General features: G+C 48.3%; 3 protein-coding genes across 3 annotated transcripts; 2 read left to right on the top strand and 1 right to left on the bottom strand.

Moving 5' to 3' along the window:
* The first annotated feature begins 10,733 nt into the window (after positions 1–10,733).
* LOC103095372 (T-cell-interacting, activating receptor on myeloid cells protein 1-like) lies at positions 10,734–16,742 on the top strand. Its single transcript, XM_056796626.1, has 6 exons — positions 10,734–10,816; positions 11,063–11,164; positions 11,310–11,576; positions 13,837–14,127; positions 14,763–14,792; positions 15,190–16,742. Exons 1-6 carry the CDS (start codon positions 10,777–10,779, stop codon positions 15,297–15,299), a joined length of 840 nt encoding a protein of 279 aa, XP_056652604.1. The 5' UTR covers positions 10,734–10,776; the 3' UTR covers positions 15,300–16,742.
* A 4,708-nt stretch (positions 16,743–21,450) lies between these two features.
* Positions 21,451–23,138, top strand: LOC130459032 (T-cell-interacting, activating receptor on myeloid cells protein 1-like). Its single transcript, XM_056826264.1, has 4 exons — positions 21,451–21,571; positions 21,798–21,899; positions 22,045–22,311; positions 22,879–23,138. Exons 1-4 carry the CDS (start codon positions 21,532–21,534, stop codon positions 23,136–23,138), a joined length of 669 nt encoding a protein of 222 aa, XP_056682242.1. The 5' UTR covers positions 21,451–21,531.
* A 4,769-nt stretch (positions 23,139–27,907) lies between these two features.
* On the bottom strand, positions 27,908–35,924 carry LOC103095949 (killer cell immunoglobulin-like receptor 3DS1). Its single transcript, XM_007506103.2, has 10 exons — positions 35,816–35,924; positions 35,500–35,601; positions 35,088–35,354; positions 32,737–33,027; positions 32,083–32,112; positions 31,812–31,910; positions 31,030–31,057; positions 30,802–30,869; positions 30,662–30,699; positions 27,908–30,536 (listed from the first exon to the last, which is right to left on the bottom strand). The coding sequence occupies exons 1-10, from the start codon at positions 35,853–35,855 to the stop codon at positions 30,405–30,407; spliced, it is 1,095 nt and encodes a 364-aa protein (XP_007506165.2). The 5' UTR covers positions 35,856–35,924; the 3' UTR covers positions 27,908–30,404.
* Between the last annotated feature and the right edge of the window lie 34,191 nt (positions 35,925–70,115).

The raw sequence follows: 70,115 nt of genomic DNA, 5'->3' as shown, positions 1-70,115 counted from the left end.
AGAAGAAGAAATAGTTTTCTTAAATAATCCCATATCAGAAAAAGAAATCCAACAGGCCATCAAAGAACTTCCTAAGAAAAAATCCCCAGGGCCTGACGGATTCACCAGTGAATTCTATCAAACATTCAAAGAACAGCTAACTCCAATACTATACAAACTATTTGACATAACAAGCAAAGAGGGAGTTCTACCAAACTCCTTTCATGACACAAACATGGTACTAATTCCAAAGCCAGGCAGGCCAAAAACAGAGACAGAAAACTATAGACCAATCTCCCTAATGAATATAGATGCAAAAATCTTAAATAGGATACTAGCAAAAAGACTCCAGCAAGTGATCAAAAGGGTCATCCACCATGATCAAGTAGGATTTATACCAGGGATGCAGGGCTGCTTCAATATTAGGAAAACCATCCACATAATTGACCACATCAACAAGCAAACCAACAAGAACCACATGATTATCTCAATAGATGCAGAAAAAAGCCTTTGATAAAATACAACACCCATTCCTACTAAAAACACTAGAAAGCATAGGAATAGAAGGGTCGTTCCTAAAATTAATAAACATTATATATCTAAAACCATCAACTAATATCATCTGCAATGGGGATAAACTAGATGAATTCCCACTAAGATCAGGAGTGAAACAAGGATGCCCATTATCACCTCTACTATTTGACATTGTATTAGAAACACTAGCAGTAGCAATTAGAGAAGAAAAAGAAATTGAAGGCATTAAAATAGGCAAGGAGGAGACCAAATTATCGCTCTTTGCAGATGACATGATGGTCTACTTAAAGAATCCTAGAGATTCAACCAAAAAGCTAATTAAAATAATCAACAACTTTAGCAAAGTTGCAGGATACAAAATAAACCCACATAAATCATCAACTTTTCTATATATCTCCAACACAGCTCAGCATCAAAAACTAGAAAGAGAAATCCCATTCAAAATCACCTCAGACAAAATAAAATACTTAGGAATCTATCTCCAGAGACAAACACAGGAACTATATGAACACCACTACAAAACACTTTCCACACAACTAAAACTAGACTTGAACAATTGGAAGAACATTAACTGCTCATGGGTAGGACAAGCCAATATAATAAAAATGACCATCCTACCCACACTCATATATATATATTTAGTGTCATACTCATGGAACTTCCAAAAAAAAATTCTACTGCTTTAGAAAAAACCATAACAAAGTTCATTTGGAAGAACAAAAGATCAAGGATATCCAGGGAAATAATGAAAAAAAATACAAAGGAAGGGGGCCTTGCAGTCCCAGATCTCAGACTATATTATAAAGCAGTGGTCACCAAAACAATCTGGTACTGGCTAAGAGACAGAAAGGAGGATCAGTGGAATAGACTGGGGGTAAGTGATCTCAGAAAGACAGTATATGACAAACCCAAAGATCCCAGCTTTTGGGACAAAAATCCACTATTTCATAAAAACTGCTGGGAAAATTGGAGGACAGTGTGGGAAAGATTAGGTTTAGATCAACACCTCACACCCTACACCAAGATTAATTCAAAATGGGTGAATGACTTGAACATAAAGAAGGAAACTATAAGAAAATTAGGCGAACACAGAATAGTATACATGTCAGACCTTTGGGAAGGGAAAGACTTCAAAACCAACCAAGAATTAGAGTTACAAAATGCAAAATAAATAATTTGGAATACATCAAATTAAAAAGGTTTTGTACAAACAAAACCAATGTAACCAAAATCAGAAGGGTAGCAACAAATTGGGAAACAATCTTCATAAAAACCTCTGACAAAGGCTTAATTACTCAAATTTACAAAGAACTAACCCAATTCTACAAAAAATCAAGCTATTCTCCAATTGATAAATGGGCAAAGGACATGAAGAGGCAGTTCTCAGCCAAAGAAATCAAAACTATTAATAAGCACATGAAAAAGTGCTCTACATCTCTTATAATCAGAGAGATACAAATCAAAACAACTCTGAGGTATCACCTCATACCTAGCAGATTGGCTAACATGACAGCTATGGAAAGTAATGGATGCTGGAGGGGATGTGGCAAAGTAGGGACATTAATTCATTGCTGGTGGAGTTGTGAATTGATCCAGCCATTCTGGTGGGCAATATGGAACTATGCCCTAAGGGCGATAAAAAACTGTCTGCCCTTTGATCCAGCCATAGCACTGCTGGGTCTGTACCCCAAAGAGATAATGGACACAAAGACTTGTACAGGAATATTCATAGCTGCACTCTTTGTGGTGGCCAAAAACTGGAAAACGAGGGGATGCCCATCAATTGGGGAATGGCTGAACAAATTGTGGTATCTGTTGGTGATGGAATACTATTGTGCTAAAAGGAATAATAAGGAGGAGGAATTCCATATGGACTGGAACGACCTCCTGGAACTGATGCAGAATGAGAGGAGCAGAACCAGGAAAACATTGTACACAGAGACTGATACATTGTGGTACAATCGAAGGTGATGGACTTCTCCATTAGGGACAATGTAATGTCCCTGAACAACCTGCAGGGATCTAAAAAACACTATCCACAAGCAGAGGATAAACTGTGGGAGTAAAAACACCGAGGAAAAGCAACTGCTTGACTACAGGAATTGAGTGGACATGACTGAGGAGAGACTCTAAATGAACACTCTAATTTAAATACCAACAACAGGGAAATGGGTTCGAATCAAGAATACATGTGATACCCAGTGGAATCATGTGTCGGCTATGGGAGAGGGAAAGGTGGTGGGAGGGGGGAGGGGAGGAAAAGAAAATGATCTTTGTTTCCAGTGAATAATGTTTGGAAACGACCAAATAAAATAATGTTTAAAAAATTTTTAAAAAAGATTAAAATTTTAGTTTCTCTGCTAAAAGGTATTATATTTTTAGAGGTTTATTAAAGATTAAGAAATAAAGAAAATACAAAATAAGATAACACAGGCCTAGGAGGGCGGAAAGGCCCACTCTATTTCACTTACTACATCTCGAGAGAAGTGTGTGTGTTTGGAAGCGGAAGCAGGAAGAAGTGAGTCAAAGGCAGAGTCGGTTTAAATAACCCTCTCTGCTCACAGCCCAGGTGAGGACCTCACCTGGGATTATGGGGAACTCTGGGTGCTACCAAGGACTCCCTGGTAATTGAAGTCCTGGGTTCAAATCTCCATTTTTACAGTCAGATGCTCTTTTGCCTCCTGGCTCTCTGAGAGAAGTACAGGTAGTAAATTTAAAGATTCCTCTGGTACTTCCAATGTCAAGGAACCATCTGGGGAGCATGTTATTGTGGCTCTGAGTTTGCATAGTGTGAACCTTAAAAAATTCCCAGACCCTACTTCATAAGGTTGGGTTAAGACCATTCCCCATTGGGACCATACCCCATTTGGGCAGTGAAGGTACTTGATCAGGAATGTGAGAACTCTACTTCACCATCCTTAAGCAGGCCTTAGGGGAAGATAAAGTTGTAAACTCTTTGCTGAACAATGAAAAGCACTTAAACCCATACTTAGAGTAAGACAAAAAGTTCTCAAGCTATGCCTATTTTTGGATCTAATACAAAAGGGTGCTAAGTACCTGTAAGGGTCAGGCAACTTGTGAACTTACTAGGAGCAAAGAGGTGAGAAACTTACTCAGAAGTTTTCGGGTGTGAACTTAATCAAAAATTTAAGCCTTCTTCAGTGTGAACTAAGAATGGTCTGTCCTTTGAAAAATGTCTACTGTGATTGGTAGATGGAAGAACTTAGGGGAGGTGACAGAGGAGAAAATTCCCTTGAAAAAGGAGCTCAGAGACATTCAGATTCAGGATTGAGCTGGTGAAGTCAGCTGAGATGAAGCTGGCCTGGTGTCACTAGAATCCTTGCTGGGATAGTCTGTTGAAGACAGTCTGAGGGAGGTTAACTCTGGCTGGAACTCCCTCTGAGGAGACTCTGTCCCTCTGAATCCTTGCTTGGACAGATTTTGTGGTGAGTGATAAAAGACTGACTGATCCCTCTCTTCCTAGGCTGGCTCATGCCGGCCTAGGCTGGTATAGCCCTTTTCTCATTATTTCTTTTTTCTCTCTTTCTCTCTTTCTTCAATTCCTCATTATATGAATTAAAATCTCTATAAAACCCAGTTGACTTGGGTATATTTCATAATTGGGAATATTTCCCTGGCAATCATTTTATTTTTAATATAAAAAACATATCTTTGCGGTCACAATTTACTCATCCACTCTTATATCTACTACAATTTAAGTCTTCCACTATTTTAATTATTACAGTTTATGACCTCAACTATTTTAACTCTTACAATAGAAGGTCCCTCCCCAGCAAATTTAAAGGGGAGTCAGGCATTAAAAGGAAGGAATGTTGTACCTCTAGCAGTCCTACAGATACCATTCTAGGGGGAAGTTTTTTAACTTTTGGGGGTATTCCTTGTGAATCTTAAAATTGCTCAAACTCTACCTTAAAACATTTGGTTAAGGTTATCCCCCATTTAAACAATGGAGGTACTTGATCAGGAATGTATTGAGAACTTTACATTACTCCACCCATACTTAGGCATACCTTAAGGGAAGATAAAATTGTAAAACTCCTTACTGAACAATGAAAAAGTCCCCAACCCATACTTATAGTGAGGCCATGCCCTTAAGCTAGGTCTCTTTTTAGATCTAATACAAAAGGATGCTAAGTACCTATGAAGGTCAAGTTATTCACTAAAAGGGCAAGGTTAGCAGAGACGTGAAATACTCAGAAGATATAATCTACCCAGAGAAGGTGATAACATGATGTGAATTAAGAAGGTGATAACAAGATGTGAATTAAGAATGTGCAGTCCTAGGAAAAGCATCTACTGTGATTGGTAGATGTGAAAATTTAGGGGAGGTGACACAAGAGAAATTTCTCTTTAAAAGGATCTGTCTGAACCTTGGAAAATGAGGGTGAACACAAACATCCCCGTCCTCAGTCAGGTTGTATAACACAAATCTCCAATCAGGATGGTCACATGATTTGTTCCTCCTTCATTCAGTAGGCACTAAGGTGTCAAAGGGTAGGAGGGATCCAAGGGACGGCCATGATGGCCAACATGAAAAGGGAGCTAAGAGGAGGGATTTGGGGAAGGAGGAGAGTACAGCGTTGTATTGATTCACCAAAAGGTCAGGATGGGAAGAAGAGAGAGGAAGGAGCCCCTGTGAGGGGATGCCCAGGGGAAGAATTGAGGGATGGATGGACTGAACATCTCCGTGAGGTGGAAGAATACATTTCTGGAAGAGACAGAAGAGGGAGAAGTGAAAAACCAATAGATGGGGAGACCACAATTGTTGAGGATGGAGGTGGTACAAATGGCAAGGGCAGGACCATCTCTAGGTGTGGCTGAACTGGGCCACAGCATTATCTCATCAGATGGGAGTAGATGGAGGAATTGAATGGTTAGAGTGCTTGAGGTAGAGACAAAATATATTGTGAAACCCCCTGATGTGAGTCCAGGAGTTGGGGAGGGCCAGATATTGGAACCATTGAGGAAGGAGGGGAAGGAGTTCAGGGCTGTAGATAATGGCTGCCAGGATTTGATTGGGGGAAAGAGAAGAGTAGCCGGAAGCTCAAAGAAAGGCAACTTCCAAGTGACAGGAAGGGGAGAACCTGGAAGTGGCAATGGGGAGAGAAGAGGATGCAGCTGCCCCATCTCAACCAGTGACCAAGAGGCAGCCAGTTCTGGCAAGAGTGGCCAAGGAGGCTGAGGGAGCCGGGCAAAACCAGGATGCAGGAGGAGCTCGTGTGCAGAGGGAGTGGGAGAGGAGCAGATTCATGGGGCAGTAAAGGATGGTGCCTAAACGACATTCTTCTTCCTTCTGCAATGACCTCAGTAACCTCAGACTCAGTCTTTTCTCCACAAGGTACATAAGGACACTCCCCCAAACACTCTAAGCTCTCAGGTCCTCTGTCAATTCCATTCCCCACTCAGCTTTCTCTACACCCACAGCTGGTCATACCCTGGAACCTTCCATAACACCGAAATGGATCACTTTCAACTCTACAAACTCCAAAACTCTTTTAGCCAGTGAGAATCTTTCCTATCTCCATCTTTCTGTGTCAGCCTTATGAGGTCCAATCGAATCCCTCCGCTCTAATCAGGCCATCCCTCACCCCTACCCAAAGTCCTCCCTTCCCCATTTTGTCCTCCATTTCTGGAAAGCAGACTTTATTTTGAATTTTCTTTTTCTCCCTTTAGGCTTGAGCAGCTTTTTTTTCACGCGTGGACAGGTTCTTCTTTTCTTTCTGGCCTGTATTCTAGATTTCTTCCCCAGGAAGATTCCCCAAAGCCTGGTTCTTTTGCATGGTTCTTTTTCCTTTGGACACAATTTATCCGAACTAGCTGGGCTCTCTTCTATACTGGACATGAGTGATTTGGTGATGGGTCTGTGCCTGGACCTACTGACTGCCTATGAGTTTCTAAGCAAGTTTGGAATGCTGGAACTGATCTAATTGATTCCTACAAGTTAGTGCAGGAGAAAGTCGATGATGCAGCTTTCTTATGTCCAAGGAACTCTCCTCCTGATAAGAAGGGCTCAGTCTCAGCTGGCCCAGATCCCCTCTTCCTCAGTGCAGGCCACAGACATACCACAGGATCCCGTCCTTCATGTAATCCCCAGGATAAGAGACCCACCTTGGGGTGCAGCCACAGAAGAGAGAAGAGTCCGATGGGAACAGAGCATTTCCTGACAAAAGTTAATGCATCCACATTGTGAAAAAGAAAGCCACCTCTACACCAAAGTGCATTTGGATTGGAATACAGCTCTTATAGCTGTGGGAATGTGGCTCTGCCCTCTGGATCCCATACATTGCCAAGGCCAATCCATTGGAGTCATCAAGCCCACAGTCCTGGATGGAGGGGACAACGTGGTCCAGCCGCCCCCTTTCTTGCTGTCTGATCCTACAAGATCAGAGCCAGACTGATCCCAGACACACAGAGAGAGGGAAGGGGCACACATGCCATATCTGCATCCTCTGTTCAGGAAAGGAGCGACTTGTGACAACCGTGTTTGAGGAAATTGTCCCATGGGGATTTGCCTTCAAGAAATCCCCAAAGAGGGGCAGATGGGTGGCTCAGTGGATTAAGAGTCAGGCCCAGAGATGGGAGGTTATGGGTTCAAATCTGGCCTCAGATACTTCCCAGCTGTGTGACCCTGGACAAATCACTTAACCCCTATTGCCCAGTGTAAACCTTAAAATTTCTTAGACTTATAAATGTTGGAAATTTCACCATTGGGAAATTTCATACTTGAAAAATTTCCTATTGATAGTGAGTCTTGGCTATTGGAATGGGAACCCCATTGGCATGAGAGGTTCCTCCTCCTCCCTTCTTAAGATTACTTTAGGACAGAAACCTTTTGCTGAACAATGGAAAGGACTTTGACCTATGCTTAAGCATAGAACAGGAATTTCTTTGAGTCATGATTCATTTTAGAATTGATACAATGGAGATACTTGGAATGACAGAACCAAGTCTTGGAAATTGCAATCTCCACCCTACTCAACCCTAACAGAATTTAGGAAGGGCTGCAGCATAGATCAAAATTTAATTATTCCAATCTCTACCCTACTCAGGGTAACAGGATTTAGGAAGGGCTGTAGCAAAAGATCAAGATTTAATTATTTGAGAATATGACCTCCAACAGACATGTGCAAAGCCAGAGACCTCTGGGCGGTCCTGGGTTAAGCTAGAGCCACCATTGGCACAGGGAAAATGATGGACAGTGATTGGTAGATGTGAGAACTGAGGGGAGGGAACTTGGATGGTTTCCTTAAAGATAGAGGGGTCTGAGGACTGAAGGGTGGTTGGAGAGTTTTGGCTCTGAGTGGTTGGAGAGCTGCTCTGAGAAGCTTGCTCTGAAGGAAGCTGGAGGTGGAGGCCCCTGAGACTGTTTCTCCATTTTAGTCACGTGAGTAATAGGGACTGATCTCCTTTCTTTGCCCCAGCTCTCTAAGGGCTTGGGCCTTTTAGCCCAGCCTAAAAAGAAGGGGTATTTAAGCCCTATTCCCTTTTCTCTCTCTCTCTCTCTCTCTCTCTCTCTCTCTCTCTCTCTCTCTCTCTCTCTCTCTCTCTCTCTCTAATTCCTTTCTTCCTCCTGTTTGTAATTAAACTCTATAAAAGGTTGACGGCTGACTTGAGTTTTCATTTAGAAATTACATAGCTGAATTCCTTGGCGACCTTAAATTAATATATATCAGTCTTTTAAAGTGATTTCCTTGTCACACCAGCCCTTACCACTCATCTGCATTAGAACCAATACACAGTATTGACTCCAAGAAGGAAGACAGGGGTTAAAAAAAAAGAAAAAGAAATCCCCAACAGGGCCTTGTCTCAGATGGAACAATAAGCCATCAAGCAGCCAACAAGTGCCCCAGATAGGGGTAGGAGGATGACAGGAGGGAAGGAGGGAGGCTTACTTTGGGCATCAAGAAATTCCAGGAAGATCAGTGAAAGGAATGTTCCCCACTTCTCCATGCTCAGTGGACACTAGGCTTGAGGGTGGAGAAAGTGATGGTGTCATCCTTTCCTGTGGTCTCAACTCAACTTTGCTGCCTTCTCCTCCTCCCTCCTGTGGCCCAACAATCTGAGTGAGGCTGGAGGGCTCAGCATGACTCCCACAATCCCTCTCTGCTGTGCCTGGGTGAGTGCTGGGCCCTAGGATGGAGGGGAGGACAAAAAGTCTGAGAAGTGGCTTGAACAGGGGCTACCTGGGTCTTATGGGGATGTGGAAGCCAGGAGAGGCTGCCTGGACAGAACAGGACTCTGGGAGCTGTGCTGCCTCTGTACTGGAGCCACAGCAAGTTAATTGCATGGGGTAGAGCACAAAGGTAGGGCTGAAGATGGCGAGCCAGCATACCTCTAACCTGTACCTGGCTGTCAGGGCTGTGTCTTGGCCAGGAGATCACAGCTCCACAGGATGAGTCCTTCCCCTCAAAGTGCCCCTTCAGACCTTCAAGCTTATTACCGAAAGTTACCTCCAAGGTGGCAAATTTCAAGGCTGGGGAGGGGCAGGAGGGGAGAGAAGAGAAACCTCATTAGTGCCATATCTGTTTAACAATTAAATTAATTTCTCTACTAAAAGTATTATATTTTTATGAGGTTTATTAAGATTATTAGAAATCAAGGAAATAAGAAAAGCACATGCCTAGGGCACATTATCCCATTCACAGCCACTTACTACATCTTGCATGCCAGTTAGAGAGATGCCTGTGCTTAGAAGCGGATGAAGAGAGACAAGAAGACGTTACAGCCAGTTTAAACACAAATTGTGATCTCTCCCAGGTGGGAATCTCAGGAGATATTATAGGAAATTCTGGGAAGTACCAAGGACTTCTGGGGATTGAAGTCTAGGGTTCAAATCTCCATTTTTACATACCCCAATTTGATCTTTATTGGGAAGTTGCCCCAAAAAGGATCATGAAAACATAATCAATTAAAAGATTACAATAATTTGAGGATAAGAGAAAAAAAAGAACAAAACCAATAATTTCTGGAAGCATGGACAAAAAGCCAGTTAGGGGGCAGTCCCCTTTGGCATGAAAGTATTCATACAAATAAATGTTCAAATCAACCACACCCAAAGTTCATTTCTTGATCTTCTTGTGCAGCTTGTGGTCTGGAGGCATCTTTGTGGTGTCTTTTCCAAACAGTGCAGTTTCTGGATTCAGAGAGGTAGCATCTTTCTTTACCTAAAATTCTTCTTAAAAGGAATTTAAACTTTGCAATTTAAAATAATAACATTTTTACATCTGGGCTGAAGGGGATGAATCAGATGCTGCCTCAGCACAGCACTGGTATGAAATCTTTCCTTAGGCATAAACCAGCTTCCCAGCTGTAGCCCCCACCCCCCGGTTCCCCAGCTGTCCCACAGTCTGGGAACTTCCTCTTGGAATTTCATCAACATGGAACAAAGATGCTCAAAACTAGGTACCATACCTGGGCCTGGCTATGGCCTGTGACAGGGGATTTTCTAGGGCTAGAGTGATCCCAACAAGCCATGGCAGCCTGTAGTTCCTGCATTTGTATGAGCACATCCAAAGTGGTGCCTTTTTTTGTTGGCTCATTTCTTAATCTTCTTCCTGTGACCTTCTGGGCACCTCCACAGAGATTCTATTTTTAATACTGGATCCACTCCCACTTGTGCCTCTCTCGGTAATGCATGCTGAGTTCTCAGTCCACCAAAACTATGATTTCTTAGTGTGGAGTGATGATGCCCAGCCACACTGCCCCTGCCCCTGCCTTCCCAGTGTTCTATTCATGGACTTGTCTTTTCCAATCAATTGTAGAACTTGACTTTCTCTGCCCATCTGCCACATTCCCATCATGCTTCAGGATAAGGGAACTGTTCTCCTAGCACTGGGACAGGGTAGGGATGGGAACTAGGTGGATTCCTGGATGCCCAGCTCTGCCCCCAGAGCCTTTTCTCCATCAACATCCCTCCCTGAGAAGGCTGAGGGGGTCACAAGGGGAGGGCAAGGCAGGCCCAAGAAGAAGGTGAGGAGAAATGCTTCTGGGGAGAGGAAGAGGGAAAGGGGGAAAGGCTGTGAGAGATGAGGATGAGGAAGGAGGAGAAGAAGGAGGGACCCCCCAAGAGAATGTGTCCAGAGGATTCTGAGTCCTGAGCAGTTCCCCTTCTCACTGGTTTCACGTGGCAGGTCCTGGGCCTGGAGTTGTGGGCAAGCTGTTGTCATCACATCCTGTGGCTTTCGTCACAGCCTCCTTCTCCTTTCTCCTCAGCCTCATGGCAACTTGGATCACGGCTGAGGGATGAACATGTCCCCCATAGTGGCCTCTCTGATCTGGCTTGGTGAGTGCCTGGGCCCAGGCTGGGCTGGAGGGGAAGAAGGTTGGGAAAAGGTCCTGGCACAGGGGCACCATGGAAGGTGAGGCTGATCAGTGTTACAGATAGGAAGCTGGTTTATGCCTGGGATCTCCCCCTGCTTTTATGTGGGACCCTCAGTGGGGCAGCTGGTTAGAGTGGAGCAGAGGGGTGCAGCTGTGGATAGCTGGACCTGGGAGCTGAGGGCATCTCTAACTGCAGCCTCTCCTTCAGGGCTGTGTCTGGCTCAGATCGCTGCTGCAGGGGCTCCGTCCCTCCCTTCAGTGGGCTCCTGCCCATCTTCCAGCTCAGAACAGAAGGGCACCTCCATGGCAGGTACCACTGGGGGTGGGATGGGGAAGGGAGGAGGGGAGCGCCTTGTGTGGGCTGGAGGGTGACTGGTTGGAGGACTTGGTTTGGGGCCAGAACAGCCCACTGGAGGGAGGAGCTGCCCCCAATCGGGTCTTTGATTGCCTTCCAGGGACCCCCAAACCCTTCATTAGGGCTGAGCCCGGCTCTGTGGTGCCCAGGGAAGCACACGTGCGTTTCTGTTGCCGGAGCCCATGGAGAAGTGGGAGTTTTCAGCTTTGGAAGGATGGATCATGCTCATTTCAGATAAACTCCTCCAGAGAGCAGGCTGATGTCTGCTTTCCAAATTCAGTAGCTGCTGCAGGGAGCTACAGCTGTCGCTACTCCCGGGGACTCCACTGGTCGGAGCTCAGTGCCCCCCTGCAGCTGCTGGTGACAGGTAAGGAGGAGGCCAGGAAGACGTGGCTCTGGGGAAGGGCTTGTCCTCACAGCCCCCCCAGAGCCCTCTCTGGCTTAGCCCAACAGACCAGTTTTACGGAGAGCCCAGAACTGCCGGGCCTCTGGGATCCTCAATCCTTGTTCATTTCGGGAAGCAGACTCAGCAATAGTGTCTTTGGTCCCTTCATCAATCAGGGGGCGGCCCTAATTCTCACCAACTAGACACACTTTCCTACTTCCCAGAGGCTGCCTATCAACCTTCCCCCCAATTTCCTGCTTTCCTGCTCAGACACTGGTGACCCCCTGGGCAAGTCCCTTACCTCAGTTTCCCTCAGTTCTCCATCTGTAAAATGAGCTGGAGAAATGGCAAAGCAGTCCAGAATGTCTGCCAGGAGAGCCCAAAGGGGGCCAGGAAGACTCTGAATACCTGAACAAATAGAGCACCGACCACGAGGCAGGCACCATGCAAAGGGCATTTGACCCTCCCCAATGCCCTAGGAGGGAGGTACTGCTGTTATCCCCATTGTATTCTTAGGGAAACTGAGGCAAACAATTGGAGGGACTTCCCCAGGATCTCTCAGCTAGTAAGTGACTGAGGCTAGATTTGCACTGAGGGCTTCCAGGTCCTCCTAGACTCCAAAGCATCCCTCATTGCAGCCTGCTGGAGGAGAGTCATGGTGGGCGTCAGGGGGCCGCAGGGGAGCTGTGGGGCCGAGCCCTGGCACCAGAAGTGTCCAAGAGGAACTGCGATGACCTCCAAGGCCTGGGCCTCCCCCATTGTGGAGTCCTCCGAAGACAGGCTGGATGAGCACTAATTGGGAAAGAAATAGCCAGGAGACTCGCTGCAGGCCAGGCCAGGAGGGGGGCCCTCTGGGGTCCCTCCCACTCCGCTCCTGGCCAGGACACCAGGCTGGGGAGGGAGCCTGACTCACGGCGGGCCATTGGGGGAGTCCTGGGAAAGGCCGGGTCACTCTCGGCGGCTCTCCTCAGCCCTCTGTGCACATCATGGCCCGCGGCGCTCTGCCAGGGCTCGTCCTCATCTTCCCGGCCATCTTCCTGCCAAGGCCTGGCACAGCCAATGCGGGACCTGAGAAGCAGCCCCCCCAGGACACGGGCCAGCCAGGGAAGCAGAGTTGGGTCCGAGGCTGGGAAGTTTGTTGGAGCGGGAGGTTCGGGGGAGCCGTAAAGAGCTTATCCAGGCCAGCTTGGTTTCATTCTGTGCCTGGGCTCAGCAGCAGAGCCTTGTGTGGTGATGGGTCTGTTGCTGGATCTCCTCACTGTGATAAGAGCCCCCAAACATGTTCAGAGCCTGCTGTGGGGCTGAGTGGTGTCTACAGGTTCCTCCTGATTTTCTCCACTGGGGAGGCACCCATCGTGGCCAGTCCTGTGTTCAGGTACTTTGGGCTCTTCTGGTCTACCAGGACCACCCTCAGCCCTGAGACAACAAGGACGCCTGCCTGGCTCCGATGCTCTTCTGGCCTAGTAGGGGGACACGAGACAGACTCAGGAAAACACATCAAAATCAGTACGAACTGGGGCCAGCTGGGGGCTCAGTGCATGGAGACTCGGGCCCAGAGACAGCAGGTTCTAGGTTCAAATCTGCCCTCAGATACACACTGGCTGGGAGACCCTGGGCAAGTCACTGAACTCCCTTAGCTCGCCTTCCTCCTCTGCTCCACAGGACTGCTTCTAAGGCAGAGTTTAAAGAAAGGAGCCCAGAGTCACTTGGGGAGAGGAGAGGAGGCCCTGGGAGCCGGGATTGTCTTGTAGGAGGGGGTGTTTGAGCTGAGCTTTGAGGGCAACAGGGAGCTATAGAGTCAGGGCTGCAGAGGGACAGCATGGAAGGCAGAGGCGACAGCCAGGGCAGGAGACAGGAGAATGCTGTGTGTGAGGAATGGCAAGAAGGTTCAATTGGCTGCTATGTGAGGGCCAGCTAGGCGGTGCAGTGGGCAGAAGGCCAGGCCTGGAGTCACGGAGATCCCCCTTTTGGAGTCCAAATCATGCCTCAGATACTGATTGGCTTTGTGACCCTGGGCATGTCACTTCACCCTGCTTGCCTCAGTTTCCTCATCTGTCAAATGCGTTGGAGAAGGAAATGGCCAATTCTCCAGTGTCTGCCAAGAAAACCCTGAATGAGGTTGTGAGGAATCGGGCAGGACTGAAGAAGGGAACAAGGAAAGCCGGAAGGAGTCCCGGCCGGGCCCCCGGTGTCTCAGCCCCTCTCAGACCTGTTTTCTGATTCTGCTCCTTTTCTTCCCCAGGACATTTCTCCAAACCCTCCTTATGTGGAGCACCAAGTACTGTGGTCTCTGCAGGAGACACAGTGACCCTCCTGTGCCAGGCATTAAGCAGCTATTATAAGCCCAAATTGACCTTCTTTCTGCTGAAGGCTGGGGTGCCCCATCCCGTACAGCGCCAGAGCCCAGAAGGGCATGAGGCCAACTTCACTCTCCCGTCTGTGAAGGCTGAGGATGCTGGGAGCTACAGCTGCATTTACTCAGTGGGAGGGAGAGCATCATCTCCCAGTGACGCCCTGCACTTGGAGGTGACAGGTGCGAGGAGAGCCCTCGAGATACCTCCACCTCCCTTTCCCCCGTATGTGGGGCTGGTGGGGGGGGCATGGATGATAAAATAGCCTCATCGGGCATTTGTGTGGCACCTTCTATGAACCAGGCACCGAGCTAAGAGCTGTACAAATATGGCCTCATTTTATCCTCCCCAAGACCCTGGGAGGGAGGTGCTGGGATTGTTATTGTTGCCTTCTGTCTTAGAATCAGCATTAAATATCAGTTCTAGGGCAGACCTGGAAGGGCTGGGCAATCAGGATTAAGTAATTAGCCCAGATTCACACAGCCAGGAAGTGACTGAGAGCAGATTTGAACTCAGGACCTCCCATCTCCAGGCCTGGCTCTCCATCCACATAGATACCCAGTTGCCCCTGGTGTTGTTATTATTAGAACTGGTAGAATGGAGGTAAATAGAAATTAAATAACTTGCCTTAAAATCACTCAGCTAGTGAGAGATTGAGGCTGGATTTGAACTCAGAACTCTTTGTCCCCAGGCCCTACACTCTGTACACGTAGCCACCTTAGCTGCCCTGATTGATGAGGGTGAGAGTGAAGGGCTTTAGCCACAGAAACCCTCCTCTATCCTCCATGACCTACAAGTCTTTCTCCCTGGTTTTCAGGTGGAAAGGACGCACATCCCCCCAAGCCAGGTAAGAAGGGGAGCAGAGGTGCCAGATAAGGGAGGCCAGGCGTCCGCATCTCCCTGCTTCCAGGCAGCCCTCGTCCAGCCTGGTGGAGGGGGGTGATGATGGGTGGGAGAACCAATGGGAGATGGTCGGAGGAACAACAAAGGGCTGGTCATAGCCCTGACCTGACAGGTGTCCAGAAGAGGGTGGGAGAGCTCACACAGGGCCATCCTCTCCCCTTTGGCAAAGTCCCAAGAGAGGCTGAACCCTCACCGGGAGGCCAGGATGGAGGCCCTCTGGGGTCCCTCCCTCTCAGCTCCTGGCCAGGACACCATGGTGGGGAGAGAGCTTGACTCATGGCGGGCCATTGGGGGAGTTCTGGAAAGGCCGGGTCACTCACAGTGTCTCTCCTCGTCCTCAGCTCAAGATTACACTGTGGGCAACATCATCCGCATAGCTCTGGCAGGGCTCGTCCTCATCATCCTGGGCCTCTTCCTGGCTGAGGCCTGGCACAGCCAACAGAGGTCCTGAGAAACAGCCCAGGACCTCCCTGCCCAGGACATGGGCCAGCCAGGAAAGCAGAGCCATGGTCTGAGGACTGGGTGGTTTGTTGTGGGGAGAGATGGGGGGGGGGGGGGCCAGGGGAGCTGTAAAGAGTTTATCCAAGCCAGTTTGGTGTTATTCTGTACCTGAGCTTAACATCAAAGCATTGCCTGGTGATCTGTCTGTTGCTGGATCTCTTCACTATAATAAGAGCCTCTAAACATGTTCAGAGGCTTCTCTAGGGCTGAGTGGCTTCTACATGTTCCTTCTCATTTTCTCAGCTGGGGAAGCAGCCATTGTGTCGAGTCCTGTATTCAGGTCACAGCCATATGGAGCAATGATGGAGGCTTTTATTATGGGGTTATAATGTAATGGGGTTGCACAAGTTGTCTTGAGATAATGTTGTCTAACCAAATCTTTACTGTAACACTGAAATAGTGGTTTTAAAAGGGGGGGGGGTCAATGGGGTAGCTCAGTGGATTGAGAGCCAATCCAAGAGACGGGAGGTCCTGGATTCAAATCTGGCCTCAGACACTTCCCAGATGTGTGACCCAGGACAAGTCACTTGACCCCCATTGCCTAGCCCTTCCCACAACTCTGCCTTGGAACCAATACACAATATTGATTCCAAGACAGAAGGTAAAGATTTTTTAAAAACTGAAGTGGTGTGGAAATATGTTTTTCCCCTAATTGCAACACCAAGCGATGGTTAGATAAAGAATGAGAGTGACCCCAAAATGTGGGAAAATGAGTTAATATTTATTCCAATTCACCCCCTGAGATCCCATGTTACAATGGTTTCAAAAGAGGCTGCATTTTTAACTTTCATGAGATCCTAAATATCTATGAATGTAATATGTAATTGTGGGAAGCATCTTGGAAATAGCAGCTTAAAACTTCCTCTGTTGTCTTGACATTTATTGCCAGAACATGAAAGCTGTGTTGATGTAGAGAATGCAAAGAATTACACCCTCCTTGTCTTGTCATTTGATCCAGCAATACCACTACTGAGATTGTATCCCAAAGAGATTATATTAAATGGGAAAAGTCCTGTTGGTACACAAATATTTATAGCTGTGCTTTTTGTGGTGGCAAAAAAAAATGGAAAATGAGAGGATGTCCATCGATTAGAGAATGGCTGAACAAACTGTGCTATGTGATGCTGATGGAATACTATTGTGCAGTAAGGAATGATGAACTGGAGGGATTCCATGTGAACTGGAACAACCTCCAGTAATTGATGCAGAGTGAAAGGAACAGAACGGGGAGAACATTGTACACAGAGACGGATACATTGTAGCACAATCAAATGTAACTGACTTTTCTACTAACAGCAATGCAATGACCCAGGTCAATTCTGAGGGACTTCTGAAAAAGAAAACTCTCCACATCCAGAGAAAGAACTGTGGGAGCAGAAATGCAAAAGCAAAACATATGATGCGTCACTTGTCCTTGTGGGTATAGGATTTGGGGTTTGGGTTTTAAAAGATGGCTCTACTGCAAAAATGCATAATATGGAAATGGGTGTGGACTGATAACACATGTACAACCCAGTGGAATTGCTTGTCAGCTCTGGGAGGGGGGAGGGAAGAGGGGAGGGAGACAACCAGGATCAAGTCACCACAGAAGGATATTTTTAATAAATGAATGAACTTTTTGTTAAAGAGGGCAGGCACGAACAGTCCAGGGATTAGGAAAGGGCTTATATCGCGGCTAAGACTTTAGTTGGGACTTGAAGGAAGCCAGAGGAGCCAAGAGGTGGAGATGAGGAGGGAGACCATTCCAGGGCACAGGCAAGCAGTCCGGAGATAGAAGATGGAGAGCCTGGGTGGGGAGGGGACCTGTATTTTTTACATTTTATATGCTCTTACTCTGAACTCAAACACCACATAAAAGGAGCCCTTCCATATCCTTCAGGGAACAGAAGAGGGTCAGCCGTGTAATTGGGAATCTCTTGGGCACAGACCCTTTGCTTCCTCTTAATTGCACTCAGATTATGATGTACCCATGAAGGATATGCTGTTCATCTCAGATTCAGATCAGGCAGGATAAAGGGAAACATCCTGCCATGTACATAGACCATCTGTCAGAGATGGCAGAGTCAATCTTAGGTCTAGAAGCCGACACTGACGAGACAGCTGGACATGTCTGTAGACAATTCCTTAGGGGATGCACACCCAATTTGAGGACATTTTTAAGAACTATTTCCCTAAATATGACTCAGTTTCCCTAATTGAATTGAGAGAGGCTACAGGTTACCTATTTGAAAACAATTCAGATCAGAGTAAAGAAGTTCAAGACCTAAAAGATGAGTTAGAGAGGAGTGAAAAGGATTTGAAACAAAAGGAAATTGAGGAAATTAAAAATTTGAACACGGTTAGGACATACACAAAGCCTAGTTCCCAGAAACCTAGTTACAAGGCAACACCAGGGCCAAGAGAGATTAGGGAATGTTTCTTTTGTCACCGAAGAGGACACTTGAGTAGAAACTGCTTTTTGAAGAAGAAACATGAGAGCAATAACTGAGACAAACATAATGCAGAAACTAGGTACAAAAAGTCCACTTGTCATTCACACTGCAAGTTAAAGTCCTCACAACAGGCTCTGGACTTGAATGGCATGCAAAGGGCCATAGAAACTGGAGCTAAGCCTCAATATGCTGATGTGGTCAGAAGAGAGTTGTGATGCCAGGCCAATAAATTGTTTAGTGTGACTCTTGGAGATGACAATGAGGCTGCAGTTGTAAATGATAGAAGAAACTGGGGAAATAGTGTACAATTGGTGCAAGAAAGTGATTCTGTGAATGATAGCCATTGCAATAAGGCAAGAGTAAGGCAGAGCCAGATTAAAGAAAATGAGGCAGAAATTAAGGAAATAGCATCTCAAATAGTAAATGAGATGAAAGTCTTTGAAATGTGTTGTATAGTCACTAAACAGGAAAAGTCTGTAAAGGAAGTAAAATCATTTTTAGAGAACTTTTTCCAGTGTAGAGTGGATAACGGGATTGAATTATGCAAAAGGGAAAGAAATAGTCACAAGAACTCAAGAAAAAGTTTGTGACTAATACAGAGACACACGATTTAAATTCCTAAAGGTTAGTATTGATAAAGAGGACAAGGCTCTAAAAACATCCCACCAAGCTTAGTTAATTCTGTCAATAGCTTTATGGCACAGATACCGACAGCTCTCCAGCCTCTGACCCTCACCTGACACCCAGCTCTCCCTTGTGGCTCCCAGTAGCTGCTAGCATGCGGCAGTGGCCACATCCCGGGCAACGGCTTTGACAGGCTGGCTAAACCTTGTGAGGGTAGCCATCGGGTCGTCGACCCCTGGTGAACCAAGGCTTTGCTCACCCGGCATGTGAAGACTGCTTCGGCGGAACAGACAGAAGAAACCAATAAGAAGGTTCAACAGCTGAGAGGGCGACGCAGCAAGGCACTGTGGACTGCTCAGGGCGTGTTGGAGCACCAAGGACAACATGGCCACCCAATGCAGCTGAGGAAGTCTCCAGGCTTAATGACTTTTCGTGCCACTGGACCCAGGCTTCCAGCGCCAGAGAGTGGGACTGTCTGTGCACCAACTCTTCCACTTAAATCTTCATGCACAAGTGTCTGTGCACACACGCAAACAGACAATCGTCATGAGACTTCTACTACCCATAGAAAAGACTTGTACTTTGAATCTAGAAGCTGATACTTTCCATCCAGCACTGAGTGTTATAGACAAGAAAAAATTAACTGGAAATGAAGCTGAAGTTACTTTTGGAAAAATTGATCATATTCAAAGTAGTGGAGGTGACATACCAGTTAAATTTGAATCTGGGGCTGGAATGGCAGGCTTAGTAACAACCCAGGATTCGGTTGAATCCATCATTCTAAGGGGCAAAGGGGTGAAGGTTCATTGAAGACTCCATTGGGAATGGATCAAATGAAAAGGAATTAACTGAGTTACACATGCACGCGACAGAGAGTAGCAAGGACATGGACAAGGAGTCAGTAGTTGTGAACACCTTAGCTACTACACCATATGTTGTAGTGGGGGACCACATATTTGTGTTGTGGGACAGCATGAAGACACACATCCTATTACTAACACAGGGGAAAATGCAGAAGTACAAAGCTTATTTCCAGAACAAAATACTGAAATAGAGGGAAAGAGTCCTATCTTTCTCTAAAGAGAATGAAGGTAAAAATAAACGTCAGACTAGTGTTAGAGCAGGATCTGTGATTATTAACAGTGTACAAGGTCTGCAAGAAGAAGCTAGCCCCTTACCATGCAGTCTACCAGTTCAAAATGAACATGGAAAGCCTAGTGGTGAAAAACAAACTGAAACTCGTGTGAGAAACACAGAAGAAGCTGGTGACTTGGGCTTGGATCAAAACGCAAAGCCCGAGTGGCCAACATCTGACAAGAGTTTAGAAGGCACTGAGCAGAATCCAAAGAACATTCAATGATCCAGATTCGAATACTGAATCAGAGGGAATACCAGAAGGTGTGATAATTATGGGTGAAGATGCTGCCGAACAAACGCCTCATCAGTTTTATCAGCTTTACGAAGAGGGAGAGGAAGGAGGGGATGTGCGGGACACAAGTGAGAAGCCTGAGTACGTGGAACCGGTGCCAACACACTTACCAAGACACTGAGGAGGAAGTATTCTCTGGGCACAGAAGAAGCTGCATAGCATTGGAAGAAATTGATGCAAGCTTAGGGGTTGATCATGAAGAAGACGTTATAGAGAGGTTGAGTTACCTGGCTTGTGCACATACAGATTCTGAATGGGAAGGTGGAGATCAAGGAACATATTAAAGACCTGGAGGAGGACTGGGAGACACACAATTTCACTTCTATTCTCTAACTTCAAACACTTGACAAGCACCATTCAAGCGCTCACAGTGACACCAAGATTAGTTGGAGTTCCAAAGGGCAACATACTTCCCTGAGCCTTATGTGAGTGAAGACTAGTCTTGGGTAGCAAAGTGAAGAAGCTATTCCAGCAAAAGAAGAACCAGTAATTCAGCATCTAGAACGCTGCTCAGCTTGTAGCATAAAGCGCCAGCCTCATAACTAGGACAGACCCAACCATCTGGAGCGCGAGGAAGCATGGATTCCCATTGGTTGGATCTGTGTTATCGAGTTTAATATCAAGGTGGAGATGGAGACCTGAAAGAAGAAGGTTGTCCACATCTCTCAACCTTCACCTCTATACCAGGGGAGGGGAGGGAGGGGGAGGGAATACCAGGAAGAGACTACTTCAGAGTTTCAGCAACCTCGCTAGACCCAACAATGTGATCACGTCATTTGTGAAGTTACGTCTACAGATGACAGCTGAGAAAAGGTCCTAGTCATGAGCTGCAACACAGATAGCCCAAGAAGAAGAAAACAGTCCTAGTGTGGTGAATGCGAGCCCACTGAGAACACAGGACAGCACTGGAGAATAGGGGCCGCCAGAATGCAGGAGAGAGAGCCCTGCATGTGCTGCAATGATTAAAGGAGAGCACCTCTAAAGCCGGAGATAAGCAGCCATTAACACAGAAAACAAAAGGAAACTTGCATTTGAAAGAGTACCAGCCACAAAGAATCAATATAGAGTATAGAATAGTCTCTGCCTGAAACAGTAACAAAATGAAAAGAACTATCTACAAGAACTACATACAGTAACCATCTAAGAAACAATAGCAAGTGTAGGACTCGACTTTCTCTGCCCATCTGCCACATTCCCATCATGCTTCAGGGTCAGGGCGCTGTTCTCTTCAGCACTGAGTTCAGCTCTGCTTTCCCCAGCACTGGGTCAGGGTAGGGGTGGGAACAAGGTGGATTCCTGGATGCCCAGCTCTGCCCCCAGAGCCTTTTCTCCATCAACATCCCTCCCTGAGAAAGCTGGGGGGGTCACAAGGGGAGGGCAAGGCAGGCCCAGGAAGGTGAGGAGAAATGCTTCTGGGGGGAGGAAGAAGGAAAGGGGGAAAGGCTGTGAGAGCTGAGGATGAGGAAGGAGGAGAGGAAGGAGGGACCCCCCAAGAGAATGTGTCCAGAGGATTCTGAGCCCTGAGCAGTTCCCCTTCTCACTGGTTTCATGTGGCAGGTCCTGGCCCTGGAGTTGTGGGCGTGCTGTTGTCATCACATCCTGTGGCTTTGGTCACAGAAGGTCAGAGAGCCTAAAGGCAGCTCCACAGCCTCCTTCTTTCTCCTCAGCCTTGTGGCAGCTTGGATCAGGCCTAAAGGATGAACATGTCCCCCACTGTGGCCTCTCTGCTGTGGCTTGGTGAGTGCCTGGGCCCAGGCTGGGCTGGAGGGGGAAGAAGGTCGGGAGAAGGTGCTAGGACAGGGGCACCAAGGAAGGTGAGGCTGGGAGAGGCTTCCCGGGATTGGCCCCTTCTTCTGAGTAGGACCCGCAGTGGGGCAGCTGGTTAGAGTGGGGCAGAGGGGTGCAGCTGTGGATAGCTGGACCTGGGAGCTGAGGGCATCTCTAACTGCAGCCTCTCCTTCAGGGCTGTGTCTGGCTCAGATCGCTGCTGCAGGGGCTCAGTCCCTCCCTTCAGTGGGCTCCTGCCCATCTTCCAGCTCAGAACAGAAGGGCACCTCCATGGCAGGTACCGCTGGGGGTGGGATGGGGAAGGGAGGAGGGGAGCGCCTTGTGTGGGCTGGAGGGTGACTGGTTGGAGGACTTGGTTTGGGGTCAGAACAGCCCACTGGAGGGAGGAGCTGCCCCCAATCGGGTCTTTGATTGCCTTCCAGGGACCCCCAAACCCTTCATTAGGGTTGAGCCCGGCTCTGTGGTGCCCTGGGAAGCACACATACATTTCTGTTGCCGGAGCCCATGGAGAAGTGGGAGTTTTCAGCTTTGGAGGGATGGAGGATGCTCACGTCAGATAAACACCTCCAGAGAGCAGGCTGAGGGCTGCTTTCCAACTTTGTTAGCTGCTCCAGGGAGCTACAGCTGCAGCTCCTCCCGGGGACTCCACTGGTCGGAGCTCAGTGACCCCCTGCAGCTGCTGGTGACAGGTAAGGAGGAGGCCAGGAAGACGTGGTGCTGGGGAAGGGCTTGTCCTCACAGCTCCTCTGAAGCCTTCTCTGGCTTAGCCCTACAGACTAGTTTGCTGGAGAGCCCAGAGTTGCCTGGCCTCTGGGATCCTCCTGTCTCCTGACTCTTCTGGATGGAAAGGCAGCAAAGCCCACCTTTCCTCTCCATCCTTGGGCTCTCTCTGCCTCTGCCCCAGCCTGGAGAAAGCCTGACCTTGGGCCGATGCTGACTCTCCATGCAGTTTGAGGTGCAAACAGCATCTCAGAGCTGGAAGGGCTCTCCAGCTCACAGCTCCACCAACAATGTATCAGCGTCCCTCTTTTCCACATTGCCACCAACATTTGTCACTTTGGCCAATCAGATGAGTCTGAGAGGAGAGCCCAGAATCATTCTGGTTTGCATTCCTCTCAGGAGCAGGGATTTAGAGCATTTTCATATTCGTGTATTCGGCTGTTTTCTCCATCTGAACACTGTTCCTGTTTGGGGGCTGCTTATCTGTTGGGGGATGACTGGATCTGTTTTCTGATTCTGATCCTTTTCTTTTCCAGGACATTTCTCCAAACCCTCCTTACGTGGACAACCAAGCACCATGGTCGCTGGAGGAGACACAGTGACCCTCCTGTGCCATGTGTTATCCCACCATAATAATCAAAAATTTATATTCTCTCTGCTGAAGTCTGGAGCGTTGGGTCCAATACAGTACCAGAGCCTAGGTGGGAGTGCAGCCAGCTTCACTCTCCTGTCTGTGAAGGCTGAGGATGCTGGGAACTACAGCTGCATTTACTCACTGGAAGGGAGAGCATCATGAGAGGAGAGCCGAGAAACAGAGACCTCGCAATGGGTACTGGGGCTCATAGAGGGTCACACCAGTGAGGAGGAGGATGGCAGCTGATACTCCACAGTGGCTGGGCACTAGAAGGCACAGCGGAGGAAGCCCTGGCCTGGGAGTCAAGAAGACCCAAACCAGTCCAGTATTTCTGCTAAGAGAGCCCCAAAGGGGGTCAGGAAGACTCAGAATAGCTGAACAACAAATAGAGCACCATCAACGAGCCAGGAACCATGCAAAGTCTTCCCAAAAGTTGTGCATTTTACCCTCCCCAATGCCCTAGGAAGAAGGTACTCCTGTTATCCCCGTTTTATTCTTAGGGAAACTGAGGCAAGCAATTGGAGGGACTTCCCCAGGATCTCTCAGCTAGTAAGTGACTGAGGCTAGATTTGCACTCGGGTCTTCCAGGTCCTCCTAGACTCCAAAGCATCCCTCATTGCAGCCTGCTGGAGGAGAGTCATGGTGGGCGTCAGGGGGCCGCAGGGGAGCTGTGGGGCCGAGCTCTGGCACCAGAAGTGTCCAAGAGGAACTGGGATGACCTCCAAGGTCTGGGCCTCCCCCATTGTGGAGTTCTCCGAAGACAGGCTGGATGAGCACTAATTGGGAAAGAAATAGCCAGGAGACTCGCTGCAGGCCAGGCCAGGAGGGGGGCCCTCTGGGGTCCCTCCCACTCCGCTCCTGGCCAGGACACCAGGCTGGGGAGGGAGCCTGACTCACGGCGGGCCATTGGGGGAGTCCTGGGAAAGGCCGGGTCACTCTCGGCGGCTCTCCTCAGCCCTCTGTGCACATCATGGCCCGCGGCGCTCTGCCAGGGCTCGTCCTCATCTTCCCGGCCATCTTCCTGCCAAGGCCTGGCACAGCCAATGGGGGACCTGAGAAGCAGCCCCCCAGGACATGGGCCAGCCAGGGAAGCAGAGTCGGGTCCGAGGCCTGGAAGGTTTGATGGGGGAGGGAGGTTCGGCTGTAAAGAGCTTATCCAGGCCAGCTTGGTTTCATTCTGTGCCTGAGCTTAGCAGCAGAGCCTTGTGTGGTGATGGGTCTGTTGCTGGATCTCCTCACTGTGATAAGAGCCCCCAAACATGTTCAGAGGCTGCTCTGGGGCTGAGTGACATCTACATGTTCCTTCTCATTTTCTCAGCTGGGGAGGCAGCCATCATGGCCAGTCCTGTGTTCAGGTACTTTGGGCTCTTCTGGTCTGCCAGGACCACCCTCAGCCCTGAGACAACAAGGACGCCTGCCTGGCTCTGATGCTCTTCTGGCCTAGTAGGGGGACACGAGACAGACTCAGGAAAACACATCAAAATCAGTACGAACTGGGGCCAGCTGGGGGGCTCAGTGCATGGAGACTCGGGCCCAGAGACAGCAGGTTCTAGGTTCAAATCTGCCCTCAGATACACACTGGCTGGGAGACCCTAGGCAAGTCACTGAACTCCCTTGCCTCACCTTCCTCCTCTGCTCTACAGGACTGATTCTAAGGCAGAGTTTAAAGAAAGGAGCCCAGAGTCACTTGGGGAGAGGAGAGGAGGCCCTGGGAGCCGGGATTGTCTTGTAGGAGGGGTTTTTGAGCTGAGCTTTGAGGTGTTAATTTTTTGTGGTTGGACTTAATATTTAAATTGATGGTCACCAGGGACTTAATTTCAAAATCCCAAATGAATTACTAAAGTAAAATGTAATTTATGGTAGTTTTATTTACAATAGAGGGAATATATTAAGGAAGTGAGAAAAGGGTAGAGAGGGAGAGAGAGCTTTTGCTTCCTCAGAGCCAGATAGAAATTTTATGACTCTAATCAGGGAAAAGGAGTCTCAAGATGATGGGCCTTTTCTTGGAGGTTCACACCTCCAGAAAGGCGGGGTCACTAAGTTAGCCTTTAACTCACCACCATGACAATCTAAAAGGAAAGCAGTCTGAGGTCTCCTGCATGAACTCCTCCAGGGGTCCAGTTCCATAGCCAAGTCCTAGTGTCCATCTCCCAGCCTCTCCTCAAGTGTCTGTCCTCCAGTCCCACTCTGAGTCAGAGTTCTTCCATCTACCTCGACTCTAATATGTCCTTTATTTAAAGATCTTTTTCTCTTGCGTCACCTCCCTTAAATTTCACGTCTACCAATTACAGCAGATGCTCCTCTCCAGGACTGCTCACCCTGTCACAGGTGGGTCACAGACCTCCCATTTAATGCATGAAATGGGTGTTCCCACCTTTTTGTGGTTAGATCACACATTTTTATAGTTAAAATGGGTAGATCTACTTCAAATACTGAGTTACCACCTTCTGGGGATTAAAATCTAGAAATAGACCAGGGATTACAATTGAATCTTCCCAATAAAGGAAGAGTTAAGTACCTTCATTGTTACAATAAGGAGAGAGCTAAATCCAATCTTCACAGAGGACAACAGGGAGCTCTAAGAGTCAGGGCTGCAGAGGGACAGCATGGAAGGCAGAGGCGACAGTCAGGACAGGATACGGGAGAATGTTGTTTGTGTGGAATGGTAAGAAAGTTCAATTGGCTGGTATGTGAGGGCCAGCTAGGCGGTGCAGTGGGCAGAAGGCCAGGCCTGGAGTCATGGAGATCCCCCTTTTGGAGTTCAAATCCTGCCTCAAATACTGACTGGTTCTGTGATCCTGGGCAAGTCATTTCTCCCTGGTTGCCTCAGTTTCCTCATCTGTAAAATGAGTTGGAGAAGGAAATGACCAATTCTCCAGTGTCTCTGCCAAGAAAACCCTGAATGAGGTTGTGAAGAGTAGGACAACAGGATAGAAGGGAACAAGGAAAGCTGGAAGGAGTCCCGGCCGGGTCCTCAGTGTCTCAGTCCCTCTCAGACCTGTTTTCTAATTCTGATCCTTTTCTTTCCCAGAACATTTCTCCAAGCCCTCCTTACATGGAGCACCAAGTACTGTGGTAGCTGGAGGAGAGAGACAGTGACCCTCCTGTGTCAGGTATTACACAGCTATCATAACCAAAACTTGATGTTCTCTCTGCTGAAGGCTGGGATACCACGTCCCGTACAGTGCCAAAGCCCAGAAGGGAGTGTGGCCATCTTTATTCTCCCATCGGTGAAGGCTGAGGATGCTGGGAACTACAGCTGTATTGACTCAGTGAGAGAGAAAGGAGCATCATTTCCCAGTGATGCCCTGCACTTGGAGGTGACAGGTGAGAGGTATAAGATAAGTTTAGCTTTGTGTCTTGGAATCTAAATAATTGGTCGCCAGGGAAAATTCCCAAATAATAAAATACCCCAGTCAGCTGGGAATTATGGTGATTTTAATATAGAGAGAAGGAATTAAGGAAAGGAGATAGCGAGAGAGAGGAAGAATTAATTTAAACTGTTCTGGCTCAGGCTGAGACAGGCAGTAATTAAAGCCCTTGGCCAAAGTGGCCTCCCTGAGCCTAAGGGAAAGGGAGTCAGTCTTAACACTCACCAGGAGACCATCTCCAGGAAGCTGTCTGGGGGAAATCCTCCAGGCTGAGTTCCAGTTCTCCACTGAACTCAATCTCCTGAACTGAGTTCCATTCCGAACTGAATTGCCTGAACTGACTTTTTAGCCTCCTTTTAAAGAAATTTTCTCTTATGTCACCTCCCCTAAATTTTCACATCTACCAATCACAGAAGATGCTTTTTCCAGAATTGTCCACTCTTAGTTCTCACCACTCTTTAGTTCTCACCTTCTCTGATTAGATTATATCTTCTGAGTACTTCACACCTCTTTGTTAAGCTTGCATTTTGTGAGTTACTTGACCTTTTGTGATTAATTTAACCTTTACAGGTACTTAGCACCTTTTTGTATTAGATCTAAAAATAGACTTAGCTTAGGGTTAGGGTTAAGGTTGAAGTTAGGGTTAGGGTTAGGGTTAGGGTTAAGGTTGAAGTTAGGGTTAGGCTTAGGCTTAGGGTTAGGGTTAGGGTTAAGGTTGAAGTTAGGGTTAGGTTTAGGCTTAGGGTTAGGGTTAGGGTTAAGGTTGAAGTTAGGGTTAGGCTTAGGGTTAGGGTTAGGGTTAGGGTTAAGGTTGAAGTTAGAATTAGGGTTAGGGTTAGGGTTAGGGTTAGGGTTAGGGTTAGGGTTATCCAAATGAAAACAACTCCGAGATACCACCTCAGATTTATCAGAGTAGATAAGATGACAGAGAAGGAAACTTCTAAATGCTGGAGGGGATGTGGCAAAGTTGGGACACTAATGCACTGCTTGCTAATGGTCCAGCCATTCAGGAAATCAGTTTTATAGCCTACCCCTCATCCCCTTTGATCCAGCAATGTCTCTATTAGGTCCTTCTTTAAAAATCTGTATAGCAGCTCTTTTTGTGATGGCATAAAATTGGAAACTCAAGGAATGGCTATAACTGGGGAATGGCTGAAAAAGGTGTGATGTCTGATTGATATAGAATACTATTATGCTATAAGAAATGATGAGGCGGGTAGTTTCAGAAGAGCCTGGAAAGACCTCCGTGAACTGATGCAGAGTAAAAGAGCAGAACCAGGAGAACATTGTTCACAGTAACGGAAATATTGCATGGATGACCCAGTGGAATTGCACACCAGCTATTGGAGGGGGTTAGGTGGAGGGAATGGAAGTAATATGAATCTTGTAACCATGGGAAAATATTCTAAATCATCTAATTAAATAAAATTTTCAAAAAATATATTGTATGGATGGCTTGGTTACTCTGATCAAGACAACGATCCAAGACATATTCCAGGGAACCTGTGATTTAAAATGTTCTCCACCTCCAGAGAATGAATTGAAGAATCTGAATGCAGATCAAGGCATATTTTTCCTTTATTTTTCCTTTTTTATATTTGTAACATGTGTAATATGGAAATATGTTTTCCATGATCTCACATGTATAATCAACATCAACTTGCTTGCCTTCTCAAGGAGGGGCAAGGGAAGGAATTTGGAAATAAAAACAATTTTAATGAAAGTTTAAAAAGAACTTTTCCATGTAATTAGGAAATAGTTAACAAAATAAATACAAATATTTGGAAAAAGTAGATGGTTCTTCTAAAGGTAACCAGGTCTCCATCCCAGAAGTCTTCATGTGAAAGCTAGACAAATATTTTCTGGGATAGTTAAGGGGATTCTATTGTATTGCTTGGACTAGGTGACTCCTGAGGCAACAATCAGCTCAAAGATCCCACAAATGTGGAACTGGCAACCACTTGTAACCATTGTTCCCAGGTTGACCCTTAGAGCAAGAGTCCTATAATTCTTCTTCCAAAGGACAGCCCTCCAGATACTGGAAAAGCCATCCTGTTCTTCCTAACTCTTCTCTTCTCCAGGCTCTACTTTGCCCATTTTTTCAACTGATGCTATTTTGGGAGACCACTAGATTCAATTTCTCACTGCCATAGGGCAAAACCTGCAGGATGTCCAGAGGAAATGGGCCTTTTCTTTCATAGATCAGCCTCTCTCCTAGTGGCCCTCTTCCAGATCTTCTCAAGACTGAGTTAATTAGTTGAATCAGGGTCTTGTTGCTTCAACAGAAGAGACCTCAGAGGTGATCTAGTCCACACTCCACTCAAACAACATGTCCAAAGCACAAGCTGGGAGGCTGCAGGGTGGATAAACTGGGGAGAGGTGGGGAAGGAGGGGAAAGGCTGGGATATAGCTGATTTCCCATAGTCACTCTGGTTTGCAATAGAGGAAGCTGTAGAGACCACAAGGAAGGTCTTCTCCTTTCCCCTTTCATCACAACACTCTGGCTGCTGGCAGCCATAATCCAGGGAGATGCTCTGCTAAATGGGCAGCCCTACAGGGCCCTTCCAGTACCTGCCAAAAGGGTGTTCTCCTCTTCTCAGCAAGCACAACTGGCGTAAGTGTAGGAGATGATGGCATCAGACTGCACGGCTGTTTGCTTCCGTTTCTCCTGCCCATCACCTGGGGACGCCTTGGAATGCTATCATCTCAGGCAGAGCTGCCAGCTTGCTGAGACTCCTCCCAGCCTGGTTTCTGTCTCCACTGGAGGAGTCTGATGAGTCTCCCACATTATGCAGCCTCCCCTTTTCTCCCCAACTTCTATCACCCAAACAAGGCTACCCAGCAGTTAGGTCAGTAAACGAAGTTCTTTCTGGCTAGCAAAGGGAAATGCAGCAGCACCCAAGGAATGATGAAAAGGGCGAGAGAAGGGGGGGGCCAAAAGAGCTGGCCAGCCGGAGACCACCAGGGATGAGAAGCCAGTGTTCCTTGCTTTAGCATGGTCGAGGGAGGGGCGAGAAGAGCTGGAAAGGCCACCCCAAGCAGGGAAGAGCTCTTTGGACCCCAGCGAATCTGAGTGTATCCGTGATGAGAGACTGCCGAGTCAGGGGTTAAACTCCCCCTGGGGGGCCCATAAGAGGAAGCCGTGGAATGAATGTGGCCCTTGGCTGGTACTTGCTTTCCTTTAGACTCCTAGCCTGGAGGGCATCAGAGCCGGCTCTCCCCGGGCACTTCCTCGCCATCCTAGCTCAGCACCACCAGTAGGCAGGAGAGGGATGCTCAGAGCTACAGAGAGGAGGACAGGAAACATTGTACCCTCGAAGCTTGAGTGAACTTAATACAAAGTGTCCTTGCTTATTCGGCTTGAAAACCGATTCTTGATCCGAGCCTGCCTTTGCCCGGCCGAGCAAGGGTGCCAGCGTGGCGTTCTGGCAAAAGTCTGGGAGTGAGGACTTGGGCCGGAGCTTGGGATCGACGTTAAGCAAGTCCCACCAGGCAGTCCCAGTAGGAGGGGCTCGGCCAGGACAAGCTCCGAGGGTCTTTCTGCCGGCACCAGAACTCGGCTCTGTGCCCCCTACTCTGGAGCATTGGCCAACGGGCCAGACTCTGGACTTCTCTGACCGGACGATCTTGGCCAGCAGCGGAGAATAGCAGAGGGAGAAAGCGTGGTCCAGCTCGGCGGCTGTCTGGTTAAGCTGGGGGCAGGTAACCTTTTTTCCTCGCTTTCTCCAACTTGTACTAATAAATAACTATAAATTAATTTACGGTCTCCAAGGAATTGGAATGGTGACAAGCCTGGGCTGTTTTCCCATCCGCTCAGGACCGTGGAATTAGGAGGGGGCTCAGAAGGCCTCTAGCCAAATCTGGCCCGATTTGTTATGGACGGACATAGAAGGGGCCCAGGCCGGATGACGTGAGGCCTGTGTTCCCCCGGCTCCCCTGCGGTAAGTGGGGTGGAAGAGGGCAGTCCTTGGGCAGAGTAGCCATTGTCCGTTCCGTAGCTTTGCACCTCTTCCCGTCGCTCGTTGCTCTCCCCTCTCTTGGCAGGTCTGCTCCCCCGTCAGTGCAATGCCAAAGTGGAATAGACGCTGGGCTCCGGGCATGTGGCAGTCGGGGCTCTCTGCCCCGTCTGGAGGGCAGCGAGGCTCAGCTGAGTGTACGTCACCCCCTGCGGCTCTTCAGATTCGGAGGCCTGAAAGAGATGCCATCAGAAGGGGCTAAGGAGGAAGGAGAGGCTGGGGAACCAGACAGATGAAAACAGGGGATCACGGGGGACGCTGAGGCCTCCCTGGGGAGAGGAGAACGGGAAGGGCTCACCCATGGCTCTGTCTGGAGCTCCTTGGACACTTCTGCATCTGGGAGAGGGAAAGAGTCCCATGAGTGCCCAAGCTCTGCAGATGCTGCATCCCCCTCCTCCGCACAAGCATCCCTGCCCCCCTTTTCACTGTCCCACTTACACGTGATCTCCTGTGGAGGGAGGGAGGTGAGGCGGAGAGGCTCAGGGTCCCCTGGGCTGCTGGAGGGCCTGTGAGGGAGACACCGGGGGAGGGACAAAGAGAAATCAGTACTCCGCACCCCCCCCCAGCTGGAATCTCTGAACAGTGTAGGAAGTCGAGAGTGGCCCTGGGGAGAAGCAGCTGGTGGGGATGCTCAGAGGAATGTGGAAAAGAGCTGGGCGATCTTACCTCCTGGGAGCTTTTCCATGTAAGCTGCCTGTGAGAAGAAACAGATGGACAGTCAGACAGGCAGGCAGACAGGCAGGCAGACAGACAGGCAGACAGGCAGGCAGACAGACAGGCAGACAGGCAGACAGGCAGGCAGGCAGACAGACAGAGAGACAGGCAGACAGGCAGACAGGCAGGCAGGCAGACAGACAGAGAGACAGGCAGGCAGACAGGCAGACAGACAGAGAGACAGGCAGACAGGCAGACAGGCAGGCAGGCAGACAGTAAGACAGACAGGCAGACAGGCAGACAGACAGAGAGACAGGCAGACAGGCAGACAGGCAGACAGACAGGCAGGCAGGCAGAGAGACAGACAGGCAGACAAGCAGACAGGCAGGCAGACAGACAGAGAGACAGGCAGACAGGCAGACAGGCAGGCAGGCAGACAGGCAGGCAAACAGGTAGGCAGGCAGGCAGGCAGACAGACAGAGAGACAGGCAGACAGGCAGACAGGCAGGCAGACAGGCAGACAGGCAGACAGACAGGCAGGCAGGCAGACAGACAGAGAGACAGGCAGACAGGCAGACAGGCAGACAGACAGGCAGGCAGACAGAGAAACAGACAGACAGGCAGACAGGCAGACAGACTGACGGACAGGATCAGGTGTGTAACATGATATTTCGAGGAGGAAAGCCTCCCTGGAGTCCACCTCATCCCACCTCCTCATACAGAAGAGGGACACTGAGGCCCCCTCCTCACCCCTAGCTCCACTCCTGAAGCCCCGCGGGGTCCTCTAAACTCACAGTGCTGGGTGTGACGACAGCAAAGAAAGACCAGGAAGAGGAGGAGGAAGAGGAAGACAGAGACACAGCTGGCTGTAACAATGACAATGGTGTCGGAGCCTGAAAGAGAAGAGACCGTGTTCCAAGATTCCATCAAGCCCCTCCAAGCACCCTACTTCCCTCCTCCCACCCATCATCACCCCCCTCCACCAGGCTGGACGAGGGCTGCCTGGAAGCAGGGAGATGTGGACGCCCGGCCTCCCTTATCTGGCACCTCTGCTCCCCCTCTTACCTGGCTTGGGGGGATGTGCGTCCTTTCCACCTGAAAACCAGGGAGAAAGACTTGTAGGTCATGGAGGACAGAGGGGGGTTTCTGAGGCTAAAGCCCTTCACTCTCACCCCCATCAATCAGGGCAGCTAAGGTGGCTCCATGTACAGAGAGCAGGGCCTGGGGACAGAGAGGTCTGGGTTCAAATCCAGCCTCAATCTCTCACTAGCTGAGTGATTTCAGCCCAGTTATTTCATTTCTATTTACCTCAGTTCTCCTAGTCCTAATAATAACAGCACCCAGGGGCAGCTGGGTATGAGCCAGGCCTAGAGATGGGAGGTCCTGGGTTCAAATTTGACCTCAGTCACTTGCTAGCTGTGTGACCTGGACAAGTCTCTTAACCCCAAATGCCTAGTCCTTTTCCTCTCTTTTGTCCTGGAACCAATATTCAGTATTGATTCTAAGACAGAAGGCAAGATTAACAATCTCAGCACCTCCCTCCCAGGGTTTTGGGGAGGATAAAATGAGGCCATATTTGTACAGCTCTTAGCTCGGTGCCTGGTTCACAGAAGGTGCCACAGAAATGCCAGCTGAGGCTATTTTATCATCCATGCCCCCCCACCAGCCCCACATACGGGGGAAAGAGAGGTGGAGGTATCCCGAGGGCTCTCCTCGCACCTGTCACCTCCAAGTGCAGGGCGTCACTGGGAGATGATGATCTCTCTCCCACTGAGCAAATGCAGCTGTAGCTCCCAGCATCCTCAGCCTTCACAGACGGGAGAGTGAAGTTGGCCACATCCCCTTCTGGGCTCAGGCGCTGTACGGGATGGGGCACCCCAGCCTTCAGCAGAAAGAAGGTCATTTTGGGGTTATGATAGGTCGGTGACGCCTGGCACAGGAGGGTCACTGTGTCTCCTGCAGAGACCACAGTACTTGGTGCTCCACGTAAGGAGGGTTTGGAGAAATGTCCTGGGGAAGAAAAGGAGCAGAATCAGAAAACAGGTCTGGGAAGGCAGAGAGAGGGATGCTCAGATGCTTCAGAGAGGAGGACGCGGAGCACTGCACAACTGGAAGCTTGTGTGAATTTAATGCAAAGTGTCCTTGCTTGTTCCATTTGATAGCCACTCCTTGACTGCAGCCTGCCTTTGCCCGGCCGAGCACGGGTTCGAGACTGTGCGTCATGAAGACGTCCGCTGGCAAATGAAAGGCAGCCCTGGTGGATGGGTGGGCTGGCCTTCAGGCACGGCTGCTCATGCCCCAGCTGACCCTCAAGAAAGGCCAAGCTCCAAGAGAGACCTCGAGCCCCCTCAGCTAGAAGGACAAGTCAGCCATCCCAGGCAGCTCTTACTGGCTTGGGCTCCCTTTTTTAGCTTCAGTTTGGAGAGGCAAAACCATGGGAGTCCCCCCCAGGGGGGCATAGCTCAAACGGACTTCTGTGTAGAGGCCCAAAAGAAACCAGGCAGGGTCCCTGGCCAGGCAAATACCTCGGGGCTGGAAATGGTTTTATTCCTCCGTCCGCTCAGGCTGGGACAAGGCTTTAGACTAAAAGATGGGGATTCTGACCGGGAAAGGGGGAGAGATCATATTCCAAATTAACACTAATAATGGAATGATATGGCATACTATTGATTTTTCTCTTCTCAAACCCCTCTGGGTCTATGCCTGCTGTCTCCTTCACCCCCCTTGGTGACTCTTTGCTAAAGCTCAGCTCTCGTTGGGCTCTGGATTCTAATCCCCCCTTTCTCCTCGCAGGGCTTCTCCCACCTCGCTCTCCTCCACAATCCTGCCCCATCTCCCGACTCTTCCCCCATTGCCTACAAACCTGCCAAGAGGCTTCCGCCATCATTAAACCCTTTAGAAAGTGCAGCCAGACTCGGCTCAGGCTGCAGTCTCGCCTCTCTCTACCTCGGGCTCAGACCCCCCCTCTCCTGGGCCGTTGCCTTCTGCCAGGGTGCCAGGGAGTCCTTCAGCTGCCTTCAAGGCCTCTTCTGGGCCTCTGCCAACGGCGATGCCACCTCCTGGCTACGGCCTGCCCTTCCTTCCTAGCTACGGCGCCTCCTTGATCCCCTCCTTCCTGTCAGCCGTCACCGCGCCTCCCCTAAGCCGCCTCTCCTGCTGACTTCTCCATTTGGGGGGCACCAACATCCTGCCTGGCACTCAGCCTCACAGTGTCAGAGGCAGCCTTGAGGCTTTGATAAGGCCTCTGCCAAGCTGCAGCTCGGCTCCTCTTATGCCCTGACAGTCTTAAACCCTGAGCTTCCGTCTTACAATGCTGTGTACTGATTCCAAGGCAGAAGAGAGGAGAGAAGGGGAGGGTGGAGAGAGTGACTTGTCCAGGATCACCCAGCTGGGAAGTGTCTGAAGCCAGATTGGAACCCAAGACCTCCCGTCTCTAGTTCTGGCTCTCCATCCACTGAGCCACCTGGCTCAGTCCTTTGACAGCCACCTTACCCTGCCAGTGCAGGGCAGCACTCCTTGGAGCACGTAACTCTTTCCACCTGGGCACTCCGGCCTCGTGGCCGTCCTTTGAAGTTGGCCCCAGGCCTGCTCAACTCTGCACTCTAACTCTCTTACCGCACCTACGTGCTGCCCCGTCCAGCCCCACAGCACACATGTTCCAGGTCTGAATCCAGGGTCAGTCCACCTCCCCCGGAGCGCCAGGCCAGACCGAAGCTCCCTGCGGTGGTCGCCAGAGCCCTGGATGGGCCTCGAGAGGGCGAGGATTACCGGGGATGGGTCATTCTTGTCTACTTGGGATTCAGCACCCAGGAAGGGAGCAGGACAAGACGGGCGCCACAGGAGAGGCCAGAGGCCAAGGCCAGGAGAGGCATCTCGCCAGCAAAGCCAGGGGAGGAGGGAGGAGGCTGTGTCTCAGAGGGGATCCCAGCTAGGGACAAGGCTACACCCGAGGACAAGCAGAGCTGGCCTCCCCAGCAAACTGGTCTGTTGGGCTAAGCCAGAGAGGGCTCTGGAGGGGCTGTGAGGACAAGCCCTTCCCCAGAGCCACCTCTTTCTGGCCTCCTCCTTACCTGTCACCAGCAGCTGCAGGGGGGCACTGAGCTCCGACCAGTGGAGTCCCCGGGAGTAGCGACAGCTGTAGTTCCCTGCAGCAGCTACTGATTTTGGAAAGCAGCCCTCAGCCTGCTCTCTGGAGGCATTTATCTGAAATGAGCATCCTCCATCCTTCCAAAGCTGAAAACTCCCACTTCTCCATGTGCTCCGGCAACAGAAACGTACGTGTGCTTCCCTGGGCACCACAGAGCCGGGCTCAGCCCTAATGAAGGGTTTGGGGGTCCCTGGAAGGCAATCAAAGACCCGATTGGGGGCAGCTCCTCCCTCCAGTGGGCTGTTCTGACCCCAAACCAAGTCCTCCAACCAGTCACCCTCCAGCCCACACAAGGCGCTCCCCTCCTCCCTTCCCCATCCCACCCCCAGCTGTACCTGCCATGGAGGTGCCCTTCTGTTCTGAACTGGAAGATGGGCAGGAGGCCATTGAAGGGAGGGATTGAGCCCCTGCAGCAGCGATCTGAGCCAGACACAGCCCTGAAGGAGAGGCTGCAGTTAGAGATGCCCTCAGCTCCCAGGTCCAGCTATCCACAGCTGCACCCCTCTGCCCCACTGTAACCAGCTGCCCCACTGAGGGTCCTACACAGAAGAAGGGGCCGATCCCGGGAAGCCTCTCCCAGCCTCACCTTCCTGGTGCCCCTGTCCTAGCACCTTCTTCCCCCTCCAGCCCAGCCTGGGCCCAGGCACTCACCAAGCCACAGCAGAGAGGCCACTGTGGGGGACATGTTCATCCTTTAGGCCTGATCCAAGCTGCCACAGGACTGAGGAGAAAGAAGGAGGCTGTGGAGCTGCCTTTAGGCTCTCTGACCTTCTGCAACCAAAGCCACAGGATGTGATGACAACAGCACGCCCACAACTCCAGGGCCAGGACCTGCCACGTGAAACCAGTGAGAAGGGGAACTGCTATGGGCTCAGAATCCTCTGGACACATTCTCTTGGGGGGTCCCTCCTTCCTCTCCTCCTTCCTCATCTTCACCTCTCACAGCCTTTCCCCCTTTCCTTCTTCCTCCCCCCAGAAGCATTTCTCCTCACCTTCTTCCTGGACCTGCCTTGCCCTCCCCTTGTGACCCCCTCAGCTTTCTCAGGGAAGGATGTTGATGGAGAAAAGGCTCTGGGGGCAGAGCTGGGCATCCAGGAATCCACCTAGTTCCCACCCCTACCCTGACCCAGTGCTGGGGAAAGCAGAGCTGAACTCAGTGCTGAAGAGAACAGCTCCCTGACCCTGAAGCATGATGGGAATGTGGCAGATGGGCAGAGAAAGTCAAGTCCTACACTTGGTTGGAAAAGACAAGTTCCTGAATAGAACACTGGGCAGGCGGGGGCAGGGGCAGTGTGGCTGGGCATCATCACTCCACCCTAAGAAATTGTAGTGTTGGTGGTCTATGAGGTCAGCTTGAGTTACAGAGAGAGCCACAAGAGGGAGTGGATCCAGTATTAGAAAGAGAATCTCTGTGGAGGTGCCCAGAAGGTCACAGGAGTCAGACTAAGAAATGAGCCAACAAAAAAAGGCACCACTCTGGATGTGCTCATACAAATGCAGGAACTATAGACTGCCATGGTTTATTGGGGTCACTCTAGCCCTAGAAAACCTCATGTAGGAGGAGGCCATAGCCTGGCCCTGGCATGGCACCCAGTTTTGAGCATCTTTGTTCCATGTTGATGAAATTTCAAGAGGAAGTTCTCAGACTGTGGGGCAGCTGGGGAAACTCCAGGGAGGGGGGGGGGGGCCTTCTGATCAGAGCTACAGCTAGGAAGCTGGTTTAAGTCAAAGGAAAGATTTCACACCAGTGCTGTGCTCAGGGAGCATCTGAAAGACTCCTCCTTCACATGTAAAACGCAATGGAATTGATCGTTGGCTATGGGAGGGGGGTGGGAGGAGGGGAGGGAAAGAATATGAATCATGTAGCCATGAGAAAACATTCTAAATTAATTAATTAAATAAAAATCTTTAAGATTAAAAAAGAAAAGAAAAGACACCTCCTTATAGACCTTTTTGCATGGTTATACCTGAGCATCCTGAAAGAACTACTTGATGGGATGATTGAGGCCCTCTCAGTGATATTTTAAAGACTGCAGAGAATGAGACAAGGACTACAGGACTAGAGAAGGGTGAAGGTTACCCCAGTTTAAAAAAAGAAAAGGTGGAGTGTAAGAAATAAGCCCTGGGGGTCAGGTAGGTGGCTTGTGGATGGACTATCAACCCTGGAGTCCAGAGGCCCTGGGGTCCAATCTGGCCTCAGACATTCCTTAGCTGGGTGACCTGGGGTGAGTCTTTTAACCCCAGTTGCCCAGCCCTTGCCACTCCTCTGACTTAGAATCAATACTAAGACAGATACTAAAAACTGGTACTAAGTACAGGTTTGAAGAAGATTTCCAAGCACTTGAAGGAGACAAAATGACAAATCAGCACACAGGAAGCTCAAGAAACACTAAGTAATGAGCCCAGGGAGATTTTCTCAGAACCTTTCAGACCAAAGTAGACATGGGACAGTGGCAAAAGGTCAAAGTTATTATGAGAGTAGGAGAAACAGGAAGTAAGGCTTTGGTAATGGAAGCCCCCCAAGTCTCCATTGCATAATTTCCTCATGAAATATTATGGGCTTTCTTTGGGGGAGCCAGGAGGGAACAGATCCTCCCACCACATCCTCGGACTGGCCCCAAACTCTGCTCCTTCTATCCCACCATGAAGACAATTCTGAGAAGTTCACGATAGGGCTGGGGATCCCACACACTGACCTCTCTGCTTGGCCTCAGTGAGCTCCAGGGCTGGGCTAGAAGAGTCTCTCTTGCTGCTTCTTCATTCATGGCATATGACGGTGATGGAATACTGCTGAGCTGTAAGGATTGGTGAGCAGGATGATTTCAGAAAGAGCTGGGAAGACCTCCATGAACTGATGCAGAGTGAAATAAGCAGAACCAGGAGAACATGGTACACAGTAACCGCAATACTGTGGAGTGATCAACTGCGATAGACTTAGCTGCTGTCAACAAGACAATGGTCCAGGACAATTCTGAGGGACTTATGGTCAAGAATGCTATTCAGCTCCAGAGAAAGAACTGTGGGAGTCAGAATGCAGATGAAAACATACAATTTTTCACTTGTTTATTTGGGTTTTTGTTTGGGGGTTTTGGTTTTATGTGATTAATCTCTTACAAAAAAAGGAACAATATAGACATACTTTGGATGATAATACAAGTATAACCCAGATCAAATTGTTTGCCAGCTCCAAGAGGGAGGAGGGAAGAGAGGAGGGACCATATAACTTGGGAAAACTTAGGTGGAAATTTGTTATTACAGGTAATTGGTAAAATAACTAAATAAAAAAAGAACTAAATAAGCCAATAAATTACAATACTGCACAGATCAAGAATGAAAGCCCACAACTAGTGTTAAAAAGGAATGCTAAACATAAGGGCATACAAGGAGCAGGTGGGAGAGGCTGTATTCTGCCCATGTCCTTTGTGAGCATGGCATGGGTGGGCATGGGTGGGCATGGACCTCTCTAGATGTGGCTCCAAGGAGACAAATGTAGGTATCTCTAGTCTCCTCTGCCTGTCCTTCTTCAAGGGAAACTTTGATTCCTTGTGGGAGTGGAAACAGGAAGCTGGAGTCAGAGGTTGATGACTCTGCTCTCCTCAGAAAGGGGGCACCAAGATGAATACTGTCGATCTCTGGGGGTTGCTTCTCAGGTTTAAGCTGGGCTCCTGATCACTATCCATTAATGTGGAAGAAGAGGCCCAAACCCTACAGACTCATTTGGGCTCTCTTCCCACCAGATGACACATGTAGCAAATAGCAAATAAACTCATTCTATCCAAGGTGACAGCAAATAGACATCAGAGGAAGTATCCAAGTGAGAATATAAATCAGATAATCTGGAGAATAAGGAATGAGCTCTCTGAGCTAGAGAGAGAGGAACAGGGAGAAGGAGAGACACAGACTCGCGTCTTCTCCAAATGGAAATTCCTCAAAGTCTCTAAGGGATTGAGACATGACTAAGGTGCTTGTTCCTCTACCTGTCAACTTTTTCCCACCTTTCTCTCCCTTTGGGGTCCTCAAGGGAATGTAGAGCTACGGATTTTCTCTCTTGGAGCTCAAGGCAGAATATCAGTTCTCTTCTCTCCATCTCTCCCCAACTTCCACCATCATGAAGACATAGATTACTGAGCAATCACTATCCACCAGTTGGGAAAGCTTTCTGCAATGTTTTTTGAGCCACAAGCTACAAGGCCAAACAAAAATAGAGTCCACACCACAGAGTCTAAATGAAACTTTTGATCTTCAAAGAATGAAGTCAGCTACCTCCCAGAATGCCCTCCTGCTTCTTTCCAAAAAAGTATTCTATAACTCATTAGCTGGCATTTGCACATTAAGGTAGAATGAAGAGTGACCGTGCAGGTTCTGACTTCCTGAATTGGTGGGCAGAAGCCTCCCAGTGTGGTGTGTGGCATGGTGTGATTACCTGCCTGACCATCAAAACACATGACCCAGACCGTCCAATCAAAAGCCAAGTAGGTGTAACATCATGGGCAATATAAGAGTCCTGCACACCCCAGAGACTTTGCGTAGCTAAGACCATATAGTAACCTCTTTCTTGCTCTGTTTCTCTCTCTTTACTAATAAATGATTATAAATTGAATAATAAAGTCTCCAAGATTCATTTTCATTCTAACACTACCCAGTGCTCTAGTGCAGTGAAGTACATGCTCCTTAAGAGTCAAGACTTCCATTCTTGTGCTTAGATGTTCAAGTACAGCATCTTGAAATAAGATAAGAATAAGAATAAGAATAAATGGGGGCAGCTGGGTAGCTCAGTGGATGGAGAGCCAGGCCTAGGACAGGAGATCCTCCTTTCAAATCTGGCCACAGACACTTCCAAGCTGTGTGACCCTGGGCAAGTCACTTAACCCCCATTGCCTAGCCCTTACCACTTTTCTACCTTGGAACCGATACACAGTATGGATTCTAAGATGGGAGGTGAGGGTTTAAAAAAAATAAATGGTTTTGGGGTTGAACTGAATATTTCAGTGATATCATAAATGCAGGAGTCCTTTCCATCTCTATCAATCACACTCTTCCTGATCTCTTTCCTCTGTCTTCTCCTTAATCACCTCCAAAGGACTCATAGACCAGCTCCCAAATGTGGCAGGTTGAGAAGCTCAGCAGTTGTCTTTGAGGCTTGAAGAGATGGAATCAAGAGCTGGTATCAGGATGACAGAAGGGTTGGTTGGTTTGATTCGACTCAATTAACAAATTGCCAATAATGGGGCCATTTTGAAGTAAAATGTAAACTCCCTAAAGGAGGGACTGCTTTGTTTCACTTTGTATCCTCAGCCCTGAGTTCAGGGTCTGGTACATAGAAGGCACTACATAATGATACTCAATTCCATTGGTTTGGATTGAATGTACAAGTAAAGGGCACAAGACCCTAAGAGACAGAAGAAAGAAACAGTGGGAGCATGGGTAACCATGAGTCCAATCCTCTCATCCAGGAACAGGGTGAGGAAAGGGGTGAACACTAAAAATAAAGGAGGACTGAAGTGGAAATGGGACAATGTCATGGATCTTTGGTGAGGAATCTTGTTGAGGATCATAAGAAAAAAGGTGTGCAAAGATATACACCACCTATTCCTACTGAAAACGCTTGAGGGCACAGGAACAAATGGAGTTTTCCTTAAAATTAGGAGTGCCGTCTCTCTAAAACCATCCCCAGGCATTATCTGCAATGGATATTGGGTTAGAATGGACAATGGCTAAACTAGGGCTCTTTGCCAATGCTAGGATGGCACACATGGAGACTCAACCCCAAACCTTACTGAAACAAGTAATTTAAAACAACTGTGGATGCTAGAAAACTGGAGGTCCCCTGCAGAGACAAACCAGCCACAGACATTATTCACACAGATAAAGTCACATCTAAACAGCTGGAAAACCATGGGTGAAACCGAATCGATACCATGAAAATGCCAGTTCTACCTCGACTCACTCACTGACTCACCGGCATCTCATCAGCTACCAAAAAATGTATTTCATGGAGTCAGGAGGCATAATAACCGAATTCATGTGGAAGAAGAAATTGCCCAGGAATATCAAGGGGATCGATGGGAAAATCAATGGGGGAAAGATGTGAGGGTAGAAGGGCGAGCAGTACCAGATCTCAAACTGTACTATGAAGAGGTGATCATCAAAACACTGGAGGGCCAGACAAGAGCTAGAGAACACTATGAGACACAAACAGATCATTTTGATTATATGAAATTTAAAGAGATACAAGCAGCAGGGAGAGGAGGGATTCGACAGGACCAGCTGGTTCAGCTGAGCTTTGAAGAAGACAAGGGGCTGATTCCAAGCAGGAGAGAGACAGACAGAGAGACAGAGACAGAGGAGAGACAAAGACAGAGAGACAGAGAGAGAGAGAGAGAGAGAGAGAGAGAGAGAGAGAGTATAGAGCAAGCCAGTGATCCCAAGGGTAAGCACAAGAGATAAAATGTTGTGTGTGAGAACAAGTCAAAGTCAGAGAAGTCATTGAGTACCTACTGTGTGCCTGGTGCTACACTAAGCACTGGGGGTAGTAGTAGTAGTAGTAGTAGTAGTAGTAGTAGTAGTAGTAGTAGTAGTAGTCTCTCGGTAACCAATGATGACGATTGTCTTTGTGCATTTTCATCTATGATAGATGAGTGTGCACAAAGACACTTGTGCGTGAAGGAAAGCAAGCACTGGGGGTAAAAAGAAAGTAAAAAACAAGGTCCAGCTCTCTAGGGGCTCCCAGTCTAATGGGGAGAAAACAAGCAAGATATAAAAGGGGGAAATGGGAGCTCGTGGTAAGGGGAAGGTGCTAAGGTTAGGGAGGACTGAGAAAGTCTTCCTGTGGAAGGTGGGGCATTAACTAAGATTCGAAGGGAATAAGGGAAGCTGTAATAAGGGACTATTTTGAATGGTAATTGATAACTAAAGATCAGGCTGTCTTCTTTCTTCTTTCTCTCCTCCCTCTTCCTCCCCCCCTTATTCCCTCCCCTTCTTGTTGATTCTCCTTCTGGTTTCTCTAAATCATCTCAGGGGTGAGTTTATGATGTCTCAAATGAAATACTTTTCTCTTCTCTATCTTAAATAAAGGGTTTATTGGGGAAGACATGGAAGGATAAGGAAATGGAAGGAAAGAGGTTTGGGGGTTCCCTCTCACTAGGATGAGTCTTAGATTGGAGGATGGTGGAATATAGTTCAATTGAGAAATGGCTGATGGGTCTGGAAGTTCAGTCACCATCATAAGAGAGCAAATGAGAGAGAGAGAGAGAGAGAGAGAGAGAGAGAGAGAGAGAGAGAGAGAGAGACAGAGACAGAGACAGAGACAGAGACAGAGAGAGACAGAGAGAGACAGAGAGAGACAGAGAGAGACAGACAGACAGAGAGACAGAGAAAGAGAGACAGAGAGAGAGACAGAGAGAGAGAGAGAGAGAGAGACAGAGACAGAGACAGAGACAGAGACAGAGACAGAGAGAGACAGAGAGAGACAGAGAGAGACAGAGAGAGAGAGACAGACAGAGAGACAGAGAGAGAGAGACAGAGAGAGAGACAGAGAGAGAGAGAGAGAGAGAGAGAGAGAGACAGAGACAGAGACAGAGACAGAGACAGAGACAGAGAGAGACAGAGAGAGAGACAGAGAGAGAGAGACAGACAGAGAGACAGAGAGAGAGAGACAGAGAGAGAGACAGAGAGAGAGAGAGAGAGAGAGAGAGAGAGAGAGAGAGAGACAGAGAGACAGAGAGACAGAGAGACAGAGAGAGACAGAGACAGAGAGACAGAGAGAGAGCGGGACTACGTCCTTCTTTCTTCTGTCTTCAAAGCCAAAGCCACCTTCAGACTTCAGTCTCCAAGTCAAGAGAGACAAACAGCCTCTTCCCTCTTTCAAGCCAAAAAGGGTTCAGACCACAGTTGGCCCCCTCCAACTGCTTCTCCCAGTACCATTCCAAATCAGAATATTCTCATTTGAATGACAGGTCGTCACTCAGCTGCTCCAAACTCCTGCCACAAAATCATTCTCCGTTTCTCACTTCCACAAAACCGAGAGATGAGGAGGAGAGTGTTCCAGGCGTGCGGCGCAGCCAGTAATGGTTGTGGTAGGCATTGGTAGGATGTCTGGCAATGGTAAGGAGTCTGAAGTGGAAGGTGGTTTTCAAGGAACAGCAACAAGAAACCCAGTATCCTGGTCAACTAGATGGCTCATTGGATTGAGAGTCAGGCCTAGAGTTGGGAAATCCTAGGTTCAAATCTGTCCTGACACGCTTCCTAACTGTGTGACCCTGACCAGTCTTCTATCTTGGAACCAATACACAATATTGATTCTAAAACAAAAAATAAGGGTTTAAATGAATAAAGGCAGTATCAATGGATCACAGAGTTGGGTGAGGGGATGAGGACTGTAGCTACAAGATGCCCATTTTCCCTGGGGTGTAGAGAGGAAGAACAGCAGTAATGAAGAGATGGAAGACTAGTAGAGAGAGCCATGGGTGGGCCCCCAGGGGCTCCATCCCTGTGAGTTTGGTCCCAAGGCCTTTGGGGACAGGCCATCCACACCTCCTCCCCCAACTCTGTGATCCTTTTCCTTCCCAGGATTCTGCCACAAAGACCACCAAGCACAGTGGTAGCTGTAGGAGAGGCAGTGACCCTCCTGTGCTTGGAGTTATCCAGCCTTAATATTGAAAAATTGTCATTCTCTCTGCTGAAGGCTAGAGTGCCCCATCCTGTAAAGCACCAGAGCCCAGAAGAGGATGAGGCCAACTTCACTCTCCCGTCTGCGAAGGTTGAGGATGCTGGGAGCTACAGCTGCATTGACTCACTGTGTGGTAGAGCATCATCTCCCATTGATGCTCTGCACTTGGAGGTGGCAGGTGCGAGGAGAGCCCTGGGAATACCTCCACTGCCCTTTCCCCCATATTTAGGGCTGGAGGATGAGGGATAATAAGAATAACCTTAGCTGGCATTTCTGTGGCACCTTCTATGAACCAGGCACCATGCTAAATGCTATACAAATATCGCCTTGTTTTATCCTCCCAACAACCCTGAGAGGTAGGTGCTGAGATTATTTTTTTAACTCTTGCCTTCTGACTTAGAATCAATACCTAATATCGGTTCCAGGACAGAAGCTTGGTAAAAGGCTAGGCATCTGGGGTTAAGTGACTTACCTACAGTCACATACTTGGGAAGTGACTGAGATCAGATTTGAACATAGAATCTCCCATCCCCAGGCCTGGCTCTCCATCCACTGAGACACCTAGCTGCCCCATTCTAGAACTGGGGAAACTGAGGTAAATAGAAATAAAATAACTTGCCCAAAATTACTCAGCTAATAAGTGATTGAGGCTGGATTTGAACCCATATCTTTCTATCACCAGGCCCTGCAGTCCATATAGTGAGCCACCTTAGCTGCCCTGATTGATGGGTTGAGAGTGTAAGGATTTAATTTCAGAAATCCCCCCTCCACTCTCTATGACCTGTAAAGTAAACTTGCTCCAGGACGGGCCTGGATGGAGGCCCTCTGAGATCCCTTCCACTCAGATCTTGGCCAAGACATCCAGGCTGAGGAGAGAGCCTGACTCTCATGTCGGGGGCCATTTGGGGGAAGCCTGGGAAAGGCTGAGTCACAGGGTTGTACCAGTTGTCCTGGGACAATGTTGGTATCTAAGCAAATCTTTACTATAAAACTGAAATACTGTGGAAACATATTGTTCCCCTAATAGCAGCCCCAAGAGAAGGTTGGATAAAGAACGGAAACGTACCCCAGAAGTGTTCATGAAAATATTGAAATATTTATCCAGATTCACCCCCTGAGATCATGAAATCAGCCAGAGTCATTGATCGGGTCTTCATGTTGAAAAACTCACAGGGGTGACACCCCAAGCACAAGGGGCTCCATCTAACTTGGTTAACTTTGATGTTCGATTCGATATTTATTTTGATGGACTCGCGTCCATCTCTAACTACAATATGCCATTTGTGGGCAATTTCTGGGAAAGAGCACCTTAACGCCTGCTCCTTTGTCCTGGCAATTCCAGTGAAAACTCGAAAGCTGTGTCACTAAGCCCCGGGCACATTTTTAAGTGGAAATATGTCGGATTCTTTCATTTATGTGTGAATAAACAAGAAAGCAAAACTACAAGTGGGAGCCAAATAAAATACAAACACACAAGTTCGGATTTAGTCAATTACCAAATGGCAAGATGAGGATGTCCGCCATGTTGCAGAGAAAGGAATTTTCCTCTGTGTCAAAGCAAATACCGAGGGCTTGCTGAGTGAGAGAAGATACAGGCTGTATCTGATGATGGATGCCGAGTTAGTCATTGGGCCAAGAGTTCCCAAGAGTGACGTTTACAATTTGCACTGAAATGGGACAGCCAATGTTGGGAATCTAGCAAATTTAGCTGCAATGTGCTCTGAAATGTCCCCCAAACTCTGCCATGGAGCTCTCCGCGATCCAAAGAACATGGATGGGGCCACCTTTCCGAGAAGACAAATGGGTGGCTGAGATCCACACCGATGAGCCTCACATCCATCATCAGACTCAACATAGGTCCTTGGTTGGGTCTCTGGGCAGCAAAGACAGGGGGTTCAGTTTCCCAGGCACACAGGACTGGGTTCCAACAATGCTCCTCATTGCCTTCCTCAGAGTCTGCCCAGAGAAGAGCAAAAGGGGCCCAAAGTGGCCCCTGGGTATTTAACATATCATTCACATCTCATTTACATTGCTGTTTGCTCTCCCCAACCTTGCAGTAGGCAGAGTGAACCAGGGGTAAAGCCAGGCAGCCAGAGGTGGACCATGGGTAAAGTTCCCTGGAGCCCCAGGGCAATGGCTGACCAAACAAATGATCCTTTCCCTAGTAACAGCAAGATAAAGAGCACCCTGGAAGCAATTCAGAGGCTTCCATCACCATGGCAGCTCCATGGCCAAACCATTCCATCACCAGGACCTGCCACTGCCTCCCTCCCTCTCCCACTCCCTCACTAGGGAGATTGCCTGAGTCCCTAATTCTTTGGACAAGACCCCAGTCTCACCCCCCCACATCATCTGTACTCAAGTTATTTATGGGAGAATTTGCCATTTTGTTATCAATTAACACAACATATAAGGAGAGCAGACTGCCTTTCACTCAAAATCCTGGCCACCTCCCTGAGTCATGCCCAGTCATGACCAGCCACAAGACCCAGACGGGATGGGGGGCTCTTGTTGGGTCCTCCTTCTGGAAGCAACTATAACCACAGATCCCAGCATCCCTGGCTTCACCTGGTAGAAGGAAAGCTGGCTAAGTCCATCTTGGGCTCTGATACTGTAAGGGGGCTGGGGTCCTAACCTTCAGCAGGAAGAATGTTCCTCCCAGAGGCAGGCCTAAAAACCAGAGGTCCTGGGTTCGACTCTGTCCCCAAACAGATTTAGTTATATGACCCTGGGCAAGTCACTTAACCCCCATTGCCTAGCCCTTACCATTCTTCTGCTTTAGAACCAATACTTAGAATTGATTCTAAAATGGAAGGAAAGGAGTTAAAAAGAAGAAGAATGTTAGTCCCCTGAGAAGTGATATTATCTCATCTGATCCCCCCCCAAGCTCCATCATGCTATTGGGCCAGGCATAATCGAAGAGTTTTCAGGCTTTCTTGGGATGCCACCCTAGACTCCCAGGCCTGAAGGATCCTTGCTTTTACTCATCTCCCATCTCTGTGCCTAGCACAGTGACCCACACAGTCAAATGGAGCCACTCCAATGGAGTGTTGTGAATAAAATTTTAACCATAAGTTGAGAGAGAGAGAGAGAGAGCAATCACTGGCTCACCTGGCCATGCCTACTTAACCTCAGTTGGTCCAGCTTTCTCAGTTCCTGACCCAAAAGCAACTGCTGCCAACAAGAGTCTCCAGCCTGTGTGCCAAGAGCTAAATGCCCCCAAAAGAGAGAGTGAGCCAAGTGCCCACCACGCATGCCTCCTCCACCCCTCCCTTACAAAGCCAGATTTCCCCACTCCTCCTGGGACTCTGGCTGGACAGACTTCAGCTCAGTCTGGGGCTTGTCAGACCTGGATGAGGGAGTCCGATGGAGGCAAAATGAGAGTTGAGTTATGCAGCAAAGCTTTATTGGGGGGGAGAAGGGGGCTGAGGGAGGTTGATGGCAGTAGAAATGGCAGTGGAAGAGGAGGAGGAGGAAGGGAGAGCAAGGGGGGAGCCTGTAATATTTCAAGTAGAATATCGAATCCTTCCTTCACCCCTGACTTCACTGAGAAAGCTCCTAGCACATATCTAATGCAGATAATGCTTGGTGATGCTTTGGGTGGTTGGAGATCGATCATCATTTCAGGGAAAGCTCCATTTATTCCTATGATCATCGACTGTTCTCAATAGGAATAGGGGGCATCTTTGGTCAAAACCTCTTTTGCATCTAATGAGATAATCATGTTTCTGTTGGGTTGTTGTTGTTATAGTCAATGATGCTGCTAGTTTTCCTAATGTGAGATTAAAAATTATATCCATTACTCCAAGTATTATATTTTATAAGATTTATTCATAATAACTTTAAGCAAAAGAAATTTTAAAACCGTGTGTCAGAGACCATATTCGGGGACAACTTGACCTGAAACAAGATTTAAGATCCTAGGGAAACTGAACAAACAAGTTACCTCCCAGGCGTCGCCAAGATCAACAGCCACAAAACATAACAATAACCATTCTTCATGTTCCTTCCTGGTACAAGCAGTCTTTAATCACCACCACCACCCCCCCCCTTTACCTCAAGCACATATATTCTGCCTTACACCTGCAATAAACGGAGCCTTGACACTACCAGATTGACTCTGTCTCTCTATTGCGTGCTTGGTCTCCCCCTCTCTCCCCCTATGGGCTCTTTTTAGGTGGCTGCTCCCTGAACCCCACTGTTGAAGTCCGGCAGGCCCGGATAGATGGCGCCTCAATGTGTTGGGATTTGAGTAAGACAGCTTACCGGACGACTGAGAAACAGATTCCGCGGACAAAGTAAACGGTAGAGGCTGAACAAACAGCCTTGAGATAAGGGTAAGTCGTCCCATCCCCCATAGGCATAAGAAATTGAGAGTGATCACCCCAGAGTGACTGTATGTGACTGTGTGTAATAATTGTGTGAATGAGATGGGGAAGACACTCTCAAAAGAAACTCTATTTGTTAAAGAATTAAAAAATAGTCTCAGGGAGAGAGGTATTAGGGTAAAAAAGAAAAATTTATTTAAGTTCTTCTGCTTCATAGAGGAACATTGCCCCTGGCTCATTCTACATGGCCCGGGAATTCACCCCCTTACTTGGAACAAAGTGGGTAAAGAATTGATGTAGACACCTAGGTCTAGATCCATCATAGCATGTCGTAATACTTGAGTGAAAAATAGGTTGAATAGTACCGGAGCGAGGACACAGCCTTGTTTCACGCCATTGGAGATGTTGAAGCGATCGGAAGTCTCTCTACCAGATAGGACTTCCCCTGTCATGTCGACATGAAAGAGCTGGATCAGTTTGACGAATTTTGCTGGGCAACCGAGCTTGCTGAGGATCACCCACAATGCGTCCCTGTTCACTGGGTCGAACGCCTTTGTCAGGTCTATGAAGACAATGTAGAGACTCAGGTTCTGCTCAAGGCATTTTTCCTGCATTTGCCTCACCGTGAAGACCATGTCGATGGTGCTGCGATCTGGTCGGAAGCCACATTGTGATTCAGGCAGGTTCTGCTCTGAGACAGATGACAGGAGTCTGTTGAGTATAACACGGGCGAGGATCTTTCCAGCAGTGGAGAGTAGTGAGATGCCTCTGTAGTTGTCACAGGCTGTTTGTAAGCCTTTGTTCTTGTATAGGGCTATGACGGAGGCATCTCTGAGTTCTGGGGGCATGTCTTCCTCTTCCCATATGTTGGTCAGCACTATGTGGAATGCCTGGAGCTCCTTTCCACTTAAGGCCTTGTACACCTCGGTTGGGATCCCGTCTTTACCGGGTGCCTTGCCTGCACTCATTTGTTTAATGGCTTTTTGGACTTCCTCTATTGAAGGAGGGATGTCAAGTTGTTCAGTGGTGCAGTTTTGGGGGATCTGGTCAAGGGCGCTTTGGTCGACTGAAGAGGGTTGGTTGAGAAGCTGACTGAAGTGTTCTTTCCACCTGTTGCTGATGCCTTTTTTATCTTTTATGAGTGTCACCGTCAGAGGATAGCAAGGGAGTGGTGGTGGGTTTTAATGGCCCATAGACAGTCTTGAGGGCACTGAAAAATTGTTTGTAGTTTTTCGTATCAGCAAAACGCTGGATTTCTTCTGCCATCGAAGCCAGCCATCGAAGTCATGGTCCTCAAAACCCAGCTACGATGGTCCGGACACGTCATCCGCATGGACCCACAGCGAATACCAAGACAGGTATTCTATGGTGAACTGTCAGCTGGACTCAGGAAACAAGGCTGACCAAAGAAAAGATTCAAGGATCAGCTAAAGTCAAACCTGAAGTTGGCTGGCATTACACCAAAGCAACTAGAACTTGCTGCCTCTGACAGAAGCCGCTGGCGAGCCCACATTCACCATGCCGCCACCACCTTTGAAGATGAGCGACATCGACATCTTGCTGCTGCGCGTGAACGCCGACACCAGGCCACACCCGCCCCTCCCGTAACAACTGAAGTCCCAGGCCCCATGTGCCACAAACTGTGCACCTCAGCCTTTGGACTCCAAAGCCACATGACGGTACATCAATAGATGATAATGCATTCTTAGTCACCAAGAGACTACCACAGAGGTACCACCTCACACTTATCTGATTGATTAACATCACAGAAAAGAGAAACAATGGGAGAGGGGGGAATTGTGACATTAATGGACTGTTGGTGGAATTGTGATCCAACTATTCCAGAGAGCAATTTGGAACTATGCCCAAAGGTCTATAGGACTGTGCATTCCCTCTGGTAGAATAATACCATTACTAGGTCTGTATCCCAAAGAGAGCAAAAAAAGAGGAAAGGACCTATTTGCACCAACCCTTTCTACGAGCCCTTTGTGTGGTGGCAAAAAATTAAGGGGATGCCTCTAAGTTGGGGAGTCAATGAGCAAGCTGTGCTATATGAGTGCAACTGAATAATACTGTGCTATAAGAAATGATGAGCAGAAGCCTTTCAGAAAAACCTGCAAAGATTTAACGTGAACTGATGCAAGATGAAGTAAGTAGAACCTGTAAAAATTAAAATGAATCTACAATAACTTCAAATATTATATTTTATAAGATTTATTAATAATCACTAGAAGTAACAAAATAAAAAGGTAACAAAATAAAACCATGTGCCCATGGTTCATCTATCTGTTCAAATAGTCCACTCCACCAAAGTCATGATCCAGGAAGCAAAGAGAGCTAGCCATGGAAGACCACCCAGGTTATCTCTTGTCTACATCAGCATGTAATGATAGGAAGTCAGTGGGCTCCTGGGAAATGTAGTTCAAAGGTACAAGATTTCCAATTACACAAATCAGGAGAACATCGTACACTGCTCAGGTCTGGGCTCCTCCTATCTCAGGCTGACACGTGACTTGTAGTTGTAGATAAGTATCCCTTCCACATTGTGACTTTTCCCATTGAGGTTTTGATGTATAAAGGGTCGACATGAGAAGTTAAATGGGAGTTTTGTTGTTGTTGTTTTGGGGGTTCAGAGCTGTAGATAACATGCAAAGACCAGCAGATGACACATAAAAGTCTGTAAAACTCAGAAATGCATAAATTATATGTATACTATTTTTTAATACAACATATTTTATCTATTAATTTCATGAGTATAGACCATTTCTTTTTTAAACTTAAAATAAGTAAAAAGTTAAAGTTTACCAAGAGTGTGAAAGCCATGTGTGACTCCCCGACAGGCCCAACTTCTTTCTCAGGCATCCATCCATTCATTGTATTTTGTCCTTGAAATCACTTCCTCCAGTTAATTCTTGGGCCCATGAGATAATAAATGGAGAAGGGAAAGAGACTGTGGTGACTTTGCTAAGCCCTTTATAGATGAGGATACTGGGGTCCAAGGAGGCAACATAACTCACCCAAGACCTCCCAGATAGCACAGGTCAAGAGAAGGCTCTCTCCACCAGCTGGTGCTGCTTTAGTCCTCTTATCTTCACCTCATCTTTAAGTCAATCAAACAATCAACAGATCAACAAGCATTCATTATTTAAAACCCTGTGGAAGAGACATGCATGCAAAGGACAAGAAGTTGGAGACTGATCATTTGTCAGTCAAATGAAGATTCCATTTGGAATGTAACTGGGAAAAAGTTGGACACAAGAGCCAACTGCTGACTGGACTTGGCTAAAAAGTCTTTGGCTGATGGTGGTGACTGAAGCAAGAAGCTGATTTTTATCTCTGGGACTTAGGATAATAAAGTTGGAGGCAGCCTGGCTGATTTGAAGGCAGAAGAAGAAGGGCAATAGTCCTTATATCTCTCTGACTGGCTCTGTTTCATGCTAGTGACGGAATTGCCATTTCTCTCAATATCCTCCAACATAAGACTCACTGTAGATAATAGGGAAAACCCTATCCCTCTTACCTTATCCTCCATCTTTCCTGTTTTCCCCAAATAAACCCCTTGTTTGACAAAGAAGATTAAGAACTATTTCATTGAAACCTCACAGCTCACACTGAGTGACTTGAGGGAGACTGAAGAAGGGAGGGGGGGAGGCTGAAAGGCTTCTGAAGAGGGAGGTACAAAAGGGAGGAGGTTAGGCAAAATGAAGTTAACTATCTTATCCATTCGTTATTTAGTATCCATCTAATATACCCCAAAAAAATATATCATCTATTACACCCCTAACTGTATAATTGAAAATCTGTTACCCTAAAAAAGAACTACATTTCCCTGGGAGCCCACTGACTTCCTATCATTATGTACTTCCTGTAGACAGAGGATATTAGCAAGTGGGTGGTCCTCTTGGGCCTTTTTTTTGGACTTGCAGTCAACATGGTGGCAGTGGTAAACTAAGCTCAGGATTTTAAATGGACAGGGAGGGATCCCAAGGGGATGGCTCGGTCAACGGCAATGGGAACATAGCAAGACTCAGCCTACATGGAAACTATTCTATCTAAGGCACTCTATCAAGAGACCAAAGTGGGATAGGGACCGGCATGGCCCCCAGATACTGGAGCACAGGGGGGATTCCTTGTGCTCTTGCCACCTCTTCTAGGGCTATCTACCTTTTGGGGTAAGCTAGTACTTAAATGGGGACTAGTGACCATCCACACAGCCAGAGAGGGCATGAGGGAAGACACTTGCTCAGCGTGTGAAGAGCCTGGAGTTTGTCATTCAGTGTTAACTCACAGCCTGAAACTCTGGTCCCAGAAAGAGAAGGGGAAGGAGGAAGGAAGGAGGGACGCCTCCTCAGAAGAGCACAGAACACTAACTAAGGAAGCTCAAAAAGGAGATGTTCCTCATTTCTCAAGTTTCAGTGCTCTCTAGAGCTAAGGGTAGAGAGGGCAATGTGGTCACCCACTCCTATGGTCGGAACCAAGCCTCACCGCCTCCTTCACTTCCTCTCTCCAACTGAGGGGCAGGCAGCTTGAATCAGGGTCAGGCCATGATTGACTGTCACACCTCCCACAGCCACCTCTCTGCTGTGCCTCCTCAGTGAGTGCCAGGAGCACAGGCTGGGCTTCTGGAGGGAGGAAGATTCTGGACGGGAACCAAAAGGGAAACAGGGGGATGCTGAGGTTTAAAGAGACTTCCTAGACAGAAGAGAGCATGGGGACTGCCCCCTGGCTTTCTGGTTGAGGTGTAGCTAGAGGCCTGGGGGACAAGGGTGCCTGTAACCCAAGCCTCCCCTTCAGGGCAGTGTCTGAGCCCAAAGATCACAGCTCCAGGGGCTGAGTCCTTCCCTTCAAAGCACCCCTGCCAACCTTCCAGCTCAGGACAGAAAGCTACCAAGAGGTAATGCGGTGGCTGGGGATGGGGAGGAGAAAGGGCACTTTGTAGGTGCCTTGTCTGTGTTAAAGGGGATGGCTCAGGGTGAGGGCAGGCTGCCAGAAATCGCCTCTGATTCCCTTCCAGGGCTACTCCTCAGATCCTCCATCAGGGCTGCGCCATGCTGTGTGGTCCCCAAGAAGACAGCATAAGCTTGTGTTGCAGGGGCCCACGGGGAAACAAGGCCTTCCCATTTTGGAAGGATAAAACATTCCTGATCCAACTAAATGCCTCCAAAGAGGAGGTAGAGCACAGGGTTAAAAAAGGTGGAAGCTAAGGATGCAGGGAACGACAGCTGCTGCTACCTCAAAAGATCCCACTGGTCAGAGCTCAGTGCCCCACTGTACTGGTGGTGACAGGCAAGGAGCATCCCAGGAAGACCTGGCTCTGCAAAGAAGGGCTCATCCTGCCAGCTGATCCCCAGGGCCCTCTCCGATGGCATTTCTTCCTCTCACAGTCCTGTAGACACTGGTTTAGTGTAGAGCCTGCCCTGCGTGGCCTCTGGGATCCCCTCGTCCCCTGATTCTCCTGGTGTCCGCCTTGTCCTAGTCCCACTGGAACCCTGGACAGCTCTTCTTCCTCCCTGGGCCCTCTCTGCCTCTGCCCCTGCCTCAGCCTGAAGATGCCCTTCCCTTGGCCTGATGCTGGCGTTCCCCTGACTTCCCCAAATCTCAGAGCTGGCCGGGGCCTCAGTGGACATCTAGTCTGTCATAGATGGAGAGCTGCAAAGAGGGGAAGGGCAAGGAAACTCGGGCAGAGGACATGGGCTTTAGGTAGCACTAAGGGGCAGCCATCGTCCTGGACAGAGCAGTCTCAGGGAAGTTCCCAGGTGAGAGTGGCTTGGCTTGGATTGAGGAGGGACTGCTAGATGAGCTGTGCAGACATGTTTCTTGAGCCTGATGAGGAAGGAAGGAGAGCTGGAGGCTGGAGTCAATGGAAGGGCCAAGTGAAGTCTTCCTAAGAGGGGGGAAATCGGACCCTGATTCTATGCAGTGGACTTGAGAATCAGTTAAGAGGATGCCAAAGAGACAGAGGGACAGACAGAGGGTTCAAGGTAAAAACTCCTGGAGGAAGGAGAAGGGGATGAGATGGAGGGCATGACTAGAGGGATGGCCATGCCAAGAGGTGCCCTCTGCACAGAGAGACAAAGATCCACATCTCTGTGCCTCAGTGTCACGGGCAGGAGGATCTAAGGCAGAGGTGTGGTGCTAGAAGGCCATGTGTCATGGGGTGAGGGGGAAATGGGCCTCGGAAAGCCCGAGGGAGGGCACTTCCCCCTTCCACGTCCTACTTCCTTCTCCACGGTTTCTCCCTGAGCATCTTTCCTCACCCCAACATCTGGCCATGCACTCTCAGCAAAGCCAGGCAGATGTGAAGCCCCAGGGACTCTGCAGCTCAAGATTCCATCTCAGGGGACTGGAGGGTGCAGGGATGCCCACTCCCCTCCACTTTGGTTTATCTGCCCCTCCCAGTACTGTGGTGGCCCTAGGGGAGCATGCGACCCTCATACACCAATGGGGGCCAGCAAACAAAGGAACAACGTTCTCCCTGCTAAAGGCTGGCCCTCCGGGCCTTTTACAGCACCCGACCCCAGCAAGGACCCAGCCAGCTTCCCTCTCCTGGCTGTGAAGGCCCAGGATGCTGGGAACTACAGCTGCATTTCCTCTGACACCTTACAGATGGGGGTGACGGGTGAGAGAAGGGGACAAGCCCTGGGGTGCAGATTGGGCTGAGGGGTGGGCAGGAGCGTTTGGGAGGGGACTGTGTGAGGGGCTCTGGCTGAGTCTGGGGAAGCTTAAGGTCTGGGAGACGAGGGGGTGCGGGAAGTCCAGACCCCTGCTCTCAGCGGTCCCCAGGGGAAGGCGAGGATTCTAACATCTTCCTCTTTTGGGCCTCCCTCACCCAGGAAGTCACCCCCTGCCCCCCCAGAGAGGCATTAACATCTGGGCTGCTCTTTGGTTTCTAGATACATTGCCCAAGCCCACCCTCCTAGCCAGGCCCAGCCCCCTGGGGACCTCGGGAGGAAATGTGACCAGGATGTGAAGTTCGCTCTCTACAAGGAGGGAGGGAGGAGACTGTTGGGGATTGAGGAGCCCACCCAGGAGCGAGCCAAGTTCCTTTTGACTCATGTGACCACTAGCCACACAGGCCATTACAGCTGCCCCTATCACCTTGGCCCAGACAGCTCTGTCCAGGCACCACCTAGTGACCTCCTGGAGCTCAAACTCCAGTGAGTGGGCACTGCTGGAGGACCTCTCCAGACCAAGGACATGCTCTCCAACCCTTCTGCCCCAGGATGAGGGAGTTCTAAACCCAGGGGACTCCCTCTGGACCTTCAGCATCCACACCCACCATTTCAGACAGATTTTTATTCTAATTCACCCCAACTACTGATATGGGAGCATGGGGACCATGCCTGGATTTGGAGGTTCCCTCTTTCCTTCACCCCGTCCTTTATAAGCCCCATGTCTCAGTTCCATTGGCTTCCAGGGAGAAGATAAACCTGCAAGAGATGAGAGGAAGGGGGGAGAGTCCAGGCTCTTAAAAACAGAAGGCCATGCCCCTTCACCTCCTTGGGCTCGAGTTGAGTTTATTATACTCCAAGGAGGAGGATGAAAACAGGGTGCCTGTAGGGTTAAGGTGGGGCCACCCTAGGGCACAAGTTGCTGATCATCTCTCCTGTTTCAGGGTCTGGAATCATCCTCATCATCTCTGTCAGCTGTGTCTGCATCCTCCTCTTCCTCCTCCTCCTTTTCCTCTTGGTCTTCCTGTGGCACCATCCCACCCAATACTGTGAGTTTGGGTAAGCAAGGCTGGAACCCCCAGAGGCATAAGGACTGAGCCTAAGGGTTCGTGGGACCTTAGTGTCCTCCTCTGTAAAACAAGGGGATTGAACCAGGCACCCTTTAGTGGTCCTTCCAGCTCAAAATCTTATGGTCCAGTGACTAATTGTGTCGTCTGTCCACCTCTCAGCTCAGGTAGCCTCAGGAGATACAACCAGATGGTAAGAATGTCCAGCTCACCTTCCCACATTCCTCCGACCAAATCTCCAGAGCCACCCTGGACCTCCCATATTGCTCAGACCCTCTGGCTGAGAGAGGATGAGTCTAGGTACCAAGTTCTCTCCTCATCCTTCTCCTGATCTCTCCCTCGTAGGACCACAGACCGTCAGGTGACCCTCAGCCACTCTGCCTCACCGCCCTCCCTCCCTCCAGAGGAGAACATGTGTGAGTGGATCAGTGAAAAAGGGGCAGGGATTTGGGATGTGTCTGAGGACAGGCTAGTTCTGGGAGCTCAGGAATTCACAGAACCCATTCCCTAGTCCAGATGAAGTGTCCAAAGGGAGACGGAAGGAGATGTGGGTGGGTCCGTCCCATTCTCCATTCCCCAGAGAAGCCTCCCACCAAATGCTTCATTCTCTGTTTTCATCACTTCTTGGCTGCTCATTTCCTCCATAATTCTTCCTAATGGCATTCACTGATTCCCTACTGGAACATCTTTCCTTCAGAGCCCAAAATCTGAAGCCCTCCAGGCATCTGGCCTGAGATACCTCCTATAAAAGCCAATGTCAATTCAGACTAGATATCCATGAACTGGATGACCATTCCTTCATTCCGGAATGCTGGGATATGCCAAGGAACTGAGAAAAGAGAAGAGAGTCAGTGTCAGAATAGAATGAGAAGAAAGCAAGAACAGGACCACTTGGAAGGGCTTGAAATAAATAAATAAACAAACAAACAAACAAACAAATAAGTGTAAAAATAAAAAGAGATAAGAAAAAATAATCGTTTCCTATATCTTTGTAATACACTTTGCCTTGTCCCAGTAAACCTTATTCCTTTCTTTTAAAAATGTTTTAAAAAGTCACCATGTTAAAAACCTATCAAGGATTTAATTGAGCATGTTTTCGAAGGGAAGAAAAATGAATTAGCCATTATGTGGAAAAAGTACAAGAAAGAAAAGGCTTAGAAGATTTCCTACTTGTATCTTGCCAGATTCCTTGGGATCTTCGACTTCGGCAAAGTCATGAAATCTCTTTGGCCCTGGGCAAGAACTTGCCTTTCAACACATGAACTAATAATTACTGAAGGCCAATCGGATTAGATTTTGTTGGGTTTTATTAAATTATACTTTCTTATCACTAGCATACTTAAGCAGCTTTACCTAGAGGATCTCTACAGTGGAACCTGGAGAGGGTCCAGGAAATACTTCCACAAACCTTCCCTGGTCCATCCACAGATACACATTCTCTTCTCTCCATCTCAAGATAATGGAACTCCAGTGGGAAGGAGCTCTTATCTCTGCACAATACCATGCCCAGTGAACTCTGCCTCAGTGGGTCCTGTCTGCCTCAACTCTTCCCTGGATGTTCCTGCACCATCTTGGCAGAGAATACCAACCCTTCTGAATAGAGATGATTCTTTGAGGGCATCAGAGTGGGAAATTGTGGGTAGCTGAGAAAACTGAAGCAACCCTTTTTGTGTAGTTTCTCTATCTTATCTCTAACACCATCTGTGTTGCAGCCCTTGCTGTGGCTTCTAGATCTGGAGATCTTCTAGATCTGGAACAATCTTATCTCTTAGGGTGAAGTTACAAGAAATAGCTAACCTAAAGAAGAGTCTTTCCTGTTTCAGGCCTCCAGTCTTATCCCTGAGCCCCCCCCCCAGCAATGAGCCCTGTCCATTCAAGAGGTAGCCAGTACTCAATTTACTTCCCATCCAATTGAAACCAATACAAACCTTGGCTTTTTGTTCTTTGAGGAGTCTCTGCTTGTCCGGGTGGGGCTCCCCTGATGGTAATCTCAATAAGCCCTCCTACGTTCTGGTTTGTTCTGGCACCAAAGATTTTACCCACCTCCACTCCTTACCACTATTCCAAGTCTGCTTTGTCCTGTGTCTCTCCACTACGATGTGGACTCCTTGTGATGTCCTTGGGGACGTCTTTTGCCCTTTTCTGAATCTCCAACACTTTGTATAGGGACTAGCACATACACAGAAGGTGTTTAATGAATGTTTTTGTCCATCTATCTATCAGTCTTATCTATCAATATGTCTGCCATGGGACACTTTCTGGGTGTAAGGGGTAAAATTTGGGGTTAGATTGAATATATTTTTAGTTGGTTGCCAGGGATTTAAATTCTAAATCCCAATGAAATGCTTAAGTCAGAATGGAATTTATGGTGGTTTATTTACAATAGAAGGAAGAAATTAAGAGGGGGGGGGGAGAGAGAAAGACAGCTGCTCCTCTGCCAAGGGGGGCCCAGAGGATTGAATCTAACATGGCTTTCAGCCACGAGGCCTCCTCCAAGATGAGGGGTCTCTCCAGAGGCTGGTGCCTCAAGAAAAGCCAAGAAAAGGGAGTCAGCCTTTTCACTCACCACGTGACAGTCTAAGGGAAGCAGTCTGAGGTCTCCCGCTGGAGCTCCTCCACAGTGTAAACCTTAAAATTTCTCAGACTTATGAATGTTAGGGGTTTCCCCCATTAGGGAATCTTCTACTTAAAAAAAAAATTCCCTAGCAGATAGTGAGAATTCTACTTGAATGTGAGGGCTCCTTGCCTTGGGAATATCCCTACTCCACCCTACTTAGGACTGCTTTAGGACAGCTTTGACCCATGCTTATGGAAAGGACAGGAAGTTCTTTGAGTCATGACTATTTTAGAATTGATACAATGGGATGCTAAGTGCCTATAAAGGTGTGGCAACTTGTAAACTACTTAGACCTAAAAGGTAAAAACTTACTCAGAGGTTTTCTCTTAATGAAATTTGTCGATACAGCAGCATTTTTTTCTGACTTACTAAAGAGATTAAAATTACTCAGCTGTGAATTCAAAATGGGCAGTCCTTTAGAAACATCTACAGTGATTGGTAGATGTAAGGACTTAGGGGAGGTGACATGGGAGAAAAACCCCTATATATGAAAAAGCAGAATCTCTTGATAGATCTCTTGATATAGCCTTTTGGAGAAAGCCTTTTGGAGGATCTGGATCTCAATTTCTGACTCTCATTCTGAAGGAGAGTTCCTTGAGGAGCTCCTCTGAGGGACTCTGTCCCTCTGGGGTAGGAGCTCTGGAGGCTCTTGAGAGAGGCCCTTTGAAACCATCTCTGGCTGGAAGACTCTTTGAGGAAGGACGATAGCCTGGTGTCACTGGTATCCTTGTTTAGTCAGACCTTGTGGTGAGTGTTAAAAAAACTGACTGATTTCTCTTTTAAGACTCAGGTCTAGGCCATATTGGCTTGAGGCCCTTCATACTTATTCCTTTCTTACTCTCTCTCTCTTTCTTTGATTACTCATTGTATTATTAATTAAATCTCTATAAAACCCAATTGACTTGGGTATTTGAATAATTGGGAATATTTCCCTGGCGACCACCTTATATTTGATTTTAAACCCAAGACACTGTAGTGAAACATATTTCTGCGGTCAAATTTACTCACCCTCTCTTATATCTATCACAATTTATATCTTCCACTATTTTAATCACTACAGTTTAAGACCTCAACCATTTTAAATCTCACAACAGTCAAGTTCCACAGCCATGTCCTTCTCCCAGGAAGTGAGGCAAAGAACTGCCTTTATATTTCGCATCACTTCCTGTGTCTTACATGTACCACTGGGGGCTTGAACTTGGCTTTGGACAGTCCAGAGGGTCACTCTTGTTTCTACAAACTGCCGGCTCCTAATATTGTCAGTCAGAGACACCGAGTGCGAAAGGCCTTTGAAAGGCAGCAACAAGAACAGACTTGAGCTGCCCCCAAAGCCATCTTCTTTGGCGGTCACTCGCCCCCTCTGCACTTGACTGAGCCGCTAGTGAAGAACTGCCCATGTGAAAGACAGGAGCATCTTTTGCTTTTTGGGTCACTGTCCCGGTGGCCTGCGATCTCCCTACAAAGGGCCACCCCAAGGCTTGGGGTCTCTGGCTCTGAGGGCCCCCCCTGCATAAGCTCATTATCTGTGTTGGTGGCATCAGTGTTCCCACTTTGCATTACGGTGTGAGCTCTAGCCCGGAGCCCTCGGTGTGTACATCCCTTCCTTCATCTTCTGCCCTTGGCAGGCCTGGGCTGAGGTCCGGCTGTGCCCGCACTGCTCTAGCCCTCCCTTCTCCCAAGGCGCCAGGAGCTGCCCCTTCCTTGAACAAGCCTGTCTGCGCCCTCCTCGTGACCCAGGCGGCCTCATCTCCCAGTTAGAGAGCTCAGAAGGGAAGGGGAGAGGGCTCGGGGTCAGCCTGGGCGGTGCTGAGGACGCCCAAACCCCGGCTATTCCCCGAGAGCCGGGCCGAGGAGAGGAGGACGAAGGGCAGCCGAAAGCGTGGTTGTCTCCCTTCTGAGCTCCGAGCCTCCTTCTCTCCCCCCAGGCTTTGCTCCTCAGCCAGACTCCCATGAGATGGCCGAGGAAGCAGCCTTGGACCAAGGGTGGCCGCCAGAGGGCGCTCCTGGCTCGGCCCTTTCCCCAACCACAGCAGACCCGGACTGCCAGGGGGCGCGGCTGGGCTGGGCAGCTGGATGGCCCATCAGAACTCGGGAGCCCGCCAAGCAGAGGAGCGTTGGTGCTTCTCCTCCGGGGCCGAAGGGAGCTTGTTGCCCCGACCTCCCCCCCTGCCCGACTTTTGCCTGGGCTGCCCCCAGGGTCCCTCCACTAGATGGAGCTGCTGATGGCCCTTCCCTCCTGGGCGTGTCCAGATCCTCCTCCTTTGTCCCGAGTCCCCAGGCCTCGCACGGCCAGCTCTCTCCTTCCTGGCCTGGACGCGTCCTTTGCTTCTCTCTCACAGAGACTCGCTAGCGAGGTGGCCCCGGCCAGACCTCTGTGCCTTGCCTTCGTCTGTAAAATGGGCCTCCCTGGGTGGTGTCAGGACCCCACGAGAGGCTCTTGGGGAGGGCTCGGCACAGAAATGCTGCCCCCCCCCGCCCCCTCATTGGATGGGGACACACGCGGCGTTTAATAGAGGCTCTTTGGGGAGGGCTCGGCACAGAAATGCTGCACACACACACACACACACACACACCCGCCCCCTCATTAGATGGGGACACACGCGGCGTTTAATAGCGGAACCCTCACAGGGGAGGCAGCAAACAACCCCTGAGAAGTCAGCACCAGCGCCCGAGTCAGGGCCTGAGATGGGGGAGGGGCCAACCCCCCCAGCCCGTCCCCCAGGATCCAGGCCCCCCACTGCAGACACAGCCAGATGATTCCTGCAGAGGAGGAGGCCCAGCAGAGCCTGCAAGGATGGAGCTTCACCCGAACTGAGGCTGCAGATGGGCGTCAAGAGAAGAAAAGGCCCAACCCAAAGGGGCCCTTTCCTGCCTTGGACTGAGACAGGAGTGGGGGGAGGGGGGAAGCAGAAAGCCAGACCTGGACTGGGAGGTCCTGGGTTCCAATGTGACCCAGACCCTTCCTGGCTGGGCGACTGGGCAACATTGCCTAAGGGGTACCAGGAGAGGAGAGGAGGCGATGGTTTAAAAAGCAAACAAATGAGATAAAGTCCAAGCCGTGAACCCCAAAGAGCGACCCCACGTGGAAGCTCAGAGGGAAGGACATCCGGCCACCAGGCTGCAGGAGCCTCTGGACGCAGTCTGAAGAGGACAGAGAAGATGGAGCAGCTGGGAAGGCGCCGCTGGTCACAGCCGGAGAGAGAGAAACATGGATGGACGCCCAGAGACTGGGGAGTGACGGGACAAACCGTGGAGTCTGATGGAGATGGCAAAGACCGCTGGGTGGCTCAGTGAATGGAGAGCCAGGCCTAGAGATGGGAGGTCCTGGGTTCAAATCTGGCCTCAGACACTTCCCAGCTGTGTGACCCTGGACAAGTCACTGCACCCCCATTGCCTAGCCCTGACCACTCTTCTGCCTTGGAACCTATACACAGTATTGGTTCTGAGACGGAACGTAAGGGTTACCTACACAGTAAGTGTGTCCTGGAAGGCACCGGGCAGTACTGTGAAGTGGAAACGTAGGAGACACGACAAACATTTGAGCAATCGGCTCGGACCACCCGAAGATGAATTCTCCACAGCCTAAAGGGGAGGAGAGGAGGCGTCGTGTCTTAGAAATAGTCATCCCAAGAGACTCGTGTTCACCGGAGCCAAAAACACACACAAAGGCAGAGAAAGACACTAAAACCAACAGAGAACTGGGGGGGAAAGCTGGGAGGAGGGGCTGGTTAAGGCAGAGATGGATGGACAGACAGACAGATGGATGGGTGGATGGGTGGATGGACGGACAGATGGGTGGCTGGACAGAGAGATGGACAGACGGACGGATGGATGGATGGATGGATGGGTGGGTGGATGGATGGACAGGTGGATGGATGGACAGGTGGATGGCTGGACGAACGGATGGATGGATGGACAGGTGGATGGATGGATGGATGGGTAGATGGACGGACAGATGGATGGATGGATGGATGGGTAGATGGACGGACAGATGGATGGATGGATGGATGGATGATCTGATAGGTAACTATGAATACACACATACATACATGCACATACATGTGTGTGTACATACACATGTACTGCTTCCCCCCTAAAACAAAATCTTCTTCAAGGCCAGAAGGGCTTTCTTTTTGCCTTTGTGCCCTCCTAGTGACTGATCAAGAAATGCTTGCTGGGGGACTGATTCATGATAGTTCCAGGAGGCATCCCAAAGGCGAAGGTCTGGTCTGCCAGAGGAGAAAACACATTGTAGGCAAAAGCTACACAAAAGCAATCCTTAGATGCCTCTCAGATAAAGCTGGGGGGGGGGGGGGTCTCCTCTTCAGAGGGAAGGGTTGGACCCAGCGTTCAAGAGAGCTTTGTTCATGAGACTCTGAGGAGCCCCGTCTTCCCCTAGAACATCCAGGGGTCTCCATCGGGTCCCCTCCCTCTGACATGCTCCCTAAAGCGCATCTAAGGCCGAGCTGGGCAGCTCAGGGGATTCTTTCCCAGAGGGGCGTCCCTGGGTGGCAGCCGATGAGCCGTCCGTCCTCTCGTGGCTCCATTCTAGCGGCTTTGTTGTTCTGGGCTATTTGGAGGCCCAAAGACGTCCCACGCCCCCGCTGGGGTGACCCCACTCCCGTCTGCAGTTGCCCGTTGGTTCCCCAGCAGCTGACGGCACGGAACTTGGGATCCGGGTTTTCATCGCCAAAGGAAAGGCCAGCATTCGTGACTGTGCTTTAGGTCTGCTTTAGAGCTTGTAGCGCTGTCGGGTCTGAGGACACCAGTCAGGAGGGGCCGAGTCTCTGGATTTCAGGGTTATGATCTCGGCACGTATCTGCCCAGAGGACATAACATGTATGTGTCACGGAGTAGTTCGTGTGGGCTCAGCCATTGGTTATTGGTGTTGGTCATCTGCTTTGTAGAGATGCCCGGCTTGCACATAGGCAAGAAAGTTAGAAAAATACTTTGGAGTAGCTGGGTGGCTCCTGAATGGAGAGCCAGGCCCAGAGATGGGAAGTCCTGGGTTCCAATTTGGCCTCAGACACTTCCCAGCTGGGTGACCCTGGGCCAGTCACTGCACCCCTCTTCTGCCTTGGAGCCAAACCACAGTATGGATTCTGAGACAGAAGGTGAGGGTTAAGAAGAAAAAAGAAGAAGGTAGCGTAACCTAGAACACAGCTGGTTCAGGTCCGACTCAGAAGGACCAAAGCTTGGGGCACAGACTTCATTTGGGGGTTCTTCTGTTCCTCACCCACAAGGAGCTACACCATCTGCTGTTCCACAACCCACCAGCATTTTCTCATCTTAGCAGAAACGAGATTTCATGTGTTTCTAACTAATGGATCTCTTGGAAAGATTTGCCTCATTGGGGGGAATTTTTTCATTTAGAATTTTAAAAACTAAATGGGGATTTTTTTTTTAATTTAGCTGATTAGATTATTGCAGAGGAGGCTGAGGCGTGCCTATACCCTGGAGAAATAGAAGGATTAGCCATTGTGATTTAAGTGCTCGGCTTTGGCTTAAAGGTGATCTTGAGCTTTTCCTTATTAATCTTGTTAAGTCTTTGTGTTTCCTAGGAATCCTTAAGGAGTCTGTTCTTTTTTAACCCCTCACTTTCCCTCTTAGAATCAATTCTGTGCATGGGTTCCAAGGCAGAAGAGTGGTCAGGGCTAGGCAATGGGGGGTCAAGTGACTTGCAAGTGTCTGAGGCCAAATTGGAACTCAGGACCTCCCATCTCTAGGCCTGGCTCTCCATCCACTGAGCTACCCAGCTGCCCCCTAGGATTCTGCTCTTCTGAGAAGAGAAGGCTATACCCTACCACCACAATTTGGGGTTTTTCATGTACTTGTTAATGTTTTGTAATAGAATGTAAATGAATGAAATTTTTCACTTTTAGTGAACTCTGATGACAGCCTTTTTCCAGAGTGGATTAGCTTCATCTCTTCCTCTGTAGGTCTGGAAGACTGATTTCATTCCGCCTCCACCTTTGGGGATTCTTTGTCCTCCAATGATAGAGCTATTGTTGGAAAGGGGTTTCCCACATGGGAGTTCCCTAGTGAAATCCTGCACCTATGATTGCTGTAGAAGGTATTAAAATGTATTAAGGTTCAACTTCCTAGATTTCTTTTTTGGTCGAATTCATTCAGAACCCCTGGAGCCCTGCCTGTGCTTCCCCAGCCATTTCCCAGGGAGGCAAAACTCCCAGATGAGGCTATCCGACAGCCAAAACCTGGAGAAGGAGCTCATCTAAGACATCAGCGCAAGGACGACTCACACCCAATGAGAAAAGTTGTGGCTAAGCATCCTTGTCGCTCTCCCTGCCAGGGTCCCTTAGGTTTCCCTCAGCTCACGTCCCTGGCACAGCCAGAGGATTCGATTTGCCTTGCTCTTTCCCCCTGAGAACTCCAGGGGCACCCACCCTGCTGAGGGAGGCCCCTTTTTAAATTGGCAATGGGATGCAAAAGCCCTCAGCAAAGCACTAGCTAGGAGCCTGCAATGCTATGTTAGAAGAGATCAGGACCAGCAGGGTGGGCAGCAGGAAGGCAGGGATGCCCTAAAGTAAGGAAACTGCCAACAGGATTGGTAACAGCATTAACAAAAGTAACAAAAACCATTCGAGTATCTCAACAGATGCAGAAAAAGTCTCTGAAAACATACAACACTCGTTCCTATTAAAAACACTGGAAAGCATATAGAAATGAATTTTTTTTAATGAAAGGAAAAAAGCATCTGCCTAAAAGCATCAGCAAGCATTATCCATAAAGGGGAGAAGATAAGAGCTGGAGTGAAAGGAGGAAGCCATCATCTCTGATTTTATGGAACATAGTATCAGAAATGCTGGCAAAGCAATAAGAGAAGGAAAAGAATGGAAGGCATCGGAATGGGCAAAGAGGTACTAAAACTCTGTCTCTCTGCAGATGATATATATATATATATATATATATATATATATATATATATATATATATATATATATATATATATATATATATATATATATATATATATGAAAAGTCCTGGAGATCCAACTAAAAAGTTGGTTAAAACTATCCATTTTAGCGAAGTAGTACATAAAAGAAAGGAATCGGAATCATCAGCATTTCTGCATATTACTAACAAAGTCTTGCAAGAAGAGATGGAAAGATTCTCCACTTAAAATAACCACAGCCTGGGGGGCAGCTGGGGGGCTGGGATGGATGATGTAGCCCTGAATTAAAGCAAATTAAATAGAGGAGAGATTTGGGATCTCATTTCCGCACAATCTTCTTTTCCTTTGCCTATGGAGATGCCTGTTGGGTTTTGTAAAATTCAGCATAAAAAAAAATTAGAAAGGAAAAAAAAACTGGGCAATTCCCCTCAGCTGCGGATTAGAAGAGCCAGGAAGGGATGAGGCTAGTCCTCCCAGCTAAGGAAAGGAGAGATTGATTTTGAGGTGAGGTTTAATACAGTTTAAGAGCTGTTCATTGGGAGATTCACGGCAGATCTTAAGCTTGTGTCCGTTATCGTGTGTTCTGTAGAGTAACAGAACGTAATTATCCCTCAGTCCCACGTCAGAAGAATTTAGGAAAGAAGAGCGGAGCCTGGGAATTTTTATGGATGTTGTTGTAGCAACAAGAGACAGTTAAAATCAACGCTAAACAGGATTGGAGAGAAAACTGTCGTTTGAGGTTAAATTGTTTGGGAATGTAATTAGAGGAAAAGCAATGGAACAGCTTGGCTGGTGATACCAGCAGCCTAGTGGGGTCTCTTCTGAGAGCTGCAGGAAGAGTTCTCTATCTGAGGGAGCTGAAAAGGGCGCTCCCCGGATCCCCCAGAGGGAAACTCGAAGTTTTTTCCTGGCAGGATCTCTCCATGGCTGTGCATCATTGCCAACTCCTACTCAAGTCATGCCCCACAGTAGGGGAGCGCTTCTCCCTTCCTTTAGTCATTTCCCTCTTTTGTCCTGGGATGGCACGTTTTCTGCGGTCCTGGAGAGGCTAATGAGGCACAGAAAGAGGAGCTGGAAGGTGCAGGCAGGGAGAATTTGTCCTTGAAAGAAACCCAGGGAATGGATACTGAGTGTGTCATCTCCCTGGTACTCTAGATGAGCTCTTTGAAATGAGGGGGTTAAAGGAATACTTAGAAAACAGATGAGGCAGTAGTCAAGGAGCCAAAAGGAATAAAGCTGTTTAGTCAGATTAGATTTGTTAAATTAAATTAAAGAAAAGAAGAAAGACCTCCGATCTTGTTATCTCACCTGGATGACTAATCCCTGTTTCATTAGGAATCAATTCAGAGAGAGACAAAGAGCATTTCCTGAAAGTGCTCCTGAGATCCAGGGATGTGAAACAACATTTTAAAATAGCCCTTAAAGTGAGTGAAATGTCCCATCCATTTGAGCGTGGTTCTAGTTGCTAAATAAGCAATTAAAGTGAATTAAAGGAGGTTGATTTTCTAGGCTCAACCTCTCAGTCTCCAGAAGGGGGAAAGGAGAAGGTTGAATTAGCATTTCCTTCTCCACAAGGGGAAGGGAGAAGTTTGAACTTAATCTTCAATTTAATTTTTAGAATTTCATTTTAAAATTATTTTGAAACTGAGATTCTCACATGAGTACTTTTAGCATCGAAATCTGGCCCTGATCTTATATAATATATAAATACAAAAAATATTGTTCGGGTTTTATGATAGGCTATTCGATTAAAATTTTTATTTGGCTTTGGCTGTTATTTCCTTCTATTTCTTTCCACAGTTTACAAACTTATATAAACTATATTGTGATTTTTTGCTTTTCTATTTCTATCGTTTAATTGGCATCTTTTTTTAATGTTGCTTTTATTATACAACCCCTGTGGTATTGCAGGGCAAACTGCATCCTCTCAGCAAATGTGGCTTATATATTTCTACTCACTACAAGCGAATTTTAATAGCTATAGACAGATTATATAGATAATAGGATTAACTATTGTTTAAAACTAGCTAATAAGGTTGTCTTTTTAAATTGTTCTCAAATAACTTTTAGGGACCATCAGAACATCTCAAACCGTCCAAATGAGGCTGACGGTGTCATTTAGTCCTACATATACTTTTTGAGCAAATATCCCAAGCAGCAATCGGTTGAGAATTTGTTCCCTGGATTCCCCAGTTTTTTTTTTTCCAATGATGAAACTGTGCAAGAACCAGTCTATCGCAAGGAGACACCTATACAAAAGGTCACTGAAGCCCACCTTGGACCCCTAAGACTGGAAAGACATAATAGACTATGGGGAGTGGGGTTCAGATTTTGCTCAAGTGGGGCTCCCATCTTCTGGTTGTCAATGGATGGCAAGAAGATGGAAAGTGCCCCCAGAAGCCAACTGTCCATGATTCAGCCCCCTGCCTCCCTTCCACTAGTGGTAATGGAGGCGCCACTCTAAGGTCCTCATGAACCCAGTGCCCTCATCCCATGCTATGGTCAATGGAGGAATCACAATGACCAGAAGGAGGAAATGCCAACCTTGTTTTATAAAATCCTCAGATACCCACTAATCACCCAGATCCCAACCCTAATCCTACAAAACACCTTTTTGTCTTCTTAGTTTTTCTTACTGTATTAAGGGTGATCCCAGGTTATTGGAGTCTCTGGTACCCTAGACTAGGTAAACCAATCAGTTATCCTTTTTATACACTCTCTAAAGTACATCTAAGACCCTGAGTTCTCAGTTCAATGGAAATTCCCATTATTGATGTCTTTCTTGAGCCAGTGTTCTTTGTGGTAATCTATGAGCATGGTCTCCTTTGTCCTGATTAAAGACATGTTCTCTGATGACTACTTTGGTAGCTGTGTTTTTTCAAGTTGGTATGTCAAATCTGATCCCAGAAAATTCCTAGCTGGGTGACCCTGGGCAAGTCACTTTACCCCCACTGCCTAGCCCTTCCTGCTCTTCTGTCTTGGAACCAACACATAGTATTGATTCTAAGACAGAAGGTGAGGACTTAAAGAAAGAAAACATGGTTCATGATAGAGTCAGAATGCAGATCAAAGCATACTTAGTTTTGTGTTTTCTTTCACAACATGACCAACATGAAAATGTTTTGCATACTTACATCAAGTTGTTTGCCTTCTCAAGAAAGGAAGGAGAGAATATAGACCCCCAAAATATTTTTATTTGAAAATTGTATTTAATTAATTTAGAATATTTTTCCATTCATGTTCTTTCTCTCCCCCTCCTCCCACCCCCTCATGTAGTCAATGAGCAATTCCACTGGGTTTTACATGCATCATTGATCAAGACCTATTTCCATATTGTTGATATTTGCACCAGGGTAATTACTTAGAGTCTACATCCCCCATTATATCCCCATTGAACCATGTGATCAAGGAAACATTGTTGGGTTTTTTTTCTTCCGTGTTGTGTTTCTACTTCCACAGTTCTTTCTCTGAATGTGGAGAGCATTCTTTCGCAATTCTTCTGGGTCAATGCACTGCTGCTAGTAGAGAAATCTATGCCACAGAGTATCTGCTCCTCTCACTCTGCATCACTTCCTGGAGGTTGTCCCAGTTCACATGGAATCCCTCCAGTTCATTGTTCCTTTGAGCACAGTAGTCTTTCTTCACCATCATATACCACAATTTGTTCAGCCATTCCCCAATCGAAGGGCATCCCCTCATTTTCCAATTTTTTGCCACCAGAGAGCACAGCTATGAATATTTTTGTACAAGTCTTTTTCCTTATCTCCCCAAAAATGTTTTTAAATAAATTTAATTGTTTTTACATGGAGTTGTGAAAAAAAGATGACATTTTTAAATGGGTTCGGTGTTTAATCATAGTATTAATCCCAGTAAAACTACTTCCTACTAGATTGAGAAAAGGCTGGGCAAACAGTCCCACCCCCACAAGGAGAGACGGTCTCAGCAGTTGAGGACGAGACTCATGCCAAAGGAAGAATTGGCATCGATTCCATCCAGTCCATTAAAAGAGAGAAGCAGCCAGAAAGAAGTCGTGTCTGTGCTCCAGCTCACCTAACCTGGATAATTAGCAAACCTGCCCAATGGTTCCTGTCCCCAAGAGGCTTTCCTGGTGCCCTTCTCACCTCCTCTGCTGCGTCAGCAACCATCTCTTGTTGAATTCTGTTCAAATCATTCGGGGGAATCTGGTTTGGTTTTCCCTCAGCTACATGGAAATGAACAACGTCTTTTGTACTCTGGGGACCATTTTTTAAGAACTTTTCATGCTTTCCTACCTGGGAAGAGCTCCAAAAACCGTCCAAGTAACTGTCCACCGCAACATCCCTTGGGAAGCCAAGGTGAGAACGAGGAGCTGAGGAAGTCCAGAATTCAGCCTGAAGAAGTCAGGCTTCCCCCAGAGCTAGGAGTCCTGGGAAGCTGAGCTGGCAAGTCAAAGGGCCAGCTCCCAGGGGGCCCTAAGTGGCCCCTGGGCTAGACCAGGAAGACCTGGGTCTCTCCTCTCACACACATAGTGGCTCAGTGACTCCAGCTTATCTGGAAGGCAGAGAGAAGATGGTGGCCTGCATGGCAGAGCTCCCCATTAATCAACAGAATCCGGGGGAGGGCCAACCCCATGACAATAACACATTCATACCAATACTTTTATTCAATTGCAGAAAGCCCTGGAATCTTCAGAACTTTGGATCAGGA

Source organism: Monodelphis domestica, chromosome 4 (assembly GCF_027887165.1).
Source record: "Monodelphis domestica isolate mMonDom1 chromosome 4, mMonDom1.pri, whole genome shotgun sequence".
In the NCBI taxonomy this organism is placed as follows: Eukaryota; Metazoa; Chordata; class Mammalia; order Didelphimorphia; family Didelphidae; genus Monodelphis; species Monodelphis domestica.
This window is presented reverse-complemented; position numbering and strand designations above follow the sequence as displayed.

Coding starts and splice junctions, on each gene's coding strand:
- LOC103095949 (XM_007506103.2), bottom strand. CDS start 35,855: ATGAACATGTCCCCCACAGTGGCCTCTCTGCTGTGGCTTG. Junction 33,028..35,087: donor CCTGCAGCTGCTGGTGACAG/GTAAGGAGGAGG, acceptor TTTCTTCCCCAG/GACATTTCTCCAAACCCTCC. Junction 32,113..32,736: donor CCTGCACTTGGAGGTGACAG/GTGCGAGGAGAG, acceptor CCTGGTTTTCAG/GTGGAAAGGACGCACATCCC.
- LOC103095372 (XM_056796626.1), top strand. CDS start 10,777: ATGAACATGTCCCCCATAGTGGCCTCTCTGATCTGGCTTG. Junction 11,165..11,309: donor GAAGGGCACCTCCATGGCAG/GTACCACTGGGG, acceptor ATTGCCTTCCAG/GGACCCCCAAACCCTTCATT. Junction 14,793..15,189: donor CGCACATCCCCCCAAGCCAG/GTAAGAAGGGGA, acceptor CCTCGTCCTCAG/CTCAAGATTACACTGTGGGC.
- LOC130459032 (XM_056826264.1), top strand. CDS start 21,532: ATGAACATGTCCCCCACTGTGGCCTCTCTGCTGTGGCTTG. Junction 21,572..21,797: donor GGCCTCTCTGCTGTGGCTTG/GTGAGTGCCTGG, acceptor CCTCTCCTTCAG/GGCTGTGTCTGGCTCAGATC. Junction 21,900..22,044: donor GAAGGGCACCTCCATGGCAG/GTACCGCTGGGG, acceptor ATTGCCTTCCAG/GGACCCCCAAACCCTTCATT.